At 40.9% G+C, this 71882-nt stretch overlaps 3 protein-coding genes and 1 long non-coding RNA gene across 6 annotated transcripts; 3 read left to right on the top strand and 1 right to left on the bottom strand.

Moving 5' to 3' along the window:
- Positions 1 to 35250: 35250 nt before the first annotated feature.
- Positions 35251 to 38354, bottom strand: LOC147318948 (uncharacterized). Its single transcript, XR_015131513.1, has 3 exons — positions 38235 to 38354; positions 36938 to 37825; positions 35251 to 35859 (listed from the first exon to the last, which is right to left on the bottom strand). It is a non-coding gene; the product is annotated as an uncharacterized LOC147318948 (long non-coding RNA).
- Positions 38355 to 41667: 3313 nt separating this feature from the next.
- LOC147318947 (uncharacterized) lies at positions 41668 to 44828 on the top strand. Its single transcript, XM_086311166.1, has 3 exons — positions 41668 to 41811; positions 41965 to 42023; positions 42157 to 44828. The coding sequence occupies exons 1-3, from the start codon at positions 41783 to 41785 to the stop codon at positions 42849 to 42851; spliced, it is 783 nt and encodes a 260-aa protein (XP_086167292.1). The 5' UTR covers positions 41668 to 41782; the 3' UTR covers positions 42852 to 44828.
- A 7472-nt stretch (positions 44829 to 52300) lies between these two features.
- Positions 52301 to 63507, top strand: csf3r (colony stimulating factor 3 receptor). 3 transcript variants are annotated; one of them, XM_086311148.1, is made up of 18 exons: positions 52301 to 52423; positions 54047 to 54232; positions 56784 to 56889; positions 58063 to 58137; positions 58310 to 58606; positions 58690 to 58822; positions 58989 to 59155; positions 59308 to 59468; positions 59635 to 59779; positions 60047 to 60129; positions 60254 to 60446; positions 60526 to 60714; positions 60892 to 60993; positions 61267 to 61413; positions 61496 to 61627; positions 61714 to 61810; positions 61903 to 61981; positions 62468 to 63507. In XM_086311148.1, exons 4-18 carry the CDS (start codon positions 58074 to 58076, stop codon positions 62942 to 62944), a joined length of 2466 nt encoding a protein of 821 aa, XP_086167274.1. In that variant the 5' UTR covers positions 52301 to 52423; positions 54047 to 54232; positions 56784 to 56889; positions 58063 to 58073; the 3' UTR covers positions 62945 to 63507. The 3 variants fall into 3 exon arrangements, with proteins under 3 accessions (XP_086167274.1, XP_086167273.1, XP_086167275.1); XM_086311147.1 differs by lacking the exon at positions 56784 to 56889; XM_086311149.1 differs by lacking the exons at positions 52301 to 52423; positions 54047 to 54232; positions 56784 to 56889 and adding an exon at positions 56922 to 57520.
- A 1518-nt stretch (positions 63508 to 65025) lies between these two features.
- Positions 65026 to 71308, top strand: mrps15 (mitochondrial ribosomal protein S15). Its single transcript, XM_086311165.1, has 8 exons — positions 65026 to 65292; positions 69436 to 69504; positions 69608 to 69683; positions 69797 to 69845; positions 69949 to 70033; positions 70149 to 70207; positions 70581 to 70772; positions 71022 to 71308. Exons 1-8 carry the CDS (start codon positions 65148 to 65150, stop codon positions 71127 to 71129), a joined length of 783 nt encoding a protein of 260 aa, XP_086167291.1. The 5' UTR covers positions 65026 to 65147; the 3' UTR covers positions 71130 to 71308.
- Positions 71309 to 71882: the final 574 nt, after the last annotated feature.

The following is a 71882-nucleotide window of genomic DNA, read 5'->3' as shown; positions in this document are numbered from 1 at the left end:
CTGTTGGATTTGGGATATTGCTCCAAGAGACTTTTTTGTACATCTTGATATCTTACACAAGCTTACCAAGTGTCAGACTCATAGATGAAACACAGAGCAGGGGCTGATGTTTTGAAATATTGTAGGGGGCGCTGTGGAGCCATTTCGTGCTATTCAATGAAAATGATCACATGCCAACAAAGCGTTCATCCATTTGGAGGTGTGTGCCAAATTTCAAGCCTCTATAAACTTTCCAAGCCCCTCAAAAGCCACTTCATCTTTCATGGTGAACCGCGTTACCACCAGGGTGCGCCGTTCAGTTTAAAGTCACAATTTTTGCACTGAAGCATCACGAGGGACTGATGTTGATATTCACCGCTTTTGAGGTGGCCACGATGAACCTGTGAAAATCAGTACAACAAAATTAAAGCCATGACATTTCCTGTTGCCACTAGGTGGCGCTGTCCGTATTTCCGACAATGGGCACATCAATCTGTTCAGGGCGGGTCTGACATCATGCCTGTAAAGTCTGGTACTGATCAGACTGGATTTCATTGAGTTATACTAATTTGTTTCTTCATGGCGTGACATCAAAGTTCGCCATGCTGCTGGGGTCACACCCTTTCGTGAAAAGTCACAGTTTTCACTGTAACCCAAGACCAACTCCTTAAGGCTTTCCTGGAGAAATTTGAGGCTGCAGATGTCACCCATCACAATACTGTACCCCAAAGTGTAAAACATGACATTTCCTGTTCCCACTAGGTGGCGCTGTCCCTGGTGTCAAATATGGCAGTTGAAATATGTTCAGGGGTGGAGCCTTATCATATGTGTTCACTTTGGTCAAGGTCAGAAAATGTATGACAAAATGAGAGGCAATAAGATTTTCATGGCGAGTCATCGAAATTCGCCATGGCGCCACGGCCTCATAGTATTGTGAAAACTCAAAAGCTCCGCAATTTAACATGGCACAAGGGTGTAGTTGACACTGACCAAATATGAAGGTTATGAAATCAAACCCCAAGGAGGAGTTCGCAAAATTTCGAGGCATGGAAATGGCAAAATTAGAGCCAAAATGTCACCTTCTCTTCCAAATGGCGGACTTCCTGTTGGGTTTGCGTCAATGGGCCCACAGACTTTTTTGTTCGTCTTGGCATGATACATATGTGTGCCAAATTTCATACATGTAGGTCATACTCATACCGGGGGCTCGCGTTTTTCATTTTTCTAGGTGGCGCTACTGAGCTAATTTTCCCTGGTCATGTCTGAGAACATTAAAATACGCAAATTTTCACCAGACCTGACGCGTGTGCAAAATTTCATGAGTTTTAGAGCATGTTTAGGTCCTCAAAAGGCCGATTCATTTGCCGAAATAATAATAATTAAAGCTGCAAGCAGCGTTATGAGGGCCCTCGCACCCCCGGCACGTCGAGCCACTGCCAACACCTCAAACCGGCACGTCCGATGTGATGTCACATTGATGGATTTCATGCTTTTAATCACCAGCTAACATTTCATCTTATTCAACCAGGATTATAGTCATGCCACTAGGTGGCGCTCTAACCATTATTGACAAATAGCATAACAAACATTTCCAAGCTCGAGTCTCATCACACCTGCGACCTTTGGGAGAGATTGGACATTGTGTTTTTTAGTGACAGCAGATTACTGCTTTTTGCGAGTGATTGAAACTCTACGTGCCGCCATGACCACCCCGTTTCCCTGAACGTAAAAAGCTTCGCAATTTAACATCACAAAGGTCTTTAGATTCTACACCCTGAAGAATGCTTCAATATGATGAAATCCCTTGGAGGAGTTCGTCAAAGTATGAGGCCTGAAAAGGGGGGAAAATGTCATCAAAATTACACATTAATTTTAAAATGGCTGACTTCCTGTTGGATTTGGGATATTGCTCCAAGAGACTTTTTTGTACATCTTGATATCTTACACAAGCTTACCAAGTGTCAGACTCATAGATGAAACACAGAGCAGGGGCTGATGTTTTGAAATATTGTAGGGGGCGCTGTGGAGCCATTTCGCGCTATTCAATGAAAATGATCACATGACAACAAAGCCTACATCCATTTGGAGGTGTGTGCCAAATTTCAAGCCTCTATAAACTTTCCAAGCCCCTCAAAAGCCACTTCATCTTTCATGGTGAACCGCGTTACCACCAGGGTGCGCCGTTCAGTTTAAAGTCACAATTTTTGCACTGAAGCATCACGAGGGACTGATGTTGATATTCACCGCTTTTGAGGTGGCCACGATGAACCTGTGAAAATCAGTACAACAAAATTAAAGCCATGACATTTCCTGTTGCCACTAGGTGGCGCTGTCCGTATTTCCGACAATGGGCACATCAATCTGTTCAGGGCGGGTCTGACATCATGCCTGTAAAGTCTGGTACTGATCAGACTGGATTTCATTGAGTTATACTAATTTGTTTCTTCATGGCGTGACATCAAAGTTCGCCATGCTGCTGGGGTCACACCCTTTCGTGAAAAGTCACAGTTTTCACTGTAACCCAAGACCAACTCCTTAAGGCTTTCCTGGAGAAATTTGAGGCTGCAGCTGTCACCCATCACAATACTGTACCCCAAAGTGTAAAACATGACATTTCCTGTTCCCACTAGGTGGCGCTGTACCTGGTGTCAAATATGGCAGTTGAAATATGTTCAGGGGTGGAGCCTTATCATATGTGTTCACTTTGGTCAAGGTCAGAAAATGTATGACAAAATGAGAGGCAATAAGATTTTCATGGCGAGTCATCGAAATTCGCCATGGCGCCACGGCCTCATAGTATTGTGAAAACTCAAAAGCTCCGCAATTTAACATGGCACAAGGGTGTAGTTGACACTGACCAAATATGAAGGTTATGAAATCAAACCCCAAGGAGGAGTTCGCAAAAGTTCGAGGCATGGAAATGGCAAAATTTGAGCCAAAATGTCACCTTCTCTTCCAAATGGCGGACTTCCTGTTGGATTTGCGTCAATGGGCCCACAGACTTTTTTGTTCGTCTTGGCATGATACATATGTGTGCCAAATTTCATACATGTAGCTCAAACGATGTGGTCGTAGGGCTGCATTTAACAAGGCATAGGTGGCGCTGTAGAGCCATTTCCCAGTGCTCATATGTAAAACCATTAAAATACAAAATTTTTCACCAGACCTGGCATGTGTGCAAAATTTCATGAGTTTTTGAGCATGTTTAGGCCCTCAAAAAGGCCCTTGTTTCGCCTGAATAATAATAATAATAATAATAATAATAATAATAATAATAATAATAAGAAACGGAGCAGATACAATAGGGCCTTCGCACTCTCGGTGCTCGGGCCCTAATAATAATTAAAGCTGCAAGCAGCGTTATGAGGGCCCTCGCACCCCCGGCACGTCGAGCCACTGCCAACACCTCAAACCGGCACGTCCGATGTGATGTCACATTGATGGATTTCATGCTTTTAATCACCAGCTAACATTTCATCTTATTCAACCAGGATTATAGTCATGCCACTAGGTGGCGCTCTAACCATTATTGACAAATAGCATAACAAACATTTCCAAGCTCGAGTCTCATCACACCTGCGACCTTTGGGAGAGATTGGACATTGTGTTTTTTAGTGACAGCAGATTACTGCTTTTTGCGAGTGATTGAAACTCTACGTGCCGCCATGACCACCCCGTTTCCCTGAACGGAAAAAGCTTCGCAATTTAACATCACAAAGGTCTTTAGATTCTACACACTGAAGAATGCTTCAATATGATGAAATCCCTTGGAGGAGTTCGTCAAAGTATGAGGCCTGAAAAGAGGGGAAAATGTCATCAAAATTACACATTAATTTTAAAATGGCTGACTTCCTGTTGGATTTGGGATATTGCTCCAAGAGACTTTTTTGTACATCTTGATATCTCCTATAAGCTTACCAGGTTTCAGAATCATACATAGAACACAGAGCAGGGGCTGTGGTTTTGAAATATTGTAGGGGGCGCTGTGGAGCCATTTTGCGCTATTCAAGGAAAATGGTTACATAACAACAATGCCTTCATCCATTTGGAGGTGTGTGCCAAATTTCAAGCCTCTATAAACTTTCCAAGCCCCTCAAAAGCCACTTCATCTTTCATGATGAACCGCGTTGCCACCAGGGTGCGCCGTTCAGTTTAAAGTCACAATTTTTGCACTGAAGCATCACGAGGGACTGATGGTGATATTCACCGCTTTTGAGGTGGCCACGATCAACCTGTGAAAATCAGTACAACAAAGTTAAAGCCATGACATTTCCTGTTGCCACTAGGTGGCGCTGTCCGTATTTCCGACAATGGGCACATCAATCTGTTCAGGGCGGGTCTGACATCATGCCTGTAAAGTCTGGTACTGATCAGACTGGATTTCATTGAGTTATACTAATTTGTTTCTTCATGGCGTGACATCAAAGTTCGCCATGCTGCTGGGGTCACACCCTTTTGCGAAAACTCATAGTTTTCACTGTAACCCAAGACCAACTCCTTAAGGCTTTCCTGGAGAAATTTGAGGCTGCAGATGTCACCCATCACTATACTGTACCCCAAAGTGTAAAACATGACATTTCCTGTTCCCACTAGGTGGCGCTGTCCTTGATGTCAAATATGGCAGTTGAAATATGTTCAGGGGTGGAGCCTTATCATATGTGTTCACTTTGGTCAAGGTCAGAAAATGTATGACAAAATGAGAGGCAATAAGATTTTCATGGCGAGTCATCGAAATTCGCCATGGCGCCACGGCCTCATAGTATTGTGAAAACTCAAAAGCTCCGCAATTTAACATGGCACAAGGGTGTAGTTGACACTGTCCAAATTTGAAGGTTATGAAATGAAACCCCAAGGAGGAGTTCGCAAAAGTTCGAGGCATGGAAATGGCAAAATTAGAGCCAAAATGTCACCTTCTCTTCCAAATGGCGGACTTCCTGTTGGGTTTGCGTCAATGGGCCCACTGACTTTTTTGTTCGTCTTGGCATGATACACATGTGTGCCAAATTTCATACATGTAGCTGAAACGATGTGGTCGTAGGGCTGCATTTAACAAGGCATAGGTGGCGCTGTAGAGCCATTTCCCAGTGCTCATATGTAAAACCATTAAAATACAAAATTTTTCACCAGACCTGGCATGTGTGCAAAATTTCATGAGTTTTTGAGCATGTTTAGGCCCTCAAAAAGGCCCTTGTTTTGCCTGAATAATAATAATAATAATAATTAAAGCTGCAAGCAGCGTTATGAGGGCCCTCGCACACCCGGCGTGTCGAGCCATGCCCAACACCTGAAACCAGCACGTCCGATCTGATGTCACATTGATGGAATTCATGCATTTAACCACCAGCTAACATTTCAACTCATTCATTCATGATTAGTTAGTCGTTCCACTAGGTGGCGCTCTAACCATTATGTACAAATGGCATAACAAACATTTCCGAGCTCGAGTCTCATCACGCCTGCGACCTTTGGGAGAGATTGAATATTTTGATTTTGAGTGACCGCAGATTACTGCTTTTTGGCGAGTGATTGAAACTCCACGTGCCGCCATGACCACCCCATTTCCCTGAATGTAAAAGGCTTCGCAATTTAACATCACAAAGGTCTTAAGATTCCACACACAGGAGATTGCATCAATCTGATGAAATCCCTTGGAGGAGTACGTCAAAGCACGGTGCCTGAAAAGATGGGAAAATGTTGCCAAAATTGCACATTAATTTTAAAATGGCTGACTTCCTGTTGGATTTGGGATATTGCTCCAAGAGACTTTTTTGTACATCTTGATATCTCCTATAAGCCTACCAGGTTTCAGATTCATACATAAAACACAGAGCTGGGGCTGTGGTTTTGAAATTTTGTAGGGGGCGCTGTGGAGCCATTTTGGGATATTCAATGAAAATGATCACATAACAACAAAGCCTTCGTCACATTGGAGGTGTGTGCCAAATTTCAAGCCTCTATAAACTTGCCAAGACCCTCAAAAGCCACTTCATCTTTTATCGTGAACAGCGTTGCCACCAGGGTGCGCCGTTCAGTTTAAAGTCACAATTTTTGCACTGAAGTATCACGAGGGACTGATGGTGATATTCACCGCTTTTGAGGTGGCCAAGATGAACCTGTGAAAATCAGTACAACAAAATTAAAGCCATGACATTTCCTGTTGCCACTAGGTGGCGCTGTCCGTATTTCCGACAATGGGCACATCAATCTGTTCAGGGCGGGTCTGACATCATGCCTGTAAAGTCTGGTACTGATCAGACTGGATTTCATTGAGTTATACTAATTTGTTTCTTCATGGCGTGACATCAAAGTTCGCCATGCTGCTGGGGTCACACCCTTTTGCGAAAACTCACAGTTTTCACTGTAACCCAAGACCAACTCCTTAAGGCTTTCCTGGAGAAATTTGAGGCTGCAGATGTCACCCATCACAATACTGTACCCCAAAGTGTAAAACATGACATTTCCTGTTCCCACTAGGTGGCGCTGTCCCTGGTGTCAAATATGGCAGTTGAAATATGTTCAGGGGTGGAGCCTTATCATATGTGTTCACTTTGGTCAAGGTCAGAAAATGTATGACAAAATGAGAGGCAATAAGATTTTCATGGCGAGTCATCGAAATTCGCCGTGGCGCCACGGCCTCATGGTATTGTGAAAACTCAAAAGCTCCGCAATTTAACATGGCACAAGGGTGTAGTTGGCACTGACCAAATATGAAGGTTATGAAATCAAACCCCAAGGAGGAGTTCGTTAAAGTTCGAGGCATGGAAACGGTAAAATCAGAGCCAAAATGTCACCTTCAATCCAAAATGGCGGACTTCCTGTTGGGTTTAGGACATTGCCATAATAGACTTTTTTGTTCGACTCTTAACGTTATATAGGTGTACCGACTTTCAAACATGTAGGTCATACCCATATCGGGGGCTCGCGTTTTTCATTTTTCTAGGTGGCGCTACTGAGCTAATTTTCCCTGGCCATGTCTGAGAACATTAAAATACGTAAATTTTCACCAGACCTGACGCGTGTGCAAAATTTCATGAGTTTTCGAGCATGTTTAGGCCCTCAAACGGCCAATTCATTTGCCGAAATAATAATAATAATAATAATAATAATAATAATAATAAACAGAGCAATTACAATAGGGCCTTCACACTGTCAGTGCTCGGGCCCTAATAATAATAATTAAAGCTGCAAGCAGCGTTATGAGGGCCCTCGCACCCCCAGCGCGTCGAGCCACGCCCAACACCTAAAACCAGCTCATCTGATCTGATGTCACATTGATGGAATTCATGCATTTAACCACCAGCTAACATTTCAACTCATTCATTCATGATTAGTTAGTCGTTCCACTAGGTGGCGCTCTAACCATTATGTACAAATGACATAATAAACATTTCTGAGCTCGAGTCTCATCACTCCTATGAGCTTTGGGAGAGATTGGACATTGTGTCTTTGAGTGACAGCAGATTACTGCTTTTTGGCGAGTGATTCAAACTCCACGTGCCGCCATAACCACCCCGTTTCCCTGAATGTAAAAAGCTTCGCAATTTAACATCACAAAGGTCTTTAGATTCCACACACAGGAAATCGCATCAATCTGATGAAATCCCTTGGAGGAGTTCGTCAAAGAACGGTGCCTGGAAAGAGGGGAAAATGTCACAAAAATTACACATTAATTTTAAAATGGCTGACTTCCTGTTGGATTTGGGATATTGCACCAAGAGACTTTTTTGTACATCTTGATATCTCCTATAAGCTTACCAGGTTTCAGACTCATACATAAAACACAGAGCTGGGGCTGTGGTTTTGAAATTTTGTAGGGGGCGCTGTGGAGCCATTTCGCGCTATTCAATAAAAATGATCACATGACAACAAAGCCTTCACCCATTTGGAGGGGTGTGCTAAATTTAAAGCCTCTATATACTTTCCAAGCCCCTCAAAAGCCACTTCATCTTTCATGGTGGACCGCGTTGCCACCAGGGTGCGCCGTTCAGTTTAAAGTCACAATTTTTGCACTGAAGCATCACGAGGGACTGATGTTGATATTCACCGCTTTTGAGGTGGCCACGATGAACCTGTGAAAATCAGTACAACAAAATTAAAGCCATGACATTTCCTGTTGCCACTAGGTGGCGCTGTACGTATTTCCGACAATGAGCACATCAATCTGTTCAGGGCGGGTCTGACATCATGCCTGTAAAGTCTGGTACTGAACAGACTGGATTTCATTGAGTTATACTAATTTGTTTCTTCATGGCGTGACATCAAAGTTCGCCATGCTGCTGGGGTCACACCCTTTTGCGAAAAGTCACAGTTTTCACTGTAACCCAAGACCAACTCCTTAAGGCTTTCCTGGAGAAATTTGAGGCTGCAGATGTCACCCATCACTATACTGTACCCCAAAGTGTAAAACATGACATTTCCTGTTCCCACTAGGTGGCGCTGTCCTTGATGTCAAATATGGCAGTTGAAATATGTTCAGGGGTGGAGCCTTATCATATGTGTGCTCTTTGGTCCAGATCGGAACATGTATGACAGAATGAGAGGCAATAAGATTTTCATGGCGAGTCATCGAAATTCGCCATGGCGCCACGGCCTCATAGTATTGTGAAAACTCAAAAGCTCCGCAATTTAACATGGCACAAGGGTGTAGTTGACACTGTCCAAATTTGAAGTTTATAGGACCAAATCCCAAGGAGGAGTTCGTTAAAGTACAAGGCATGGAAACGGTAAAATCAGACCCAAAATGTCACCTTCAATCCAAAATGGCGGACTTCCTGTTGGGTTTAGGACATTGCCATAATAGACTTTTTTGTTCGACTCTGAACGTTATATAGGTGTACCGACTTTCAAACGTGTAGGTCATACCCATACCGGGGGCTCGCGTTTTTAATTTTTCTAGGTGGCGCTACTGAGCTAATTTTCCCTGGCCATGTCTGGGAACATTAAAATACGTAAATTTTCACCAGACCTGACGCGTGTGCAAAATTTCATGAGTTTTCGAGCATGTTTAGGCCCTCAAACGGCCAATTCATTTGCCGGAATAATAATAATAATAATAATAATAATAATAAACAGAGCAATTACAATAGGGCCTTCGCACTATCAGTGCTCGGGCCCTAATTAAAGCTGCAAGCAGCGTTATGAGGGCCCTCGCACCCCCGGCGCGTCGAGCCACGCCCAACACCTACAACCAGCACGTCCGATCTGATGTCACATTGATGGAATTCATGCATTTAACCACCAGCTAACATTTCAACTCATTCATTCATGATTAGTTAGTCGTTCCACTAGGTGGCGCTCTAACCATTATGTACAAATGGCATAACAAACACTTCCGAGCTCGAGTCTCATCACACCTTAGACGTTTGGGAGAGATTGGACATTGTGTTTTTGAGTGACAGCAGATTACTGCTTTTTGGCGAGTGATTCAAACTCTAAGTGCCACCATAACCACCCCGTTTCACTGAACGTAAAAACCTTCGCAATTTAACATCACAAAGGTCTTTAGATTCCACACACTGGAGATTGGTTCAATATGATGAAATCCCTTGGAGGAGTTTGTCAAAGAACGGTGCCTGGAAAGAGGGGAAAATGTTGCCAAAATTACACATTAATTTTAAAATGGCTGACTTCCTGTTGGATTTGGGATATTGCACCAAGAGACTTTTTTGTACATCTTGATATCTTACACAAGCTTACCAAGTGTCAGACTCATAGATGAAACACAGAGCAGGGGCTGATGTTTTGAAATATTGTAGGGGGCGCTGTGGAGCCATTTTGCGCTATTCAAGGAAAATGGTTACATAACAACAATGCCTTCATCCATTTGGAGGTGTGTGCCAAATTTCAAGCCTCTATAAACTTTCCAAGCCCCTCAAAAGCCACTTCATCTTTCATGATGAACCGCATTGCCACCAGGGTGCGCCGTTCAGTTTAAAGTCACAATTTTTGCACTGAAGCATCACGAGGGACTGATGGTGATATTCACCGCTTTTGAGGTGGCCACGATCAACCTGTGAAAATCAGTACAACAAAGTTAAAGCCATGACATTTCCTGTTGCCACTAGGTGGCGCTGTCCGTATTTCCGACAATGGGCATATCAATCTATTCAGGGCGGGTCTGACATCATGCCTGTAAAGTCTGGTACTGATCAGACTGGATTTCATTGAGTTATACTAATTTGTTTCTTCATGGCGTGACATCAAAGTTCGCCATGCTGCTGGGGTCACACCCTTTCGTGAAAAGTCACAGTTTTCACTGTAACCCAAGACCAACTCCTTAAGGCTTTCCTGGAGAAATTTGAGGCTGCAGATGTCACCCATCACAATACTGTACCCCAAAGTGTGAAACATGACATTTCCTGTTCCCACTAGGTGGCGCTGTCCCTGGTGTCAAATATGGCAGTTGAAATATGTTCAGGGGTGGAGCCTTATCATATGTGTTCACTTTGGTCAAGGTCAGAAAATGTATGACAAAATGAGAGGCAATAAGATTTTCATGGCGAGTCATCGAAATTCGCCATGGCGCCACGGCCTCACCGTATTGTGAAAACTCAAAAGCTCCGCAATTTAACATGGCACAAGGGTGTAGTTGACACTGACCAAATATGAAGGTTATGAAATCAAACCCCAAGGAGGAGTTCGCAAAAGTTCGAGGCATGGAAATGGCAAAATTAGAGCCAAAATGTCACCTTCTCTTCCAAATGGCGGACTTCCTGTTGGGTTTGCGTCAATGGGCCCACTGACTTTTTTGTTCGTCTTGGCATGATACACATGTGTGCCAAATTTCATACATGTAGCTCAAACGATGTGGTCGTAGGGCTGCATTTAACAAGGCATAGGTGGCGCTCTAGAGCCATTTCCCAGTGCTCATATGTAAAACCATTAAAATACAAAATTTTTCACCAGACCTGGCATGTGTTCAAAATTTCATGAGTTTTTGAGCATGTTTAGGCCCTCAAAAAGGCCCTTGTTTCGCCTGAATAATAATAATAATAATAATAATAATAATTAAAGCTGCAAGCAGCGTTATGAGGGCCCTCGCACCCCCGGCGTGTCGAGCCATGCCCAACACCTGAAACCAGCACGTCCGATCTGATGTCACATTGATGGAATTCATGCATTTAACCACCAGCTAACATTTCAACTCATTCATTCATGATTAGTTAGTCGTTCCACTAGGTGGCGCTCTAACCATTATGTACAAATGGCATAACAAACACTTCCAAGCTCGAGTCTCATCACACCTGAGACGTTTGGGAGAGATTGGACATTGTGTTTTTGAGTGACAGCAGATTACTGCTTTTTGGCGAGTGATTCAAACTCTAAGTGCCACCATAACCACCCCGTTTCACTGAACGTAAAAAGCTTCGCAATTTAACATCACAAAGGTCTTTAGATTCCACACACTGGAGATTGGTTCAATATGATGAAATCCCTTGGAGGAGTTCGTCAAAGAACGGTGCCTGGAAAGAGGGGAAAATGTTGCCAAAATTACACATTAATATTAAAATGGCTGACTTCCTGTTGGATTTGGGATATTGCACCAAGAGACTTTTTTGTACATCTTGATATCTCCTATAAGCTTACCAGGTTTCAGAATCATACATAGAACACAGAGCAGGGGCTGTGGTTTTGAAATTTTGTAGGGGGCGCTGTGGAGCAATTTCTCTCTATTCAATGAAAATGATCACATGCCAACAAAGCCTTCATCCATTTGGAGGTGTGTGCCAAATTTCAAGCCTCTATAAACTTGCCAAGACCCTCAAAAGCCACTTCATCTTTCATGTTTAACAGCGTTGCCACCAGGGTGCGCCGTTCAGTTTAAAGTCACAATTTTTGCACTGAAGCATCACGAGGGACTGATGGTGATATTCACCGCTTTTGAGGTGGCCACGATGAACCTGTGAAAATCAGTACAACAAAATTAAAGCCATGACATTTCCTGTTGCCACTAGGTGGCGCTGTCCGTATTTCCGACAATGGGCACATCAATCTGTTCAGGGCGGGTCTGACATCATGCCTGTAAAGTCTGGTACTGATCAGACTGGATTTCATTGAGTTATACTAATTTGTTTCTTCATGGCGTGACATCAAAGTTCGCCATGCCGCTGGGGTCACACCCTTTTGCGAAAACTCACAGTTTTCACTGTAACCCAAGACCAACTCCTTAAGGCTTTCCTGGAGAAATTTGAGGCTGCAGATGTCACCCATCACTATACTGTACCCCAAAGTGTAAAACATGACATTTCCTGTTCCCACTAGGTGGCGCTGTCCTTGATGTCAAATATGGCAGTTGAAATATGTTCAGGGGTGGAGCCTTATCATATGTGTTCACTTTGGTCAAGGTCAGAAAATGTATGACAAAATGAGAGGCAATAAGATTTTCATGGCGAGTCATCGAAATTCGCCATGGCGCCACGGCCTCATAGTATTGTGAAAACTCAAAAGCTCCGCAATTTAACATGGCACAAGGGTGTAATTGACACTGTCCAAATTTGAAGGTTATGAAATGAAACCCCAAGGAGGAGTTCGCAAAAGTTCGAGGCATGGAAATGGCAAAATTAGAGCCAAAATGTCACCTTCTCTTCCAAATGGCGGACTTCCTGTTGGGTTTGCGTCAATGGGCCCATAGACTTTTTTGTTCGTCTTGGCATGATACACATGTGTGCCAAATTTCATACATGTAGCTCAAACGATGTGGTCGTAGGGCTGCATTTAACAAGGCATAGGTGGCGCTGTAGAGCCATTTCCCAGTGCTCATATGTAAAACCATTAAAATACAAAATTTTTCACCAGACCTGGCATGTGTGCAAAATTTCATGAGTTTTTGAGCATGTTTAGGCCCTCAAAAAGGCCCTTGTTTCGCCTGAATAATAATAATAATAATAATTAAAGCTGCAAGCAGCGTTATGAGGGCCCTCGCACCCCATCGCGTCGAGCCACGCCCAACACCTAAAACCAGCACCTCGGATCTGATGTCACATTGATGGAATTCATGCATTTAACCACCAGCTAACATTTCATCTCATTCAATCATGATTATAGTCGTCCCACTAGGTGGCGCTCTAACCATTACTGACAAATGGCATAACAAACATTTCCGAGCTCGAGTCTCATCACGCCTGCAACTTTTGGGAGACCTTTGGGAGAGTTTGGACATTTTGATTTTGAGTGACAGCAGATTACTGCTTTTTGGCGAGTGATTGAAACTCCACGTGCCGCCATGACAACCCCGTTTCCCTGAACGTAAAAAGCTTCGCAATTTAACATCACAAAGGTCTTTAGATTCCACACACTGGAGATTGGTTCAATCTGATGAAATCCCTTGGAGGAGTTCGTCAAAGAACGGTGCCTGGAAAGAGGGGAAAATGTTGCCAAAATTGCACATTCATTTTAAAATGGCTGACTTCCTGTTAGATTTGGGATATTGCTCCAAGAGACTTTTTTGTACATCTTGATATCTCCTATAAGCTTACCAGGTTTCAGACTCATACATAAAACACAGAGCTGGGGCTGTGGTTTTGAAATTTTGTAGGGGGCGCTGTGGAGCCATTTCGCGCTATTCAATGAAAATGATCACATGACAACAAAGCCTTCATCCATTTGGAGGGGTGTGCTAAATTTAAAGCCTCTATATACTTTCCAAGCCCCTCAAAAGCCACTTCATCTTTCATGGTGGACGGCGTTGCCACCAGGGTGCGCCGTTCAGTTTAAAGTCACAATTTTTGCACTGAAGCATCACGAGGGACTGATGTTGATATTCACCGCTTTTGAGGTGGCCACGATGAACCTGTGAAAATCAGTACAACAAAATTAAAGCCATGACATTTCCTGTTGCCACTAGGTGGCGCTGTACGTATTCCCGAAAATGGGCACATCAATCTGTTCAGGGTGGGTCTGACATCATGCCTGTAAAGTCTGGTACTGATCAGACTGGATTTTATTGAGTTATACTAATTTGTTTCTTCATGGCGTGACATCAAAGTTCGCCATGCCGCTGGGGTCACACCCTTTTGCGAAAAGTCACAGTTTTCACTGTACCCCAAGACCAACTCCTTAAGGCTTTCCTGGAGAAATTTGAGGCTGCAGATGTCACCCATCACAATACTGTACCCCAAAGTGTAAAACATGACATTTCCTGTTCCCACTAGGTGGCGCTGTCCCTGATGTAAAATATGGCAGTTGAAATATGTTCAGGGGTGGAGCCTTATCATATGTGTTCACTTTGGTCAAGGTCAGAAAATCTATGACAGAATGAGAGGCAATAAGATTTTCATGGCGAGTCATCGAAATTCGCCATGGCGCCACGGCCTCATAGTATTGTGAAAACTCAAAAGCTCCGCAATTTAACATGGCACAAGGGTGTAGTTGACACTGACCAAATATGAAGGTTATGAAATGAAACCCCAAGGAGGAGTTCGCCAAAGTTCGAGGCATGGAAATGGCAAAATTAGAGCCAAAATGTCACCTTCTCTTCCAAATGGCGGACTTCCTGTTGGGTTTGCGTCAATGGGCCCACAGACTTTTTTGTTCGTCTTGGCATGATACACATGTGTGCCAAATTTCATACATGTAGCTCAAACGATGTGGTCGTAGGGCTGCATTTAACAAGGCATAGGTGGCGCTGTAGAGCCATTTCCCAGTGCTCATATGTAAAACCATTAAAATACAAAATTTTTCACCAGACCTGGCATGTGTGCAAAATTTCATGAGTTTTTGAGCATGTTTAGGCCCTCAAAAAGGCCCTTGTTTCGCCTGAATAATAATAATAATAATAATAATAATAATAATAATAAGAAACGGAGCAGATACAATAGGGCCTTCGCACTCTCGGTGCTCGGGCCCTAATTAAAGCTGCAAGCAGCGTTATGAGGGCCCTCGCACCCCCGGCGCGTCGAGCCACGCCCAACACCTAAAACCAGCACGTCCGATCTGATGTCACATTGATGGAATTCATGCATTTAACCACCAGCTAACATTTCAACTCATTCATTCATGATTAGTTAGTCGTTCCACTAGGTGGCGCTCTAACCATTATGTACAAATGGCATAACAAACACTTCCAAGCTCGAGTCTCATCACACCTGAGACGTTTGGGAGAGATTGGACATTGTGTTTTTGAGTGACAGCAGATTACTGCTTTTTGGCGAGTGATTCAAACTCTAAGTGCCGCCATAACCACCCCGTTTCCCTGGACGTAAAAAGCTTCGCAATTTAACATCACAAAGGTCTTTAGATTCCACAAACTGCAGATCGGTCCAATCTGATGAAATCCCTTGGAGGAGTTCGTCAAAGTATGAGGCCTGAAAAGGGGGGAAAATGTCATCAAAATTACACATGAATTTTAAAATGGCTGACTTCCTGTTGGATTTGGGATATTGCTCCAAGAGACTTTTTTGTACATCTTGATATCTCCTATAAGCTTACCAGGTTTAAGACTCATACATAAAACACAGAGCTGGGGCTGATGTTTTGAAATTTCGTAGGGGGCGCTGTGGAGCCATTTTGCGCTATTCAATGAAAATGATCACATAACAACAAAGCCTTATGCACATTGGAGGTGTGCGCCAAATTTCAAGACTTTTTAAACTTTCCAAGCCCCTCAAAAGCCACTTCATTTTTCATGGTGAACAGCGTTGCCACCAGGGTGCGCCGTTCAGTTTAAACTCACAATTTTTGCACTAAAGCATCATGAAGGACTGATGGTGATATTCACCGCTTTTGAGGTGGCCACAATGAACCTGTGAAAATCAGTACAACAAAGTGTAAGACATGACATTTCCTGTTCCCACTAGGTGGCGCTCTTCATATTCCTGACAATGGGCACATCAATCTGTTCAGGGCGCGTCTGACATCATGCCTGTAAAGTCTGGTACTGATCAGACTGGATTTCATTGAGTTATACTAATTTGTTTCTTCATGGCGTGACATCAAAGTTCGCCATGCTGCTGGGGTCACACCCTTTCGCGAAAACTCACAGTTTTCACTGTAACCCAAGACCCACTCCTTAAGGCTTTCCTGGAGAAATTTGAGGCTGCAGATGTCACCCATCACTATACTGTACCCCAAAGTGTAAAACATGACATTTCCTGTTCCCACTAGGTGGCGCTGTCCTTGATGTCAAATATGGCAGTTGAAATATGTTCAGGGCTGGAGCCTTATCATATGTGTTCACTTTGGTCAAGGTCAGAAATTGTATGACAAAATGAGAGGCAATAAGATTTTCATGGCGAGTCATCGAAATTCGCCATGGCGCCACGGCCTCATAGTATTGTGAAAACTCAAAAGCTCCGCAATTTAACATGGCCCAGGTGTGTAGTTGACACTGACCAAATATGAAGCTTATACGACCAAATCCCAAGGAGGAGTTCGTTAAAGTTCGAGGCATGGAAATGGCAAAATTAGAGCCAAAATGTCAGCTTCACTTCCAAATGGCGGACTTCCTGTTGGGTTTGCGTCAATGGGCCCACTGACTTTTTTGTTCGTCTTGGCATGATACACATGTGTGCCAAATTTCATACATGTAGCTCAAACGATGTGGTCGTAGGGCTGCATTTAACAAGGCATAGGTGGCGCTGTAGAGCCATTTCCCAGTGCTCATATGTAAAACCATTAAAATACAAAATTTTTCACCAGACCTGGCATGTGTGCAAAATTTCATGAGTTTTTGAGCATGTTTAGGCCCTCAAAAAGGCCCTTGTTTGGGGTGAATAATAATAATAATAATAATAATAATAATAATAATAATAATAATAATAATAATAAGAAACGGAGCAGATACAATAGGGCCTTCGCACTCTCAGTGCTCGGGCCCTAATAATAATAATAAGAAACGGAGCAGATACAATAGGGCCTTCGCACTCTCGGTGCTCGGGCCCTAATAATAATAATAATAATAAGAAACGGAGCAGATACAATAGGGCCTTCGCACTCTCGGTGCTCGGGCCCTAATAATAATAATAAGAAACGGAGCAGATACAATAGGGCCTTCGCACTCTCGGTGCTCGGGCCCTAATTAAAGCTGCAAGCAGCGTTATGAGGGCCCTCGCACCCTGGCGTGTCGAGCCACGCCCAACACCTAAAACCAGCACGTCCGATGTGATGTCACATTGATGGAATTCATGCATTTAACCACCAGCTAACATTTCAACTCATTGAACCATGATTATAGTCGTCCCACTAGGTGGCGCTCTAACTATTACTGACAAATGGCATAACAAACATTTCCGAGCTCGAGTCTCATCACACCTGCGACGTTTGGGAGAGATTGGATATTGTGTTTTTGAGTGACAGCAGATTACTGCTTTTTGGCGAGTGATTGAAACTCTAAGTGCCGCCATGACCACCCCGTTTCCCTGAATGTAAAAAGCTTCGCAATTTAACATCACAAAGGTCTTTAGATTCCACAAACTTCAGATCGGTCCAATCTGATGAAATCCCTTGGAGGAGTTCGTCAAAGTATGAAGCCTGAAAAGAGGGGAAAATGTCACCAAAATTACACATTAATTTTAAAATGGCTGACTTCCTGTTGGATTTGGGATATTGCTCCAAGAGACTTTTTTGTACATCTTGATATCTCCTATAAGCTTACCAGGTTTCAGACTCATACATAAAACACAGAGCTGGGGCTGATGTTTTGAAATTTTGTAGGGGGCGCTGTGGAGCCATTTTGCGCTATTCAATGAAAATGATCACATAACAACAAAGCCTTAAACACATTGGAGGTGTGCGCCAAATTTCAAGACTTTTTAAACTTTCCAAGCCCCTCAAAAGCCACTTCATCTTTCATGGTGAACAGCGTTGCCACCAGGGTGCGCCGTTCAGTTTAAAGTCACAATTTTCGCACTGCAGCATCATGAAGGACTGATGGTGATATTCACCGCTTTTGAGTTGGCCACGATGAACCTGTGAAAATCAGTACAACAAAATTAAAGCCATGACATTTCCTGTTGCCACTAGGTGGCGCTGTCCGTATTTCCGACAATGGGCACATCAATCTGTTCAGGGCGGGTCTGACATCATGCCTGTAAAGTCTGGTACTGATCAGACTGGATTTCATTGAGTTATACTAATTTGTTTCTTCATGGCGTGACATCAAAGTTCGCCATGCTGCTGGGGTCACACCCTTTCGCGAAAAGTCACAGTTTTCACTGTAACCCAAGACCAACTCCTTAAGGCTTTCCTGGAGAAATTTGAGGCTGCAGATGTCACCCATCACTATACTGTACCCCAAAGTGTAAAACATGACATTTCCTGTTTCCACTAGGTGGCGCTGTCCTTCATGTCAAATATGGCAGTTGAAATATGTTCAGGGGTGGAGCCTTATCATATGTGTTCACTTTGGTCAAGGTCAGAAAATGTATGACAAAATGAGAGGCAATACGATTTTCATGGCGAGTCATCGAAATTCGCCATGGCGCCACGGCGTCACCGTATTGTGAAAACTCAAAAGCTCCGCAATTTAACATGGCCCAGGTGTGTAGTTGACACTGTCCAAATTTGAAGTTTATAGGACCAAATCCCAAGGAGGAGTTCGTTAAAATACAAGGCGTGGAAATGGCAAAATTAGAGCCAAAATGTCACCTTCTCTTCCAAATGGCGGACTTCCTGTTGGGTTTGCGTCAATGGGCCCAGAGACTTTTTTGTTCATCTTGGCATGATACACATGTGTGCCAAATTTCATACATGTAGCTCAAACCATGTGGTCGTAGGGCTGCATTTAACAAGGCATAGGTGGCGCTCTAGAGCCATTTCCCAGTGCTCATATGTAAAACCATTAAAATACAAAATTTTTCACCAGACCTGGCATGTGTGCAAAATTTCATGAGTTTTTGAGCATGTTTAGGCCCTCAAAAAGGCCCTTGTTTGGGGTGAATAATAATAATAATAATAATTAAAGCTGCAAGCAGCGTTATGAGGGCCCTCGCACCCCCGGCACGTCGAGCCACTGCCAACACCTCAAACCGGCACGTCCGATGTGATGTCACATTGATGGATTTCATGCTTTTAATCACCAGCTAACATTTCATCTTATTCAACCAGGATTATAGTCATGCCACTAGGTGGCGCTCTAACCATTATTGACAAATAGCATAACAAACATTTCCAAGCTCGAGTCTCATCACACCTGCGACCTTTGGGAGAGATTGGACATTGTGTTTTTTAGTGACAGCAGATTACTGCTTTTTGCGAGTGATTGAAACTCTACGTGCCGCCATGACCACCCCGTTTCCCTGAACGGAAAAAGCTTCGCAATTTAACATCACAAAGGTCTTTAGATTCTACACACTGAAGAATGCTTCAATATGATGAAATCCCTTGGAGGAGTTCGTCAAAGTATGAAGCCTGAAAAGAGGGGAAAATGTCATCAAAATTACACATTAATTTTAAAATGGCTGACTTCCTGTTGGATTTGGGATATTGCTCCAAGAGACTTTTTTGTACATCTTGATATCTTACACAAGCTTACCAAGTGTCAGACTCATAGATGAAACACAGAGCAGGGGCTGATGTTTTGAAATATTGTAGGGGGCGCTGTGGAGCCATTTTGCGCTATTCAAGGAAAATGGTTACATAACAACAATGCTTTCATCCATTTGGAGGTGTGTGCCAAATTTCAAGCCTCTATAAACTTTCCAAGCCCCTCAAAAGCCACTTCATCTTTCATGATGAACTGCGTTGCCACCAGGGTGCGCCGTTCAGTTTAAAGTCACAATTTTTGCACTGAAGCATCACGAGGGACTGATGGTGATATTCACCGCTTTTGAGGTGGCCACGATCAACCTGTGAAAATCAGTACAACAAAGTTAAAGCCATGACATTTCCTGTTGCCACTAGGTGGCGCTGTCCGTATTTCCGACAATGGGCATATCAATTTGTTCAGGGCGGGTCTGACATCATGCCTGTAAAGTCTGGTACTGATCAGACTGGATTTCATTGAGTTATACTAATTTGTTTCTTCATGGCGTGACATCAAAGTTCGCCATGCTGCTGGGGTCACACCCTTTCGTGAAAAGTCACAGTTTTCACTGTAACCCAAGACCAACTCCTTAAGGCTTTCCTGGAGAAATTTGAGGCTGCAGATGTCACCCATCACAATACTGTACCCCAAAGTGTAAAACATGACATTTCCTGTTCCCACTAGGTGGCGCTGTCCCTGGTGTCAAATATGGCAGTTGAAATATGTTCAGGGGTGGAGCCTTATCATATGTGTTCACTTTGGTCAAGGTCAGAACATGTATGACAAAATGAGAGGCAATAAGATTTTCATGGCGAGTCATCGAAATTCGCCATGGCGCCACGGCCTCACCGTATTGTGAAAACTCAAAAGCTCCGCAATTTAACATGGCACAAGGGTGTAGTTGACACTGACCAAATATGAAGGTTATGAAATCAAACCCCAAGGAGGAGTTCGCAAAAGTTCGAGGCATGGAAATGGCAAAATTAGAGCCAAAATGTCACCTTCTCTTCCAAATGGCGGACTTCCTGTTGGGTTTGCGTCAATGGGCCCACTGACTTTTTTGTTCGTCTTGGCATGATACACATGTGTGCCAAATTTCATACATGTAGCTCAAACGATGTGGTCGTAGGGCTGCATTTAACAAGGCATAGGTGGCGCTCTAGAGCCATTTCCCAGTGCTCATATGTAAAACCATTAAAATACAAAATTTTTCACCAGACCTGGCATGTGTGCAAAATTTCATGAGTTTTTGAGCATGTTTAGGCCCTCAAAAAGGCCCTTGTTTCGCCTGAATAATAATAATAATAATTAAAGCTGCAAGCAGCGTTATGAGGGCCCTCGCACCCCCGGCGCGTCGAGCCACGCCCAACACCTAAAACCAGCACGTCCGATCTGATGTCACATTGATGGAATTCATGCATTTAACCACCAGCTAACATTTCAACTCATTCATTCATGATTAGTTAGTCGTTCCACTAGGTGGGGCTCTAACCATTATGTAAAAATGGCATAACAAACATTTCCGAGCTCGAGTCTCATCACGCCTATGAGCTTTGGGAGAGATTGGACATTGTGTTTTTGAGTGACAGCAGATTACTGCTTTTTGGCGAGTGATTGAAACTCTACGTGCCGCCATGACCACCCCGTTTCCCTGAACGTAAAAAGCTTCGCAATTTAACATCACAAAGGTCTTTAGATTCCACACACTGGAGAATGGTTCAATATGATGAAATCCCTTGGAGGAGTTCGTCAAAGTATGAAGCCTGAAAAGAGGGGAAAATGTTGCCAAAATTACACATTAATTTTAAAATGGCTGACTTCCTGTTGGATTTGGGATATTGCTCCAAGAGACTTTTTTGTACATCTTGATATTTTCCATAAGCTTACCAGGTTTCAGACTCATAGATGAAACACAGAGCAGGGGCTGTTGTTTTGAAATTTTGTAGGGGGCGCTGTGGAGCAATTTCGCGCTATTCAATGAAAATGATCACATGACAACAAAGCCTTCATCCATTTGGAGGTGTGTGCCAAATTCCAAGCCTCTATAAACTTTCCAAGCCCCTCAAAAGCCACTTCATCTTTCATGGTGAACCGCGTTACCACCAGAGTGCGCCGTTCACTTTAAAGTCACAATTTTTGCACTGAAGCATCACGAGGGACTGATGTTGATATTCACCGCTTTTGAGGTGGCCACGATGAACCTGTGAAAATCAGTACAACAAAATTAAAGCCATGACATTTCCTGTTGCCACTAGGTGGCGCTGTCCGTATTTCCGACAATGGGCATATCAATCTGTTCAGGGCGGGTCTGACATCATGCCTGTAAAGTCTGGTACTGATCAGACTGGATTTCATTGAGTTATACTAATTTGTTTCTTCATGGCGTGACATCAAAGTTCGCCATGCTGCTGGGGTCACACCCTTTCGTGAAAAGTCACAGTTTTCACTGTAACCCAAGACCAACTCCTTAAGGCTTTCCTGGAGAAATTTGAGGCTGCAGATGTCACCCATCACAATACTGTACCCCAAAGTGTAAAACATGCCATTTCCTGTTCCCACTAGGTGGCGCTGTCCTTGATGTCAAATATGGCAGTTGAAATATGTTCAGGGGTGGAGCCTTATCATATGTGTGCTCTTTGGTCCAGATCGGAACATGTATGACAGAATGAGAGGCAATAAGATTTTCATGGCGAGTCATCAAAATTTGCCATGGCGCCACGGCCTCATACTATTGTGAAAACTCAAAAGCTCCGCAATTTAACATGGCACAAGGGTGTAGTTGACAATGTCCAAATTTGAAGCTTATAGGACCAAATCCCAAGGAGGAGTTCGTTAAAGTTCGAGGCATGGAAATGGCAAAATTAGAGCCAAAATGTCACCTTCTCTTCCAAATGGCGGACTTCCTGTTGGGTTTGCGTCAATGGGCCCACAGACTTTTTTGTTCGTCTTGGCATGATACACATGTGTGCCAAATTTCATACATGTAGCTCAAACGATGTGGTCGTAGGGCTGCATTTAACAAGGCATAGGTGGCGCTGTAGAGCCATTTCCCAGTGCTCATATGTAAAACCATTAAAATACAAAATTTTTCACCAAACCTGGCATGTGTGCAAAATTTCATGAGTTTTTGAGCATGTTTAGGCCCTCAAAAAGGCCCTTGTTTCGCCTGAATAATAATAATAATAATAAGAAACGGAGCAGATACAATAGGGCCTTCGCACTCTCAGTGCTCGGGCCCTAATAATAATAAGAAACGGAGCAGATACAATAGGGCCTTCGCACTGTCAGTGCTCGGGCCCTAATAATAATAATAATAATAATAATAATAATAATAATAATAAGAAACGGAGCAGATACAATAGGGCCTTCGCACTCTCGGTGCTCGGGCCCTAATAATAATAATAATAATAATTAAAGCTGCAAGCAGCGTTACGAGGGCCCTCGCACCCCCGGCGCGTCGAGCCACGCCCAACACCTAAAACCAGCACCTCCGATCTGATGTCACATTGATGGAATTCATGCATTTAACCACCAGCTAACATTTCAACTCATTCATTCATGATTAGTTAGTCGTTCCACTAGGTGGCGCTCTAACCATTATGTACAAATGGCATAACAAACACTTCCGAGCTCGAGTCTCATCACACCTGAGACGTTTGGGAGAGATTGGACATTGTGTTTTTGAGTGACAGCAGATTACTGCTTTTTGGCGAGTGATTCAAACTCTAAGTGCCACCATAACCACCCCGTTTCACTGAACGTAAAAAGCTTCGCAATTTAACATCACAAAGGTCTTTAGATTCCACACACTGGAGATTGGTTCAATATGATGAAATCCCTTGGAGGAGTTCGTCAAAGAACGGTGCCTGGAAAGAGGGGAAAATGTTGCCAAAATTACACATTAATTTTAAAATGGCTGACTTCCTGTTGGATTTGGGATATTGCACCAAGAGACTTTTTTGTACATCTTGATATCTCCTATAAGCTTACCAGGTTTCAGAATCATACATAGAACACAGAGCAGGGGCTGTGGTTTTGAAATTTTGTAGGGGGCGCTGTGGAGCAATTTCGCGCTATTCAATGAAAATGATCACATGCCAACAAAGCCTTCATCCATTTGGAGGTGTGTGCCAAATTTCAAGCCTCTATAGACTTGCCAAGACCCTCAAAAGCCACTTCATCTTTCATGTTGAACAGCGTTGCCACCAGGGTGCGCCGTTCAGTTTAAAGTCACAATTTTTGCACTGAAGCATCACGAGGGACTGATGGTGATATTCACCGCTTTTGAGGTGGCCACGATGAACCTGTGAAAATCAGTACAACAAAATTAAAGCCATGACATTTCCTGTTGCCACTAGGTGGCGCTGTCCGTATTTCCGACAATGGGCACATCAATCTGTTCAGGGCGGGTCTGACATCATGCCTGTAAAGTCTGGTACTGATCAGACTGGATTTCATTGAGTTATACTAATTTGTTTCTTCATGGCGTGACATCAAAGTTCGCCATGCTGCTGGGGTCACACCCTTTCGCGAAAAGTCACAGTTTTCACTGTAACCCAAGACCAACTCCTTAAGGCTTTCCTGGAGAAATTTGAGGCTGCAGATGTCACCCATCACTATACTGTACCCCAAAGTGTAAAACATGACATTTCCTGTTCCCACTAGGTGGCGCTGTCCTTGATGTCAAATATGGCAGTTGAAATATGTTCAGGGGTGGAGCCTTATCATATGTGTGCTCTTTGGTCCAGATCGGAACATGTATGACAGAATGAGAGGCAATAAGATTTTCATGGCGAGTCATCGAAATTCGCCATGGCGCCACGGCCTCATAGTATTGTGAAAACTCAAAAGCTCCGCAATTTAACATGGCACAAGGGTGTAGTTGACACTGTCCAAATTTGAAGTTTATAGGACCAAATCCCAAGGAGGAGTTCGTTAAAGTACAAGGCATGGAAACGGTAAAATCAGACCCAAAATGTCACCTTCAATCCAAAATGGCGGACTTCCTGTTGGGTTTAGGACATTGCCATAATAGACTTTTTTGTTCGACTCTGAACGTTATATAGGTGTACCGACTTTCAAACGTGTAGGTCATACCCATACCGGGGGCTCGCGTTTTTCAATTTTCTAGGTGGCGCTACTGAGCTAATTTTCCCTGGCCATGTCTGACAACATTAAAATACGTAAATTTTCACCAGACCTGACGCGTGTGCAAAATTTCATGAGTTTTCGAGCATGTTTAGGCCCTCAAACGGCCAATTCATTTGCCGGAATAATAATAATAATAATAATAATAATAATAATAATAATAATAATAATAATAATAAACAGAGCAATTACAATAGGGCCTTCGCACTATCAGTGCTCGGGCCCTAATTAAAGCTGCAAGCAGCGTTATGAGGGCCCTCGCACCCTGGCGTGTCGAGCCACGCCCAACACCTAAAACCAGCACGTCCAATGTGATGTCACATTGATGGAATTCATGCATTTAACCACCAGCTAACATTTCATCTCATTGAACCATGTTTATAGTCGTCCCACTAGGTGGCGCTCTAACTATTACTGACAAATGGCATAACAAACATTTCCGAGCTCGAGTCTCATCACACCTGCGACGTTTGGGAGAGATTGGATATTGTGTTTTTGAGTGACAGCAGATTACTGCTTTTTGGCGAGTGATTGAAACTCTAAGTGCCGCCATGACCACCCCGTTTCCCTGAACGTAAAAAGCTTCGCAATTTAACATCACAAAGGTCTTTAGATTCCACAAACTTCAGATCGGTCCAATCTGATGAAATCCCTTGGAGGAGTTCGTCAAAGTATGAAGCCTGAAAAGAGGGGAAAATGTCGCCAAAATTACACATGAATTTTAAAATGGCTGACTTCCTGTTGGATTTGGGATATTGCTCCAAGAGACTTTTTTGTACATCTTAATATCTTCCATGAGCTTACCAAGTTTCAGACTCATAGATAAAACACAGAGCAGGGGCTGATATTTTGAAACTTTGTAGGGGGCGCTGTGGAGCAATTTCGCGCTATTCAATGAAAATGATCACATGACAACAAAGCCTTCATCCATTTGGGGGTGTGTGCCAAATTTCAAGCCTCTATAAACTTTCCAAGCCCCTCAAAAGCCACTTCATCTTTCATGTTGAACCGCGTTGCCACCAGGGTGCGCCGTTCAGTGTAAAGTCACAATTTTTGCACTGAAGCATCACGAGGGACTGATGGTGATATTCACCGCTTTTGAGGTGGCCACGATGAACCTGTGAAAATCAGTACAACAAAATTAAAGCCATGACATTTCCTGTGGCCACTAGGTGGCGCTGTCCGTATTTCCGACAATGGGCACATCAATCTGTTCAGGGCGGGTCTGACATCATGCCTGTAAAGTCTGGTACTGATCAGACTGGATTTCATTGAGTTATACTAATTTGTTTCTTCATGGCGTGACATCAAAGTTCGCCATGCTGCTGGGGTCACACCCTTTTGCGAAAAATCACAGTTTTCACTGTAACCCAAGACCAACTCCTTAAGGCTTTCCTGGAGAAATTTGAGGCTGCAGATGTCACCCATCACTATACTGTACCCCAAAGTGTAAAACATGACATTTCCTGTTCCCACTAGGTGGCGCTGTCCTTGATGTCAAATATGGCAGTTGAAATATGTTCAGGGGTGGAGCCTTATCATATGTTTGCTCTTTGGTCCAGATCGGAACATGTATGACAGAATGAGAGGCAATAAGATTTTCATGGCGAGTCATCGAAATTCGCCATGGCGCCACGGCCTCATAGTATTGTGAAAACTCAAAAGCTCCGCAATTTAACATGGCACAAGGGTGTAGTTGACACTGTCCAAATTTGAAGTTTATAGGACCAAATCCCAAGGAGGAGTTCGTTAAAGTACAAGGCATGGAAACGGTAAAATCAGACCCAAAATGTCACCTTCAATCCAAAATGGCGGACTTCCTGTTGGGTTTAGGACATTGCCATAATAGACTTTTTTGTTCGACTCTGAGCGTTATATAGGTGTACCGACTTTCAAACATGTAGGTCATACCCATACCGGGGGCTCGCGTTTTTCATTTTTCTAGGTGGCGCTACTGAGCTAATTTTCCCTGGCCATGTCTGAGAACATTAAAATACGTAAATTTTCACCAGACCTGACGCGTGTGCAAAATTTCATGAGTTTTCGAGCATGTTTAGGCCCTCAAACGGCCAATTCATTTGCCGGAATAATAATAATAATAATTAAAGCTGCAAGCAGCGTTTTGAGGGCCCTCGCACCCCATCGCGTCGAGCTACGCCCAACACCTAAAACCAGCACCTCTGATCTGATGTCACATTGATGGAATTCATGCATTTAACCACCAGCTAACATTTCAACTCATTCATTCATGATTAGTTAGTCGTTCCACTAGGTGGCGCTCAAACCATTATGTACAAATGGCATAACAAACATTTCCGAGCTCGAGTTTCATCATGCCTGCGACCTTTGGGAGAGATTGGACATTGTTTTTTTGAGTGACAGCAGATTACTGCGTTTTGGCGAGTGATTGAGACTCCACGTGCCGCCATAACCACCCCGTTTCCCTGGACGTAAAAAGCTTCGCAATTTAACAACACAAAGGTCTTTGGATTCGACACACTGAAGAATAGTTCAATCTGATGAAATCCCTTGGAGGAGTTCGTGAAAGTATGAGGCCTGAAAAGAGGAGAAAATGTCGCCAAAATTACACATTAATTTTAAAATGACTGACTTCCTGTTGGATTTGGGATATTGCTCCAAGAGACTTTTTTGTAGATCTTGATATCTCCTATAAGCTTACCAAGTTTCAGACTCATAGATAAAACACAGAGCAGGGGCTGATATTTTGGAATTTTGTAGGGGGCGCCGTGGAGCCATTTTGCGCTATTCAAGGAAAATGGTCACATGACAACAAAGCCTTGATTCATTTGGAGGTGTGTGCTAAATTTAAAGCCTCTATAAACTTTCCAAGCCCCTCAAAAGCCACTTCATCTTTCATGGTGGACCGCGTTGCCACCAGGGTGCGCCGTTCAGTTTAAAGTCACAATTTTTGCACTGAAGCATCACGAGGGACTGATGGTGATATTCACCGCTTTTGAGGTGGCCAAGATGAACCTGTGAAAATCAGTACAACAAAATTAAAGCCATGACATTTCCTGTTGCCACTAGGTGGCGCTGTCCGTATTTCTGACAATGGGCACATCAATCTGTTCAGGGCGCGTCTGACATCATGCCTGTAAAGTCTGGTACTGATCAGACTGGATTTCATTGAGTTATACTAATTTGTTTCTTCATGGCGTGACATCAAAGTTCGCCATGCCGCTGGGGTCACACCCTTTTGCGAAAAGTCACAGTTTTCACTGTAACCCAAGACCAACTCCTTAAGGCTTTCCTGGAGAAATTTGAGGCTGCAGATGTAACCCATCACAATACTGTACCCCAAAATGTAAAACATGACATTTCCTGTTCCCACTAGGTGGCGCTGTCCCTGATGTAAAATATGGCAGTTGTAATATGTTCAGGGGTGGAGCCTTATAATATGTGTTCACTTTGGTCAAGGTCAGAAAGTCTATGACAGAATGAGAGGCAATAAGATTTTCATGGCGAGTCATCGAAATTCGCCGTGGCGCCACGGCCTCATAGTATTGTGAAAACTCAAAAGCTCCGCAATTTAACATGGCATAAGGGTGTAGTTGGCACTGACCAAATATGAAGGTTATGAAATCAAACCCCAAGGAGGAGTTCGTTAAAGTTCGAGGCATGGAAACGGTAAAATCAGACCCAAAATGTCACATTCAATCCAAAATGGCGGACTTCCTGTTGGGTTTAGGACATTGCCATAATAGACTTTTTTGTTCGACTCTGAACGTTATATAGGTGTACCGACTTTCAAACTTGTAGGCCATACCCATACCGGGGGCTCGCGTTTTTCATTTTTCTAGGTGGCGCTACTGAGCTAATTTTCCCTGGCCATGTCTGAGAACATTAAAATACGTAAATTTTCACCAGACCTGACGCGTGTGCAAAATTTCATGAGTTTTCGAGCATGTTTAGGCCCTCAAACGGCCAATTCATTTGCCGAAATAATAATAATAATAATAATAATAATAAACAGAGCAATTACAATAGGGCCTTCGCACTATCAGTGCTCGGGCCCTAATAATTAAAGCTGCAAGCAGCGTTTTGAGGGCCCTCGCACCCCATCGCGTCGAGCTACGCCCAACACCTAAAACCAGCACCTCTGATCTGATGTCACATTGATGGAATTCATGCATTTAACCACCAGCTAACATTTCAACTCATTCATTCATGATTAGTTAGTCGTTCCACTAGGTGGCGCTCAAACCATTATGTACAAATGGCATAACAAACATTTCCGAGCTCGAGTTTCATCATGCCTGCGACCTTTGGGAGAGATTGGACATTGTTTTTTTGAGTGACAGCAGATTACTGCGTTTTGGCGAGTGATTGAGACTCCACGTGCCGCCATAACCACCCCGTTTCCCTGGACGTAAAAAGCTTCGCAATTTAACAACACAAAGGTCTTTGGATTCGACACACTGAAGAATAGTTCAATCTGATGAAATCCCTTGGAGGAGTTCGTGAAAGTATGAGGCCTGAAAAGAGGAGAAAATGTCGCCAAAATTACACATTAATTTTAAAATGACTGACTTCCTGTTGGATTTGGGATATTGCTCCAAGAGACTTTTTTGTAGATCTTGATATCTCCTATAAGCTTACCAAGTTTCAGACTCATAGATAAAACACAGAGCAGGGGCTGATATTTTGGAATTTTGTAGGGGGCGCCGTGGAGCCATTTTGCGCTATTCAAGGAAAATGGTCACATGACAACAAAGCCTTGATTCATTTGGAGGTGTGTGCTAAATTTAAAGCCTCTATAAACTTTCCAAGCCCCTCAAAAGCCACTTCATCTTTCATGGTGGACCGCGTTGCCACCAGGGTGCGCCGTTCAGTTTAAAGTCACAATTTTTGCACTGAAGCATCACGAGGGACTGATGGTGATATTCACCGCTTTTGAGGTGGCCAAGATGAACCTGTGAAAATCAGTACAACAAAATTAAAGCCATGACATTTCCTGTTGCCACTAGGTGGCGCTGTCCGTATTTCTGACAATGGGCACATCAATCTGTTCAGGGCGCGTCTGACATCATGCCTGTAAAGTCTGGTACTGATCAGACTGGATTTCATTGAGTTATACTAATTTGTTTCTTCATGGCGTGACATCAAAGTTCGCCATGCCGCTGGGGTCACACCCTTTTGCGAAAAGTCACAGTTTTCACTGTAACCCAAGACCAACTCCTTAAGGCTTTCCTGGAGAAATTTGAGGCTGCAGATGTAACCCATCACAATACTGTACCCCAAAATGTAAAACATGACATTTCCTGTTCCCACTAGGTGGCGCTGTCCCTGATGTAAAATATGGCAGTTGTAATATGTTCAGGGGTGGAGCCTTATAATATGTGTTCACTTTGGTCAAGGTCAGAAAGTCTATGACAGAATGAGAGGCAATAAGATTTTCATGGCGAGTCATCGAAATTCGCCGTGGCGCCACGGCCTCATAGTATTGTGAAAACTCAAAAGCTCCGCAATTTAACATGGCATAAGGGTGTAGTTGGCACTGACCAAATATGAAGGTTATGAAATCAAACCCCAAGGAGGAGTTCGTTAAAGTTCGAGGCATGGAAACGGTAAAATCAGACCCAAAATGTCACATTCAATCCAAAATGGCGGACTTCCTGTTGGGTTTAGGACATTGCCATAATAGACTTTTTTGTTCGACTCTGAACGTTATATAGGTGTACCGACTTTCAAACTTGTAGGCCATACCCATACCGGGGGCTCGCGTTTTTCATTTTTCTAGGTGGCGCTACTGAGCTAATTTTCCCTGGCCATGTCTGAGAACATTAAAATACGTAAATTTTCACCAGACCTGACGCGTGTGCAAAATTTCATGAGTTTTCGAGCATGTTTAGGCCCTCAAACGGCCAATTCATTTGCCGAAATAATAATAATAATAATAATAATAATAAACAGAGCAATTACAATAGGGCCTTCGCACTATCAGTGCTCGGGCCCTAATAATAATAATAATAATAATAATAATAATAATAATAAACAGAGCAATTACAATAGGGCCTTCGCACTGTCAGTGCTCGGGCCCTAATAATAATAATAATAATAATAAGAAACGGAGCAGATACAATAGGGCCTTCGCACTCTCAGTGCTCGGGCCCTAATAATAATAATAATAATAATAATAATAATAAGAAACGGAGCAGATACAATAGGGCCTTCGCACTCTCGGTGCTCGGGCCCTAATAAGCATGACCAATATCAAAATGTGCATTCACTTGACCAGCCCCTCTTATTTAACTTAATATGACTGGCTGTTGTCGTTCAACATAATCCAGAACATCCAACATTTTTGATTTATAAGGCCTTTGCATCTCTATAGCATGAGGGAATTAGATATTCCTTTGTTTGGTTGACTTCAGTGGCAGACTCCATGAACAGATCATGTTACACACACATTGTGGTTGACCTTGCACGTGCTGCCATGCCTGGAGGGGAGCTCCTCATTCTTATGCCAGTAGACATTATACCAAGGTGGGGGTGAAGCTGAACTCTGCTATGCTGGAAATCAAAGGCAGCAAAAGTCAAATGTATAAGCCATTTATATATCATGACCTGGATGACTGAGAACCTACACTGACAGACTATTGATTTATAATGTCCATACAATTGCACAACATATAAGATTGTTGCAACGTCTTGGTTTACCTGTCAGTCTGAAGCAGAAAGAAAGAAACAGATGATGATTTCATCTATTTGTGTGTTAAGTTTTTAAAAACATGAGTCCATTAGAGTGTCTTTTAGTAAAGGTCTTACAGCAGCACTGACATTTCCTGACAGCAGATAAGGCATTGCCCCCATGAAGCTGTGCTTGTTCTTGGAGTCGATTTCCGCTGTATTTGCAGTACTGTCTCCCTTCACCACAAGGATGCTGGCCAATTAAAATCTCAAAATCTGTGTTATTCAGCACAACCAAATGGCTGTTGACTGCTGTGCAGGAGCCTACAGCGTGGAGGACGGAACTTCCTATGAAAAGTTTAGCGGGTTGGCTTCCAGATGGTAGACAGATCTGCTTAATGCACCATAGGGCATGGTGAGCACACTGCTGCAATAAAATTAGACTAGTCACATAGTACACTTTCTAGGCATTACAAGGAAAATGTTATTTCTATTTTATATGTTAAAAAAAATGAATGAAGATGTCTGAACTATAACTGAACTGGTAAATAATTTTAGGTGGTGTCTGGTGGTTGGGAGGGGGGTGGGGGTTGTTAAAGAAGAAGCAAGCATCAGAAAATCGATAAACATACTAGAGTAATAGACTGTATGTTAAAGATGGACACAGCTTTCAAGTCTAAAAAGTTAAACTAGTCAGTAGACGTCTATTGAAAATGTCTATCGGCTCTCTTCATCGAAGACCTCAGTAAACACTACAAATCAAAATTATATAAACAACACACAACAGTATAGCAGTCTATGTGGAGGAGCATCAGTTTGAATCTAAGAAGTGCTCCTTATAAAACTGCAGGTCTACCATGTAAGTCAGAGGTGGGCAATTCCAGGGCTCGAGGGCCGGTGTCCTGCAGGTTTTAGATCTCACCTTGGGTCAACACACCTGAATCACATGATTAGTTCTTTACCAGGCCTCTGGAGAACTTCAGGACATGTTAGGGAGGTAATTTAGCCATTTAAATCAGCTGTGTTGGTTCAAGGACACATCTAAAACCTGCAGGGACACCGGCCCTCGAGGCCTGGAGTTGCCCACCCCTGATGTAAGGGGATGGGACCTCGCTAACCAGTGGGTAACATCATGTTACCTAAGTGCATAATTAGTGTATCTAATTATTAGGGGTGCAACGATATTCGTATCGATATTGAACCGTTCGATACAGTGCTTTCGGTTCGGTACGCATATGTATCGAACAATACAACATTTGTAATTTATTTTATCAACTTTCCTTCCGACGATGCTGTCTGTGTTGAGCGCTCAGTGAATCTGCGTTCGACTACTCCGCCTAGGCTGCACTGTCGAGCGCAGATCCACTGAGCACTCAACACAGACAGCATAGTCAGAAGGAAGAGCGCAGGGCAAGCTAGCAAGACACATGGACCTCCCCCACCCTCATTCAGATCTGGCGTTTGGAATTATTTTGGTTTTCATGTGACGTATGACCCTGAAGGTAAGCGAGTCATGGACTAAAGTAAAACAGTATGTTGGATGTGCCATGCAATGCTCAATTACATGGGTGGGAACTAGTGTGTTAGCGCAGTTAGCTCGTTAACGTGTTGGCCGTCTAGCCCCACACACGGGGCGATCGGCGGTAGCTCGTTAACGGAGATTTGCCGTGTTGTGGCGTTAAGGTCATTTCAACGAGATTAACCTGAAAGCACTAGTGGGAACACAACGAATATGACTGCACATTTACGCAGACATCATCCTAGTGCAAAGACCAAACAACAAGCATGCTACTAACTTTAGCCAAGTCATTTAGACAGCTGTTAGCACATGATTCTCCTTATGCTGCTGAGAATATAGCCCAGAAGAAGCGGATAGTATAGCTTTTATTTTGGAAAGAGACATTTCTCTGTAATAAACTCTCTTTTCCAAAGATGAGTGATTCCTCAATCAGATACAGGGCTTGCAATATCGCTAGCCCGACGTCCTGGAGCTAGCGATTTTTTTCAGTCGGGCTACCAAAATCTATCTCTGCCCTGCCCGTCGGGCTATTGTAGGAAGGAAAAATATATGTCAATGCTTTTGCATTCTTTCAGAAATGTAGCTGGGTAATTATGTCATTGGCATCGGTGAGCCACTGTCAATATGTGACATATTGAAATCGCGTTTGAATTTGCGCTTGTTTTTTTGCTTTCACTTTGCAATCGCACGAACTGTGTATAGAGAGCGACAGCACTGATCTGTGAGTGATGATAATTTGTGCACCAATTCCTCTGACATCGTCTTATTAATCGTTAGCTTACTATGCAAACATGACAAGTGAAATCTCCCGCAGCTTAAACATGTGAGAGGTTGATCGCGCAGAGAATCGCTGAGCTTATGTGAGTCCGTGTGTAAAAGCATTTCAGTTCTGCTGAGCCAAATAAGACAGGTCAGGGTGAAGAAGTGACAGCCAAAGAAAAGCTTACCACAAAACGGAGAAGTTATGACAAATCAGACTATAAGGCAAAAAGAAAGTGCAGCTTTATGGTTTCATGGACAAAAGAATTTCTGTGGCTGCAATATGACGAGCTATATAACCAGGGCTGCACATAAGTGGTCCGCAGGTGCGCATTCGCTGTCAAAATAAAAAAAACACGCACAAGGGTTAGGGTTAAATTTAAAAACTGTACTTTTGAGTTAAAATATATATTTATAATTTTAATAAATGACAAATTAAAAAGGCATGAACATTTTTTTTGTGTCGAAAAAATATCGAACCGTGACACCAAAGTATCGAACCGAACCGAACCGTGAATTTTGTGTATCGTTGCACCCCTACTAATTATGGACTTACATACTTGCACTTGCTGTTTTGAATGTATATATTCAGAGTGAGTGCAGATGTTGCACTTGAAATGGTCAAAAGTTGAGTATGGAATCCTTTCATAGCATAGAGAAAATGTCTTTGTTTATATAAAACTCTTGTGGAACAAATGGTAAGCATTTCAAATGTTCTTTTTATGAATTTATACATTATAATAAATAGATTAACAAGTTTGGTTTGCTACTTAAGTTTTTTACAATTGCAATTTTTTGCAATTGTTTCGCATTTATGTTTTGTTTGTTTTTTTTATTTCGTGTCATGTTGTCTTTAAGTCATTTGTAATTTTCATTGATATGCAGTCAGTGGTTTCACAAATTGTAAATGTTTGAAAAATGCCACAGCTGGCATGACAAACACTGTAAATGCTGCAATGGTCATTCCCTGTATTTGCTAAACTTGCTGATTTGAATGTGAGACAACACAGCCCTCTAGAAATGCATGTGCAATACTAGTACACAGACACAGAGGTGTTGTAACTAAAATACTAACAAATTGAGTGTGATCCTGCTGATATGCATTGTGGATGTACTGCATTTATAATTTTGTGGGCAAGTTCAATTGAGTTTACTTTTCATTTTATGCTCATGTTGTCGAGGAGGTGAGACATTGTGCTGTGCCAGGTCCAGAGGCAGAGGGGCAGGTGGGTGATGACAGAGACGGGTGCACAGACACCATGAACAGAGAAAAGGAGCCAAGACTTGCCAAGCATACACAGACACCAGCAAGCCCCCAAATGACACAACATATGGAGTACGACTGAACAATCCCTCCACCCTTCTCCACCCGCCATCATCGCAGCGTCTTTTCCTGCCACACAGCAGCTCTGTGAAAAACAGGCACTGACACTGCGACTGGAAGTGGAGAATTTGAATATTTTGCAACAATGGCAACAGCGTTAGGCAAGTCCTCCAAAGACATGTTAAATCAGATCCTGATTCATACAGAGAAGCTCTGCTGAAAACATTTAATTTTGTATAATAAGTGAATCAGTGAAGCTTGTTATTAATAATATTTTTCCCTGCAGTTTCAGAGAAGGTGAGGTGCCATCATAAGAAGACAGAGGGTATGAATGAATAGCAGAAAGTGAGTGTTATAAGATTTATTTGTGATGTTTATGTCTTGGTGTAATCAATGCAGTCAATGTGCTGTCCTCTACAGCAGCTGCCCACCTCTCAATAATGAGGCATAGGCCAATTACTGTCCAGATGACTATCCACTCATTCATTAAAGGCGCACTCCTTGTCTGCAAGCCAAAAAGGAAACAGTACAGGGAGGGCATGACCTTGACTTATGATTACTCCACTTTTATCAAGGCAGAGCCCCCCACCCCCAAACTTTCTGGAGCCTTTCTTTGTCATAGAAACAGGTTATCTGGTTTTCAATAATTCAAACATGATCATGGCATGGAAGCAATCGTGTATATCAGCTATCACAGCCCAAGAGCTCTTTGTCTTTTTCAGTTGTCCCCCTTCCTTTCTGGGCTTATTTTTCCCTTCCCCGTCTCCTTCTCCAACCATCACAGTTCTACTTAGTGCAACTCCACTGTAAAAGCCTTTACCACCAACCGCACCAGCAGAATATCTATGACTGTAGGACACATCCAGTTGTGCAGTGTGCAGCGCTGGCGCTAACAGCAGGCTTTACACCCGCAGTCATTCAGCTGATTCACATGCTGTCACAATTATGAAGTGCTTGAAGCTGAACCAGGTCAAGTAACTTCTTTCCTGCTGGCTGCCTCTCAGGAGTTCATAGCTGCTTCTGCAGAACAAAACAACATATTCAACCCCAGATTTTCACAGAAAGTAAGTAAGTAAGTAAGTAAGTGTATATCTCTGGCACCCTCAGTTGGCTGCCGATGCATTCGGTGACAGCATTATGACCAACTCTATGTACATTTGTATGTGCTTCATCACTGGTGGGTATTTTTCAGCAAGAGAAATACTTGTCACCATCTGTCATCTCCCACAAACACATGGACAAAATGGCTTATGGTGGTTACAGCGAGAATAAGAAAACAGAACAGTTTTAATAATTTCATTATATAGACCTGGATTCCCCTACAGTTTATAGGCTGCGTTAGTTATTCAGGGCTCGAGACATGTATATTTATATGTGTAAACTAGCATACCAAGTGAGCTTAGTTAAAGGTCCAATAAATGTACTATAAACCGGGAACGCATGGTATTGCAAGACTGCATTGATCATTAAGCATTCATATATGATTTTGTGCAACAGAAGCATTAATTATTTAATGTAAAATCTCAGCAATTTCTCTGAATTAAAAGTATTTCTGCATTGCAGTCATCACGAATAATGAGTTATTAATTATGTTTGTGTCCTGTTCATGAACAGTAGAATGTTGATGTTGCATCTTGGATGTGTTTAGCTTGTTTGGAGAGTGAGAACCGTGGATCCATCCTTACTGTTTTACTCTCTTTAACCTGAAAACCAAGCGTTGGTTGGCCTGTTTAGAACCAGGAATACTGTAACTAATTATTGCCTGACACTGCGGCCATCATAGTGGGATAGTGTAACACCCGTCCCACGTTCTATTGAGAGGGGCCCTGGGTTCCTGTTACTTTCCTATTGATACTCCCTTTTTAATGCTTATGGTATTAAATATGCAATAAAACTACACTATATGGAAATAAATCACACACAAGCAGGTCAATTATAAAGTTAACTCCACTTTAGTGAATGCTGAATTAACAACACAAAGAAAATAAGTAAAATCAATAAAGTTTGTTAAACAATGGTAAGGTATCTACCTCAACAGAAACAAAATAATCAAATAATATTGTGGGCCCACACGCACTCTCACCAAACACACACACACCTCAAGTGCTACAGTCTTTCTGCTAGCAAACCCCTCGTTGCAGGCCTGAGTCGTGGCTCTGGTGCGTTGGGACCTAAAACAATATGGTCGCTTCACTTGTTGCCAAGCAGTAAAAATAAAAAGCACGTGCAAACAACAGTACTCACACCTCCAGGCAGTTCAAGGGGATAGCGGGGAAACTGGGTCACGGCTACCAGCAGGCCGCGGCAGCAGCACTCAGTCGTCGTTTCCACGTGCTCCCACGTGAACACATAACTTCAGCACACCAGCAGAAGGGACCTTTTTTTTTTTTTTTTTTTTTTTTCTCTTGGACAGGAATTATGAGTTTAATTATCATAATCAAATCGTGCATCTCTGATAAATCTCTAGAAACCCAGCTAACACCAACTGTTGGCATCTGGGCTCCAGTTAGACAAAGACATAAACTTGTTGTGTCTTCTGTTGGGTGTAAATGGTGCACCATTTATCCATGGATAAAGGTCTTCATGAATCATGTATTGCCGTTACAGAGTGTACTAGAACTTACATAGATCTTTTCTACTCCACACTCTACACTGCTTTCTTACTACAAGCCTCAACTACCGGTTCACACATTGCCTCTTTTCTGTGCCTAAGCACTTACACAAGCTAATATTCATACACAGGTGCATCGGGGGGGAGAACACAGTGTTCAATATCAGTATCAGTGTTGTAAGTTAAAGACCCTACAATAATACAGAGAAAACCTCAACAATCATATGACTCCCTGTGAGCAAGCACTTTGGCGACAGTGGGAAGGAAAAACTCCCTTTTAACAGGAAGAAGCCTCCAGAAAAACCAGGGTGAGGGAGGCAGGGACATCTACCATGACCGGCTGGGTTGACAGGAGGAAGGCAGGACAAAGACACACTGAGGAAGACAACCAGAGATTAATAATAGCAAATTATCAATAATAATACTGTAGCAAATGAGTACCTTGCCCACAGATTCTTTTTTTTTTTTTTTTTTTTTTTCCCCCATTTAGAAAAAAAAAAAAAAAAGAAGGGACCTCTCTGACACGCCAGCAAGACGTCCGTCTCCTCCTACTGAATCACACAACCCTGCTAAATGCCAGTTCACATGCTATAACATTCAATCTTAGCATTAGCTTAATAAATAAAAACAGAGCAGAACAAGAGCTTAGCGAATATGCTAGGCTACGCTAGCGGCTATGTTAGCAGTTGTGCTAGCGGCGGTGTTAGCGGCTAGTCGCGGTTAGCAGTTAGCCCGTTTTACACAATAACATTGGGTTCAAGTTTCAGACAAAATTCACATTTACCTCACAGTAGGGTACAACAGTTCTCGACTCCAGTTAACTATCCGTCAACCCGAAAATACGTCGGTCGCCCTTCTATGAACTGTGTTCACTCCACACTGTTCAGCTCTCGTCTCTCTCGCTTCCTGCAGAGTGCACACGGCTCCCCACTTACTCCCACCCCTCTACCTGAGACTATTTCAGGGTTCACTGGAGCTGTAGTACATATCAATACCATATCAAAAATAATGACATAAACCTCAAAATACAAATAAGAAGGTTGTGCATTTAACTGACACACATCACATACTTTGCAGGCATTTGTATACATTCTTGAACACATTAAACATTTGCAATTAACTATCAATATTAATGAACAAATTTAAATAATGAGCTACTTATATAGCCAGGGCTACAATAGTTTAGGACAAGACTATGCAAAGTAGAATCCACAGCAGTGAAATAAAGACTGACAGGTGACTATCCCCAATACAGACCACCATATGCATGCTGAAATCAGCCGCAAGTTTGTTTGGAAAATCACAAGCAATATTTGCTGAGTGCTCCCAATTTTGTAATTGGTGTATAATTTAAAGGCGCCATGGTAGTGGTGTCATTAGTATTTTTACTTTAGGCCTTACAGCATCTTCTCGTTGCATTTTTCTCATTTTAGAAAGCCTGAAGAGAGGCACAGATTGCATGCAACAGTCGATGTTCAGTTAGTTAAAAGATGAAAAAAAGCCAGGCCCCGAAAAAGCCAAAATTAATCAAATCGCAGGCTCAGCATGCGTGGTGAAGGCAAGTCTCTGTAATGAATGTTGTATGAACAGGAGATGGATTGGAGGGCTTGCTACTTTAGTAACGTAGAAACTAATGGCTTTTTTCCTCTTGTATACTCTGCCATTTCTGTGGTTGCCTCTCTCAGCAGTGTATATTTTGACCATTACTTTTTTGAGGAAACTGTCGGTCTCTGTGTGTGCATGCGTGTGTGTGTCCCTCCTCTTCTTTCCCTCGCTCCCTCTGCTGATTGCTATTCGTGTTTCAGAGGCAGCCTGAACCCTAGAGCTCAAAGAGTTCAGTATCGACAGTTGTCCACAGTAGTGAGAAAACGAATGAGGAGGCAGTAAGAAAAGAGTACGAGAAGGAGGAGAAGCCAGGAATTCATTAAAACAGTTACTATGTTAATAAATACCAGTTTACGTTTCTAACAAAGGCTCATGTAAATTTACATAAAGGTTGATCGAGTGCATCCATCTGGAACATGAAGTTTCTGTAACAAAAGAAGTAGCTGCCTCGATCACACTATTTTAGGCTGCAGTTCTCACCTCGAGCCTTTATGACATTCAAACTTATATAATTTCTCTCAGACAATATGTGTACATCTGTGTTTTTGCATGCCATCTTACACCCTCAAGCTTAAATAGCATGCCGCTTCTTCCTTACTCCGCTCGCTACCCACCTGCAACATACATATGTAAATGTCCATTTAAAAGGGATTTATACCTTTTTTGTTAGAAATAACAAAAAATACTTTGATATTAATGCATGTACACTGCCTTCAGCTGTTTTTATCTGCAAGAATTTTCAGTGTAACGCTAACACATTATAATGAAATGTAATTCCCGACTACCGGTTCTCATGTGGTCTCCAACTTCAGATTCGAGGTTGAATTCTTTGAGATATAAACAAACAAATACTCAAAACCATATTAAAGATTACATGGCTGCATATATCCTCACTATTTATCTCTCTCTCAACTCGTACATGCGAACATGCCAACACACACACACACACGTATACGCCTACTTACGACCACTGGAATATACACCCTGGCAAATACTGTTTGCTGATATGCGGATTGGGTTCAAGAGCGGAACAGTGAGCATTTCAATCTAAACAGTAAACACTCTTAATTGGATTGTGTGCTTATGTGCTTTGATGTGAATCCTCTAAGGACTGTATATTATTAGGCCTAATTGATTCTGATACATATTTACATGAGTTTAGAAAATTACCCCCCCCCCCCAAAATATAAATGAAAAAATAAATAAATAAAGTGAGTGGCTTCATCATGAGTCTAATTGCCACCATTTGGTTGACACTACCATTACTGACGCATTGTGTTATTGAGGTGCACTGCAGACTTCCACATTCTTACAAATTAGGCCCAATGGAGGCAATGGGAGCCGAGCAAGAGGGCTCACCATCACCCTAAGGCTGAGAGGTAGAGCACTGAACTTCTTTTGCTAGCCTTGAATACTGTCACCTGCCTGCGGAGGGTGTGAGTCAGGCAAGCCAACCTTTTTCTCTACATATAAGTATTTAAAGTCCCCAAAAATGTCAGCCAACACAATGCCAATGCAGTCACTTTGCTGATGGGTAAGACACTAACACCACAGTGTGTATGTGGTCTGTGAGCGCTACAGAAATCCAAAAGTCAGACAGCAAAGTTCAAGACCACTCTAGCCCATACTTAACACTAGACAGATGGCGTTCCAAATGCAGGAGCAGAGGATTAGGTCTGGAGGTTGATTGAAGGTTTGTGCCACTTTTTGGCACTGTTCTCCTCCGGGTGACACCGTGGTGGAGGAAATAACACGAGCTCCTTGGCCAAGCGGGCATTCACATCTTTGGTTTCACATCACCTGCAATTTGAATTCCATTACTTGCCATGCCACACTTCAAATAAAGCTCGGTCCTATTAATTACCAAAGTATGGGTTCAGGGTAAAGGTGAACGTGCAATTACAGAATTAAATCAAGGCCCTGTTTAGCTTGTCAGTCCTGACAGAAATAATTTGGGTGAATTATTAAATGCTTCCACCGCTCTCAGCTGCTTCATTGCCACCTCAGAAATATCAAGCAGCGAGAATCCACCCTCTGCTCTTTCTTCTCTAAAATAAAACTGTTAATTGTGCTTATTTTAAAGCACGATTAATAGATTAAGAACTGTTACTGTTGTATGTAAACGTCTTTGTGCCGTCGATGTTTTCTGAACCTTTTAATGAACGAGGTCAAGTTTAATGAGATCATTCTTAATCAGTGGTGGTACAGTGATCTTGCAGACATTGTATTTAATTATCATTCTTTTAGGTCCAGTGAATTAGAAGTTTTAATTAGCTACTGTTCAGATAATATTAAGTTCTGAGGTTATGCTATAATTATCATATTGGGCTTGCAAAAACAGTCAAACTTACACAACAACGAATTTTATTTCAATCCAAACTTCTTCTGCTGTGTGTGTGAATAGAATTGTACCAGCTGTGGCGTCAGTTTGACCCGCACTCCTTTTTTAAATGTGTGTTTCTCTTTCCTTAAATGTAAAAAAATCCAAATGTCTTGTTTTGTAGAGTTCTACTGCAAGCAAGCATTTTAACTAATTTTCTATAATGAAGCAATTTGCCAGTGGCTGACTAGATTCAGTGGCTGAGTTTTGGTCTCTATGACAACCAGCTGTCTGTAATTAGCAAATCAAGCCAGGGTGAGGCTTTAGGCAGTCCGAGTGGCTACAAAAGAAGTCAAGTGTTCCAGTAATTGTGCTGTCATGAAGTTTATGCTGAAATAACTGCAGGAATGAGTTTTCTTCTCGTGGGTTTTCTCAGGTATTTAAAGCTTAAGGTTTTCTGTGGTTAAAAAACAATTACAGCTTCTCAGTGCTGTGCTATTTGGCTTACTGATTTTTTTTTTTTTTGTGTGTGTGTGTGTGTGTCTGTGCGTTCTTTTTTTTTTTTTTTTTTTTTTTTTTTTTTTTCTAGCACTGTTGTGCTCCACTCTGTGTCAGCTGGTGGTGCATATTGTGCTAAAACAGCAAGAGGTATGTAGTGCACTTCAATGGATGCTGCTACTTTAAAAAATACATATAATTACCAATTAGTGGGTATATTTGACACTTCACAACAATGAACCGGCAAACAGGTTTGTTTTGTCTTTGTTTGTCTGTGCTGTAGCCCGTGCAGCTGCTTTGGGTTTGGATTATCCTGGAGTACATGGAGCGCCTGAACTCTCTGGACCAGCTTACCATGGAATCCCCCCTCACCCCTACAATCATGAATGGTTTGAGACTGTACCAAACATGGCCACCCCTCAACAAAATTGGCCAACTTTTCATAATGTGAGGCATAGACAAGCTAACCTAGGAACATCTGACAGATTTCTAATGACCCACGGCACTTACGGACCAGTTCAAAATGAATACACAACAAAGCCAGAGCACGGCTTTCCCAGAGGACAGTCGGTCAGTAACCGCGGTTCCAGTTTTAAAGGGGTCATGCGTGTTGCACTACCAACACGAGCTGATGCCCCTAGCCAGTTTGACCTTGTGAATAGGGATCCTCAAGGTCACTTGGTTGTCTATGGTGAACATGACCTTGTTGTTGATGAGTCCGTCCCAAATAGACAGGGCATTTTTCACCATGCACTCCCCCTGCCCCAAAACTGGGGTCATGGTGCTTACCAGAGAGCTCGAACTGTACATGGCCTCAGAAGAAAAGGGCCTGTCCTTGGTTCAAATCACTTTAAGAAAGTCCATGGAGCAGCAAAGACTAGTTGGGGTCCTCCTATGTTTGGTAGTTGGAGATACAGATTTCCTGGCCTCAATGCTAAACAGTTTGTTCAAGGTACCCCAACCCCCTTGGTGGTCTGAGAGACATGAAATCAGATCCCGTTAGACTTATTCAAATGAAAGGGTCTGACATTAAAGGCCCTGGCATATAGCTCTGCTGTCTTGTCAGATGGTGTTCCTTTGACTTTTTTTTCTTTTTTTTGAAGTTAACAGGGAGGCTTTTTGTGCAGGGTGGGGGTGAGAAGTGAGTCTACAATCTTAGTTTCACTGGAGACAAAGGGGAGGGATGTCCCTCCTACACTTATCTGTGTACAAGCGCCTATAGTGTGTGTGTGTGTGTGTGTGTGTGTGTGTGTGTGTGTGTGTGTGTGTGTGTGTGTGTGTGTGTGTGTGTGTTTTTTTTTTTTTTTTTTTTGTTTTGTTTTGGGTTTTTTTTGTTTGTTTCTTCACGTGTAACTCCAAAATGAGTGATATTACACACCCTCTACTGAATATAAAATTTGTAAAATGGTTATGGTTCTCTGGGGGGTTTTTTGTTGTTTTTTTTGTTCTTTTAAAACACTCTCCCACCGCATTATAAATGACTCACTGGGGCCTGGATGCTACCACAGTGCCATCTGTTGGTTCCAATGGGTAGAGAGCCTTTGGCTCACATTGTTGTACACAGGTGCTGCTTAATGGAGGGTCAGCCTTTGACAAATCCCATAATCTGTTTACAATCTGTTGTTTGCAAGTACTAGTAGAGGCTATGCTAATTTTTTTTCAAATAGCCTTGGCATTTCAGTGATGGCATGCTGCACTATTGGTCTGGAGTTTCCAATTAGATAATTCAGACCGTGCAAATTGGTATCGCTCATTTTATAAAACAAAACTTTTTTTTTTCTCACCAATGCAGAACATTGTCAGGAATTGCTGAAAGTTTGTGTGAAATGGTACACTGACCCATAAATCACTCAAGAGCCGAAGAGTGGGTTATGCGCACTAATCTTGAATGTGAAGAGGGAAACTGATGACGGAACAAAAATAAACCAATTAGCTGTTTGTGATAAGCAGGAAGGAAATCAATCACGGGAGGGTGGGGAAAAAAAGAAGGAAGGAGGGTGGAAAAAAGAATTCAGTAGCTGCAGTGAGTTTGAACCCCACCTGGCAACCTCGCATGTGTTTATGTTGGGCTAAATTCAGCGAACAAGTGAAGACCCTTTCAAAATATATTTTGCAAGACAGGGAAAGGAAGGACAAACTTTTCTTTAGTCACTGATGGCAACATTAAAAGTGCCACAATATCCTGTGATCATTTGCCTTCTTAACCTTGATCAATAGCTTAATGACCCTTTTTACCGCTTCGAGGAGGGAAAGGAGGAGGCAGGGGGATTTACTATGTTTAAGCATGTGGCGAGCAGTAAGGACCCATCACCAGGAGCTCACTGCTGCTAACAAAGAAATCTAGCTTTCCAAATCTTATGACATCAGAGCTTCTTTCATGCAACACAGTTTCACTTGACTTTTGTAATGATTAACACAAGCTCTTGTTTTAATTAAACATGCCAAATTAAGGCACTTTTAGTTGCTTTAGTTGGTGACATTCTATTACTTTTCATTCTTAAATATTCCAGTAAATCATTGTCACAATTGTCAGTTGTTGTTTTTGTTTTGTTTTTAAACTTAATTTTGCTGCTGTGTTGTGAAGAGTTGAGGCTTCAGGCAGACTTAAGTCAGCACCTCATTGATAGTCTCAAACGCAGCTAAATAGGCTCTTACTGCAGGGCCATTAAATCAAAATATATTTCACGCATTTTGTTTTGTATACACGGTGTAATTATTCGCACTATTAATTTCACACACTTGTACATTCCACTTCTTACTGACTTGACCACTATTGTGTACCAAGATTTGTCTGCGACCTAGGCTAGACCAGGCTTGCTGGGCTCTTTATCATGTCTGTTAGAGAAAGCATTTCTGCTTGCCTGAAAAATGTGTAAACACTGAGGCACTGCATTTTCCCTTAGCATCCTAAACAGTGCCTGCAAAATGGAAATAAATAACTCGAGAACTTTTCAACAGGATAACGGTATACAGTGTATGAAATCACCTGTCTGTAATTAATAGCTCGTGCATAAATTGAGGATAATACTGCAACTTTGCAACAAACCTTCACTATATAAACCAGGGGTGGGCAACTCTAAGCCCCGAGTGCCGGTGTCCTGCAGGTTTTAGATGTGTCCTTGATCCAACACAGCTTTTTCAAATGGCTAAATGGCCTTCTCAACATGTTTTGAAGTTCTCCAAAGGCTTGGTAATGAACTAATCGTTTGATTCAGGTGTGTTCAGGGTGATATCTGAGACCTGCAGGACACCAGCACTCGAGGCCTGGATTTGCCCACCCCTAATATAAACCATCCCACAGCCACCAATCCACCAAATGCAATTTTTATTTATTTTTTTAATAAACTAAATTATATCACTTTGTGGTGAAGATTGCTCATTTCAGGACCCAAGATCTGAAGTGATAGTTTAAAATATTTCGGTGGGCATTTTTGCCATGTGGGGAGGACGCACAGCAAAGGGCCCTGGGTTGGAGCAAAACCAACCTCTCTGCATTGAACCTTTGTTTTATGCTTCTATTATATCAAGCAGTGAGATAAATATATATTTGATTTTTATTTTTAAAACATTATTACTCAACATTATTATTATTATTATTATTATTATTATATATTTACTGATATTGTAACTGCTAGGTTTTAACAGTCCTTTTTTGTTTTTTTTCATAATCACCTCTTGAAGCCTCCAATTTATGCTCAGCCTGCAGTGAATATGAGCTAAATGAACAGTCTTTAGAGAAAGTTGTAAAAACCAGCTGAGCCTAGGAAATTAATCTGAGGAATCACCAGACAACTAAAATAAAGAAACCTTTGTGTTACATTCAGTGTAGGTCAGTCTTTTTGAATTTGCTGTCTTTCAATTAAAAGAGAGAATTTATTTTCTTTAGCCACTGAAAACTGTTCCACTGAAAAAGTCTATTTCATTTCAATTAATTTTTATTTATACAGCACCATTTCACAACAGTCACCTCAAGGCGCTTTATAATGTATATAGAAAATCCCAGCAATCCCCTAGGAGCAAGGACTTGTGACAGTGGAAATGGGAAAACTCCCCTTTAACAGCAAGAAGCCTTAAGTAGAGCCAGGCTCAGGGAGGGAGGGCCATATGCTGTGACCGGTTGGGGGTGAGGGAAGGAGAAGAAAGCAAAGAAAGATGGGACAAGAGGCAGAGTTTAAAAATTACTAATGATATCATGCCGTAGTGTATAGCTGATAGCTGAAGACTCTGTCTCGCATTCTGCGTTTAAAAACTCAAGGAACAAAAAGCAAGCCTGCAGTCTGAGAGCAAAGTCCTTTGTTGGGACAATATGGTGCTGTTTATGTTTTAAAAAATATGATGAGGCCTGACTTTTCAATGTGAGAAAACACATTTTAAATGCAATTCTAGATTTAACAGTGAGCCAATGAAGAAAAGTTAATGTGGGTGGTCTTTCTTTCTAGTCTGTGTCAGTACAGTCAGTATTTGCTACAGTGTTTTGGATTAACAGAAGGCTTTTTAAAGAACCTTTTAGAGCGGGCCTATAATGAATCGCAGTAGAAAATGCATGAGCTAACTTTTCAGCATTACTTGCTGACAGGATCTTTCTAATTTTAGTAATATAGCTCTGATGGGGGGAAAAAATAGAAGTAGTCCTACATATTTGTTTAATGTGTGGGTTGGAAAAATGGCTTCAAGATTCCTCACAGTGTTGCTTGAGGCTGAGATAATGCCATCCAGATTATCTAGTATCTGGTCAGACACCATTTACTAATAATTTTAGATTAGAGGAAAATAACTTTAGTTTTTGTCTACATTTAGAAATAGGAAGTCAGAGGGCATCCAGAACTTTGTGTTTAAGCTCTGCTTGTCATGTATTTGATTTGTATCAAATGGCTTCATAGATAAATAAAGCTGGGTATCTTATTATAAAAATGAAAATGTATATAGTGTAGGGAAGAAATAATGGTGGGGAAAGGTGTTGGTCCCAGCACAGAACCCTGTGGAACTCCATAAATAACTTTAGAGTGGAAAAACTCTTGGCAGCTAATATTCTCCCACACATTCTTATTTCAAAGAGCCAAAAAAGGGTGGGAGGAGCCTTAAAATCTTAAAATATTTCAAATGTATTTTTTACTGCTTTAATTTGACTTTTAAGTTCCACCGCAGGTTTATCGCAGTTTTCCAGGTTACCCAGTCCAGAGTGTGTTCCACTGCATGTTGTGACACACACCTCTTTTAAAGCAATGCTGACTGTCTTCCGTTACAAAGGCTCAGTTAATAAGAGCGTGTATGTGCTGTGTGTTTTGAAATGTGTGTATTTCCTTCTCGTGTTTCTTCCCCTCCTCTTGTTGTCCCACGCAAGGCTCTCACTGAGCTCACTATAGCCTGCCAGCACAACTGACCTGTGGTAAGGGGGAAATCAATAGTCAATTCCATTTTGCAGCCAGCGTGTGACAGGTACTAGATAGGAGTGGATTGGGTGCATGTAAGGAGCAGGAGCGAGAGTTGGAGCTTGTCTGACCCTCTCCTTTCCCTGTCTTTCTCTCCCTTTCCCTCCCTCACACACAGTGGCTCACAGGCTCACTCAACCAACCCGCAAGGTCGACACAGCAGTGTAGTGCCAGAGGCCACGCTCAATAGTGTAACACAACTCGGGGGTGTATACACACATTAAACACTGTCAATGGTGAATGTGGTTGTGATCATAAGGGAACTTGTATGACAAGCACCATGAATGTGCAGAAACATATTATGAACTTATTATGAAAATTTAGTTACTGACAGTTTTTGTTTTTAATTGTTGTTGTCGCACATTTTGTGCAAGTAAAGCCGTTTACACAAATTGCATTAAACTAAGACAGTGATCACACTATTTGTTCCCAAGCATGTTTAATCTCCAAAGTTCGTTTGGTTCATTTGACTGGTGTGGTTGCTGTGTACTATTTCTGGTCAAGGTTTAGTGTTCTGCACCCTGGTGCACTTCACACTTGTGAAGTATGTAGGAAGTCCTGCGCTTCCTCAACGATGGTGCTCTTTGTAAAAACTGCTTTATTAAGTAATTTACACATCTATAAGGCATGTGATAGAGCAGTGTGTCACTGTTTCCAAAACTGCTCCGATTATACCACAAAGTGCAAAATCAGGAACCTGATTGTCCTCCATAATCTAACGTTTCCAAAGCAAGTTAGTCTCAGGATTGTTTCCAACTACTCTCTTTTGGCTATCAATACCATCATTGTGTTTTATCTCCAAAGACCAGGGACAATGAAAGGCAACTATGCCTAGTGTGAGTATGCCTAAAGAATATCTGGGGCCAGATAGCACAATGGGAACGCAGGTTTGCCGGGAAAAGGTCGGTGGCAGTCTTGTTTAGGCATAGACCAAGGCGACTGTGCCACCCTAAGTGCACTCACAGATATAATCAAACTGACAGACTTACAGAGATTTAAATTAGGTATAGAATACATGTCCACATAAATCCTACCTGCCAAATCTGCTTTTAATTGTGTAGCAAAGCAAGCTGAACTCAAGTCATGCTAGCAAAAAATAATCGTTAAAACTGTAAATTGGACAGGGATAATGAACAATTTAGGAAGCATGTAGGATAAGGTCTTGTCAGGTCTCTCTTTGGTTTATTTAGTTCAACTTAATACATCTATTTTCTTCTACTCATTTGAAATGTAATTATTTATTAAAATATTGCAAATATGGTAAACATGCCTGCGTAATATTAGGATAGCATTGAATAGCACTGAAATATCAGGAAGCATTATCACTGTGAACATGCAAGTACACTGGCATTAGCATTTCACTTAAGTTGAGTCTCAGAGCAACAACATGGCTGTCATATTTTTTTTTTTTTTAACACAAAGATATATTTTTTTGAATGCCCATCCTTTTATTATTTGCATTAGTTTTTTCCAGTTCCATTAGTTCTTTCAGCCTCTTCTTCAAAGAATGATGTGTGTTCTGCTTTTCTGGAGGTTTATATTTTAATAATTTGAAGCTCTGGTACAATTATACAAATGGACTGGAGGTAGATCACTTTGAAATATAATTTATAATAGGCTCTTTAAATAAATAATTAAAAAGAACACATATTATGGACTTTTTATTCCCAGTGTTGTGATTCAGTTCAAAAGCATACAAAAATGTGGGACACAAAACAGGCAGGTGCAAGAGCAACCAAAATGAGCTTTAATAACAGAATCAGGTACAAAGAACACAAACACGCATCTGTCTCTTTCTAGCTATATCTCTATATATTGAGAGGAAGAGATGGAAATCACAACACAAACCAATAAGCTGGGAAATAAAAAGCTACGGGGAAAGAAACAACAGCAGGACAAGACACGGACTTAAAAGAAGTGGAAAGTAGAAGTTAAGGTTGACTAATTAAACACATGTGAAACAAAAAGGGTAGGCTGAAAATCAAAAAGAAAGAAAAATTAAAAGTAGGAAGTAAAACCAAAAGCTACCAGACAAATAAATAACATAATGAAACAATAAACAGCCCCCCACAGACTTCAAACCATCATGCAGACTTTTGCTTTAAAACCTACAAATACTAGTGGTATCATTGAAATTGAAAAAATTACAGTCAACAAAAAATATAAATAGATTTTTTTCCTATTATAGACAGATAGATAGAGATATCTTTTGCTAGTCTCTTAAACATTTTTGACCATGTCCTATGCAGTCTATAAAATAAATAAATAAATCAGTATATTGACAAATGCAAAAGTAAATGTAAAGACTGTTACCCAAATATTTCCTATTTTTACTTTTAACACATGAGGAGATGTGTCATAGTGGAGCAGCAAATGATAAAAAATGAAGAGGAACAAATCCAGTGAGTGGATGATGGCCATACATTCCTAACAACAAAAACTTGCACCCGATTCTCATCGGTGAAGAGAATCAGGTGCCAGTAGTGACCTGCCAGTTTCTTAACTAAAGGATGTTGGACCCTGTTGGTCAGACATGTAAACATAGGTGATCCAGTGGAGATAATTTTGCCACTGTATGTCCTGTGTCGCACAAAGGAGCAGATGTTGTTCCTGGAGCTGGATTGATGGCCTTTTAAAGCTCCTTTCCACTTTCCTTTTGTAACTCCATGTGTCCTAGTACCTCAAATACACACTTAAGACTGCTCTGAGCTGTGTCTGCTCAGAGACACAGCAAACGTTATTCTAATGGCTTGTATTGATGTGGCATCCTAGAGGAACTACCTGTGAAACCTAAATGGGCTGCAGGTACCAGATCATGCTACCAGTAGTGACAAGACACAACTGGTAATGGGGTGAGAGGGCTTTTTTGCGCAAGACAACAGTCCAGCCGCTGCAAGGTACAGGCATAGGCAAAGCTGTGAAAGGAAGCTACTGGATGCAGAAAAATGACATCGACTGACAGCACACCAGCGAAGGCAGCTGCAGGGGGGTGGCTGCAAGATGTCCCCAGTCTGCTACCAGACCCCCACTGGAAGATGAACTGGTTTAGTGGGCAATTATGAGCAGTGATGCCAGCTGACAACCCTGCAGTTGACCTGATCGCCGGTGGAGATGCAACAGGCTAAAAAGCCGAAGCAGGAAACACCACCTCACCTGGACAATGAACTTATTTACATAGAACATCTGCAAAACTACACAAGCACACTTGTATGTTGAAGCTACAGAAGATGAAAAAAAAATCTAATTATTATTTAATCTAATCATCTAATTATTCTAGAATTCCAACTCCAAGAATGACTGGTTTTTTTTAAGTTTGTTGTTTCAATGTACAGTAAAAAAAATTCAATATTTGATTTTACTTTTATTTTTGTTTTCTTGCATGTACTTCTCATTTGAAATCCCCTTGCAACACTTTCTGGGGTTCCAGACCTGTGCTTAGACCAAGCCTTTTCAAAACCCTCAGTTTCTTCTTTCAGAGGTTCACTTCCCATTCAACTTTAATGTTGGCCATATTGCCTCACTTTATTGTAAGTCCGTTATTGATCAAATGCAGAATTCATTATTGAGTGCGTGAGCTTCCAAGTCGGCAAAGCAGTCCATCATGATGTTGTATGTCCACTGGCAAATGGTAGTTTTGGTTTGCCATCAGTAAATAGGTTAAGTTTAATGAAACAAAACTAATAATTTTGCCAACGAAAATCAAATCAGTGCAATCAGTATTTTACATAACTGGTAGTAAAGAATGCTGAATTCGACTTATCAGGCTGAGTGCAGCAGTGGAATATCACTCTTGTAACAGAGGGCAATATTCAGCATTTCAGTATACACGCTTAGCACAATTACAGCAGTTGTGACTGCAGTTCACTATAGTATTTCACTGTATAGAAGCAGACAGATATGAGATGACGTTTACAGCAGTGTCTAATTTGGGTTAGTCGAATTTTTAATGCGAATGAGAATCTAAGGAGGAGACGGCATTCTGTTAAGCATAGGACAAAAACCATAATCAAACCTAGCAAAGCTTCATCAGTTCAACTTGGCTTCGGGGCCCTCGGCTAATTTTACCGCTCACTGAAACATAGCGTGTAATACCCAGTGGATGGCAAACGCTTCGTTCATTATTGCTGATTAGGGGAAAAAAAGATCAAGCAAAATATGTCAACTCATGATAACCAGTTAATGTGTTTTTAATTAATGCTTGCTTTTCTTTTCTCCAGGTTGATTCCTACCCTAAAACCTACCAGTGCGTGTATTTAATTCCTCCTCCAGCAGCTTCTTGATTAACAGTTAGCTTCCATTATGCTTTTGAGGGCACGAGAGTGACCGTGCAGGGATGCGGCTGTTAGATTAAAAGTGGAGTGGGTGAGCTTGCTGGGTCTCCTTGCATGCAGTGAAATGAGACCTAAGCCACAGATTCATTTTAGAATTTAATAAGCTAATAATCGTGATATGGCAACTAGTTTCAAGTGTCCTTGAGGGGGGGTTCAAGGCACAGTTTACAATCCCATTTAAGAGCTTGTTCTATTACCATGCTGACAAAGTCTTAGACAGGCTCAGAGAGGGAGATGAGTGCATTTTGAAGCTACTTCAAAGGTCACACAAAACACAGAGGGGTCAGCCTGAGCCAGAATGATCACATTCTTCTTGCGAGAAGACTCCCTGGAGTCCGACTGAAGGACAGTTGACAGCTGCTGTATTAGCATCTTCTGGGAAAGTACTGAAAATTCAATTCAGCTGACATTTAACAGCTATAAGTTGAGCTATAATGATTTTTCTAATTACTCCATTAAGAAAAACTGCATATTATTGTGACAAATTAAACAGCCAAAGCCACCTGTAAAAACTTTTTGCTGAGCTTTTAAAAATGTGAATTTGAGCAATGTGAACTCCCCATTCTTCCTTCCCATAACTGGGCCCCATCAGTCACATGTTTCTTCTTGGAAAATAGCAGTTTCACAAATGCAAAACAAGGATGTTGCTGCCTGTGCTGCTTCTTGGCACACACACACACACACACACGTCCTCAAATCCGAGCTACTTTTGAGCCACGCTGTTTCATCTGGTGCTATCAGGGCTGATAAGAGCCTCTTGTCTTTCTGGGTCTGCTGCAGCTGCTGTGTGGTGAGTGGCAAGCCTCTCTGATGGCTCTCCTTTATCTTCACATCAAGCAATTTGCTGCTTCTTTCATTTTGATACTTGTGCCAGATTGAAAAGGAAAACTTTGCTAAACTTGTTTCTGAATGAGGTTAAAGCTAGGTAGTTGCATCCTCATCTACATGTAAGTTATGGACCACTCAACTTATTTAAAAAAATCATCTTTAATCCATGTTTAATCTGATTTTCTGGTCCCTCTGTATTGTAGATGTGACATTTATCATCCTTTGTAGTTTAATACCTAATACACACACACTACACACTCTTAATACATTTAGGATTAAATAAGCAATACTAAGATAAGATGGTGCTTTATAGTACTTGAAGCGTATCGTTTGAAACATTTAAAATAAGTTGTTAGATCGTCGCACAAAGGTGTTTTTACCTAAACCTTTGTTAAATTTAGTACAATACCGCAATGTCGCCCAAGTCATCATTGTCTTAAGAGCTTGAAAAAGGCGACTGGACTTCTTTATGTTTTTTTGAAGTTGTTTCACCTCTCACAACTGAAGAAATGTCTTTGATTAAAGGTGAAATGTCTTTAAAAACCTTAAAGAAATCCAGCCGCCTTCTTTTTCAAGCTCTAAAGACTACAGTATGGCAATGTTTTTAACATGTTTTATGACTGCAGTTTTCTTCTAATCACGGGGGCAACAGTATTTTAGTGTATGGAAAACATCTTCTGACAGTTTAAAAATCGGAAGTTAAAAAGATTGATTCAATCGGTCTGGGATTTTAGATACTGCCCATATAAAAGGTCAGAATGTCTTAACAGCCATGATAAGAAAAAACAAATCATTCTTTAACTCCTTTTAAATCTCTTTTCAAAACACACTGTATAGTGTGAGAAATAAAACCAAAAAGGGGAAATAGCGGTGAGTCTGTCATTACACTTTGCAATGTGTGAGGGATATTGCCAAATCCTTTAAGTGGGCGTTCTGTAACCCTCAACAGCAACAGGAAAGGAAATCTACTGAAGTTGTAGAAAAATATTTCTTTTAACATGGAGACATGACTCACCGAGACACAAAAATAAATTCTACATAATGTATTCTCATCTATATGTTCTGAACATAATTGGCTGAAACGCAAAGAATAGCCAGACTTCATTTATTCTGCCTTTATTTTAAGTATGTCATATTGTGTTGTTGACAAAATACACTCCGAGTCTAATACCCTTTTCTGCTCTCCACCTCGTCTCTCTCGCTCACTCTCTCTGTCTTTCCTTCAATTGCCTTTTGTCAGAGCCACAGGCAATTACCTATTAGTAGTAAGCAGAAATTCTAAAAAGGAAAGCGGAGCGAAATGGGGGCCTTTTTGCACAGTGCTGATAAGAAACGGAGAGAAAATTCCATTTCTCTCTCATTGCAAAACGCAGTCTTCACCAAATAGTTATTTTGGACTGAGGGCAGCGATCTAACAGTTTGAGTGATAGTTACAAATTATACAAATTTTAGGTTATATTTCCTCATCTTATGGAGGTGTTACAATGACACTATGAACATAACATTTCTGCTCAACGGTTGAATGTTATTCTACACCAGAAATGCTTTGGATAGTCAAAATCTAATATGTCATTTGTGTCTTTAGCCTACAGAACAAATTGAACTGGACTCTGAGCAGTCGCCTGGTGTTGTGCGCATGCTACATGTTAAGCTGAGGAACAGTGAGTTTCTCAGCTTATTCTCAGAAACAGGCAGGTTGAGTGTTACAAGACCACAGGAAGTTTCTCAATGCTGTACCACTTACTGGTTCTGGGTAGATGTCTGTATGTTGGTGAGTCATGCACGCACACACATTCAGTACTGTGCAAATGTCTTATTTCTTTCCCCATCGCATATTTCTTTTATATTTTTCTAGGAAAATGGCTGCAGTGATTTATCGAAACATGCATGTATAAATTGAAAAACAGTATACGGGGCAAAACCAGATCTGACAAGTGCAGTCAAAGAGTGCAACTCCCATGAAGGTCAAAGGCTATATGAAAACTTTTTATTAGATGCTAACGGCACCCTGTTTTCATATCAACACTGATGTTTGACTTTTGACCTTTGACCTTTTAGCATTACATACTAAAATGGTGTATTTTATTATCTTTATCTGTATGCTCGGAGTAGATCTGGCTGAAATCTTTTACTACTATAAACTGTAAAAACTTTAGATTTTAAGAGATATTCATCCATGTGTGATTTTTGCGAAACTACATGGCATCATCGTGATGCCGTAGGGTGTTGGATTAAAAAAATAAATAAGTAAAAAGACTATTGTGCAGCTCTCTCCGTGCTATGATGTGTTATACTCAATACGGTGTCTTGACATTTGTTTTCAAGGTCAGCTTTGACCTCAGGGGCTAACAGTAGAGGTCAAGGTCAAATGCTTAGCCAATCTAGTTACTCATGTCCCCCAAGGCCTAGTTTATTGTTGAAGTTTAAAGACAACCTGTAAAATATTGTGGGTAATTTAAAGTTTTTTTCTGATTTTCATATTTGTTGTGACCTTGACCTTAACCTAACCTTAACCCAATTTTCACCCAAATTAAAGCTGGAACAGCTCGTGGTGTTATTGATCTCTACCATCACACAAAAAATGGAATATGAGAGCTTTCTGTTGTTAATTCAGTTTAGTTTGACTTAGTTATTTATTAGTTTCATTGTTAGTTTCTTTTTAGTTGTTATTGTATGGAGGGGTGTTACAATAAAAGCTGTGTACACAGTTTCAGTAAACACACCAATGAAAGCCTCAACAGGCAAGTTGTAATAAATTTTTTACCAAAATAATGAATATTGCATGAATTATTTCCTCTGTATTTTTTGTTTTTTAGTCTTTAGTCATTTGAGTTATTTTCCTTTTTTTAAAGTCTACTTTTCATTTTTATTTCAGTTAACAAAAATAGGCTTGATGACCATTTTTCTTTTTAAAACAGCCTGAACTCATGTAGGCATGCTTTCTTGTAATTTAAGTAGTCTTCAGGAATGGGTCTCCAGGCATTTTGAGGGAAATTCAAAACTCTTCTTCAAACCTTGTCTGCCTGTTGTTTCATCCTCTGCAAGGATGATCCAACACTGCTTCAGGAATATTGAGGTTCTGGTTCTGGGGAGGTCAGTCCATGACTGATAGTATTCCACTGTGTCTTTTTTCTATACAGGCGTGCTTTTACTGCATTGGCAGTGTGTCTGTCATCACTGTCAAGCTAAAAAATGAAAACACTGCCACTCAGATGTTTTCCAGATGGTATTACATGGTGGAACAAACTTTGACAGTACTATTCTGTGTTCATAGTTCCATCCGTTTTGACAAGATTCACAACCTCTCTGGTGGAAAACAGCCCCAAACTGTGACAGAACCTCCAGTGTGTTTTACAGATGACTGTAGATGACTGATGTACCTCTCTCCTGAACACCTCTGTACATACTGACAACAATTTGAACCAAAAATTTCACGTTTGAATGCCACACTATTTTCAGTCATTTTCAGTTTGTGTCAGCTTTTTCTACCCATCCCTTTCTTAAGAGTGGCTGTCAAGAAGCCATTCTTTGCTTTGAGATCAATTCTGATGTGGCTTAAACAACAAGAGATGAATCCACAGAACTAAAAATTGATTAAAAAGCAGCCAATGTCCAGAGAATAAACCGGAAAACTGCTGTTCTAGACCACTTTAAAAAATTATAAGAAAGTATGGCTTCAGTGAAGCAAAACCAAAAGAAATGAGAGGTGATTCAAGGTTTTTGCACAGTACTTCACATCAGTGTGAAATGTAGTTCTGATGAAGACATTAATAAGGGAATCAACAATAAATAATCTGGCATAATTTTAGATAATTCCCAAGAGGTTTCCTTACTATTGAGTTGCTTGCAGTGTTTAATGAATTTAAAACTCTACTCTCACATTTTTATGATTCTGCTCCCTCGTAATGCTGTTTATCAGTTGCAAACTTTCATTGCCACCTGGTATTTTATTATATAATATAAAGTGACACCTGTCCAAAATTGAAATGTCCAGAAATATATGTTTAAATTTTAGCAAACATTTTTAACAATGCACTGAACACAATTCTAGTAACAAAATCCCTATTCTCACGTGAAATATTATTTTGAATGTTTTTATTGTACATACACTGGTTTTAATGCATTAAAATATGCAAAACACATGATTGTGTGAATAATTTGCACAAAGTTTAAAACTACATGTCTATATGTTGGTGTTCATTATACAATTAAATGTTCTTTTAATACCACTAAAAAACTCGATTCCATTGTTTTCTGTTACTTTAGTAATCAGTTAGTATTTGCTTTAGTACTCTAAACTATTTGTCTTTTCTTCCACACAGTACCTTACAGTTGCAGAGATACTGATATAGGCTGTGATGGCATGTCTGGGTGGTGCTTTGTAAACCAGAACAAAGATTTCTGTGAATTTTAAACTTCTGTGTAATGGTGAGTTCCCTAACTGATTCTCGAACTAAAGAGCAAGGTTGACTTTATATAAAAAGTGCAGTATGTTTGAGAAATGCTGCCAGAACTTTACCAACTAGTTCTCATTTTGCTATAGTCACACTACGGACCGTGACATAGGAAAATTATTTGTCTCCACAACTGCTTGCCATCAATCTCAGACAGAAAAAAAAGAATCATTGTAATGGCTGGATAACAACTGATTTTTTTGTTTTCTTGGTCATAGGAGTGTTGCTGTCATACTTTGACTCTAGCCATTTTGTTTACGTCAGACCAGTCAGCAACCACCTAGCAAACACAAGTCGTGTGAGAAAAATATGACTGGTTTTGACTGGTGGTTGGAAGATGCTGCCAGTTCTTGTGAAACTGATTGCTAAAACCTTACGAACGCAGGTCTAGCGATTGGTCAATGACTCCTCGGTAACCACTGGCCACTAAAAAACAAAGTGTCTTTGAGCTGCTGGAGTTTGTTGGGGGTTGCACCTGGTGACAGCCAGCAACTATTCACCAACTTGCTGGGGAATGCGTATTTTTCCCTGGTGACCAGAGGTTGCCAGCAGGTTATCAACAGTCTCTAGGCCTATGTGAAAAAAGTCCAGTTACACTGTAACAGGTGATACATTTTAATATATTTTTTATTTTTTATTAAATATTTCTCTCAAAATTTAGAAAGAGTTTCATCCGTTTTATTTAACAGTGTAACAATGGAAACTTGATAGCACCTGTGGATGTCTCTATCTGTTTTGTTTTTCAGCCAGCAGAGCTTTAAATGTCACTTCCCCGGTGAACCCAAGATGCCACGAGTGTTGGCTTTTATTTATGTGCTTAGATTTTTATTTAATTTTTATTTATTTATTTGAGTTTGTCAAGTGTCAGTGCTCAGTTTTTTTCTGTGCTCCACAAACGCAGACAGCACAGCAAATCTTTTTTTTTTTTTTTTTTTGCTAGAGATCAGGGAGGCAGGAGATGCACAGTGTGTATACTGAAATATTATGCGTTATGGAGATCACTTCCAGACCCTTGAAACACCATTGTCACCACCACCACTGTCAATTCCTCCCTCCCACAATGCACCTTGTCACTCAAATATTGTTTTGACAGAGCATGAAAGTTGGTAATTTACCAATAATGCATTTCATTTTGGCTGCCTAACAGGTTTTATCATCATGATATCCAAATGGATGTCAGTGATTGTCATGCTGGTGACATTTGTGAACGGAGCAAGAAATGGTGAGTGTAGGTGTCGGAGGAAGATGGAAATACCAATTACAATGACAATTCTTACTATCATTTTGTGTCCTTTGCCTTGGAGATTTTACCAAGTAAAAGACTAAACATTTAGAAAAAACATCTGAACAATCTTCACATTACATCTTTGTTTTTGTTTTTTTGTAATTTTTAGAGGATGGCATACAGCCCTGTGCAAAGGTCCACACATCCAGCTCAGTGGTACCTTTGGGATCCCCTGTGACAGCCACATGTGTCATCAGAGAGGACTGCCCTTTGGTCACTGGACAAGCTGTTCATATAGAGTGGCGCCTTGATGATAGGCTTATTCCCAGCAGTCCAGAAGCCAGTGAGAGCAGCAGGGTTTCCAGAGCTGTTATATTAAGCTTCAATCACACCCGAGCAATCCTCACCTGCTGTATCCAAGCCTCTCCTCCTCAAGTAGTCGCAGGCGTGGAGATCCGAGCTGGATGTGAGAAGCATTTGCGATTCTTTTGTACATGGATCAAATTAAATTCCATTTAAAAATGACTTTGTTTTTCTTTTTACCTTTAGATCCACCAGAAGCACCGCAAAACCTCACCTGTCAGACAAACCTCACCAACCCCATCACAATCACCTGTAGCTGGGACCCTGGGCAGAGGGAAACCCACCTGCCCACACAGTATTCCCTCCATACTGAAATGTGGTAAAAATATGTAACAAATGGAATACAAATGCAAATATACAAAATATAGATTACAGTGAAAGACTGGTCAAGCAGTAAATATCATACTGGTATCAGACGTGTTATCTAGGCTTTGTCTTCAAGGCTGAACGACTATATTTCTTAAAATGTAATTTCATCATTTCAGGGCTGAAAATGAAAACTATTCTTATAAACTGCCACAAGGAGTCCATCACTATACCATCCCTCGTTTTGAATTTGTGCTGTTTTATGACATGAAGATATATGTGAAAGCTGTGAATGAACTTGGAGAGACAACCTCAGCACCACTTGTTTTAGAACCTGTTAGTTCGGGTAAGGAAAATATTTTGGGGTTTTCTTTTTTTTTAGCATTCTTCAAGCTCTGTTTGTATTATAAGTACTATATTTCATAGACAATACTAAATTGTACTTAAAATCGGTGGGGAAAAAAATTATGCATGCTTTTGTTTTTGTCACTATTTCAGCTAAGTTTGACCCACCCAGTATTCAAGTGATTTCTAAAAGGTATGGCTGCCTGAGGCTGAACTGGAATTTGTCCCCAGACCAGGCCTGGCTCCAGTCTTGCGGGTTATTAAACCTGGAATACCGATTTAAGTCTGTTGACAGCACACAGTGGAATGACCCAGTGAGTGCAAATCAACCCTTTGTTGATATCAACTGAAAATGTATCTTCCCAAACATTTGATCCAGTGGCTATAGACATCCAAATGCTGATATTCCTTCCCTGAAGTTCACATTGGATATGCAAGAACTTATGTTTGTACATTCTGTGTCCCTGAAAAATATGCCAGGTCTTGGTTCAAAATGCTAAAACTCCTGTGGACATGTGTCACCTGTTGCATTGGACTCGGTATTTTGCACAGATCAGAGTCAGATACCAGCAGAGCCCCTGGAGTGAATGGAGCAGCAGCCAGTCTGGTGTCACCTTGGAGAGTGGTAAGATCAATTCAGACTGACACCATCAGTCAGTCAACCATTTCCCAATCTATTGCCTTTTCTTCCATTTCCTGGTCTTTTCAATATATGCTAATGTCATCTTCTGCATCTGCCATTACTTTTTTCTATAGCGCAGGTTGTATTGAGCTTTGTTGCATTGAATCCATAAACCTGTCTTGGATGAAAAAGTTTTTATTTTCAAAGAGTAAAAGGAGATGTGCAGGCTTTTGACATGCAACATGCTGACAGGTGACTCTTTCTTTTTAGCTCCCACTGGACGCCTAGATTCGTGGATGGAGATATCTGAGGATCCCCTGCTAAAACAACTCAACATAAGCTTGTTTTGGAAGGTACACACATCACACACGTTGCTTGACACCTGTCACAAATTGATGCATTTTGTCTTCTAGCTCTGGTGGAGCATGAGAGGTCGTCTTTTAAAATATCTCCTCACATTTTTTCCTTCTGCTTCAGCCATCAAAAAGATTTCGTGCCAATGGCCAAAATGTGTCATATATCGTCTTGGTGCAAAAGAGAGTGGTGTGCTCTACAAGGGAGAACTACTGTACTTTCAGTCTTTCTAGGAGCGTTAAGAAAGTGTATGTAAAGGCTGTAAATGCAGCAGGGAAATCTTCTCCCACTGTAGTACAGATTTACAAACATAAAGGTAACTCACTCACAAAACAAATGAATGCATCATATCATGTGACATGTAGAATATGATATGCATCTTTTTCTGTCTGTAGCTCATCCTGTAGTATTAGATGCCACAGCAGTCCCATATGGAAACAATTCATTTCTTGTTCAGTGGAGAAGCATGGATTCCTCAGGACTCAGCGATTATGTGGTGAAATGGAGACCTTTGTTAAAATCAGGCCTCTCCCACATCCAGTTTGACATTGCTGGCCAAAACCAGTCCAGCATTGTTATAACAGGTATGTTTTATAATATTTGTCTTCCGCTTTCCTAATCGGATGATTATCCTCTACAACAAGAATTCGAACAATCACTCTTGTGTAAGATCTTCCTTTTCCTGTGCTTAACCTGCCTCTACACACTGTTAGACTCCTGTGGGCAATGATCCACCCTAACCTCTTCTCACTCATCAACAGGCAGCTTTGAGCCCTACAAGCCTTATGGGATCTCTGTATATCCAAGGTTTACGGATGGGATAGGCCCTCCTAAGACATTTAATGCCTACTTGAGAGAGAAGGGTAAGTCACCCAAGACACAAAGAGTCTCACACAAGCCAGCAGAGGTGTGAGCCAGACTCCCTCAACTTTGAAGTAGTCAGAAGAGCGTTGACTTACAGAATATATATTTTGTAATCTTTCACAGAACAGCTGATACATGATGAAATAATGCCCTCTTGTGGAAAGAAATGAATAACCTATTGGAGTAAAGACCTGGGCTGTCTAATATAATGTCTAATGGTTAAAAACTCTTTCTAGTTCTACTAATCACTTGTGATGTTGTTCTTTTTAAAGCCCCATCCATGGTTCCAAAATTACATATTCAAAAGACCTGGAATTCAGATATTAAGATTACCTGGGATGAAATACCATTAGACCAACGAAATGGAAAGATCCAAGACTACACAGTCTTCTACTGGAATCAGAAGGGACCCGTTAACGGTAGGTTAAATACCTTATCTCTGCTATGTTGTATAGGGTATTTTAAGTACTTGATCCCCTCTAATGTTTAACTGTTCTTCAGTTGTGAACGTAGATACAGAAAAAAGAAGTGTGATCCTTAAAGACCCCAGTGTGCATGGAGCTGTCTTGATGGTTAGCACATTTGGTGGGAGCTTGAATGGGTCAGCAGTTCATTTTGAATTTCAGCCCTTTGGTTAGTACGATCATTTTTTCTTTGGAGAAAGTCAACACAAACAGAATATGATCAGACGTGACATTACGTGTCTTTTCTTTTCTCAGATGAGGTCGCTAGTGCGATGATTGTAATCGGATCAGTTTTTGGACTTTCATTGCTGATTATTTTCATAGTCCTGACTTGTTTCTCCAAACATGAAAGGTAAGCTCATGCTCATACTGTTTAAGCTGGGAAGCTGTAATGCTGTTTATTCTTAACACACTACCCTAATTCTTTTTTTCTTTAACTTCAAGGTTTAAGGGGATTTTTTGGCCAGTTGTTCCAGACCCAGCTAACAGCTTTGTCCTAAGACTGACATCAGAATCAACACAGGTGTGAAAGCGGACATCCGTTAGAGGACAACAGAAATGTTTTTATACATTTATACGTTCCTTATTACTAATGTTTTTGACTAAAGCTGCAAAAATCTGCAATATGTAGAATGAAGAGATTGAACCCTACAGGGAATGACTGTGAAATTCTGCAGGAACAGTTTAGCTTCTTCCTTCTCATTATTTGGTTTAATGCCCTGTTAATTTGTTGTTTTAGCTTACAATGCTTTTCAATGGAATTAAGACAAATTTAACAAATACCCGCTAAACACAGAGGTTCATTTAACAGAGAAAGAGGCTGTTTAAGGTCTCCATCAGGATCTGGTGAAAACTAACAGGAGACTTAATTTAAAGCATTCCAACTGATATTAATTTCTAATGTTAGATATTTAAAGCTTGTTTTGCTGCATGAGTGAAAAAAAGACATGACATGATGTAAAGCCAAGAAATTGATACTATTGTTGTCTCACTTATTTTTCACTTGCAGTATACCCATCCTTCATGTGACAGCGAGGATCCGATATATTTGTCCCACCTCAGCTTTCCGGACATCCCCATGAAACTAAGCAAAGAGGAGGATGATCTTTGGATAAACAGTTCAGAAGAGACCAGTGACCTTGGAGAGTCTATTTGTGGTTCGCCCTTCATCACCGAATACTCTGGCTCAAACAGTGACTCTGTTCCTTATGCTACTGTGGTGTTCTCTGGTTTTTGTAACAGCCCACCACCCAAAGAGCCTCATGTCTACCTGCGTTCTGAATCTACACAGCCCCTCTTAGAGGCAGAGGAACCTTTCACGCCGAAGTGTTACCAGAATCTAGCACTAGGTGGAATGACAGAGGAACAGCATTTTTTTGGGCCAAGCCATGATTGTGTACCTGAAGAAGTGGCAGACCCAGAGAGTCTTTGGGATGACTTTCCTTTTCTACGAGCATTAGCCATGAATGATACTGAAAATGACTAAAGCACCATTGGCAATTACAAGTAGAACTGCTTTGTTGGAGGCTTACATAGATCTAAGTATGTGCAATGAATTTAATGTGATAACGTACACAGCTGTAAATAACATGGCTACTAGCTAGAATTTTTTTAAGCTGATAGAAATCATGTTGATATTTACTGATTATCATTGCAAAGTTTTTGTATACTTTGTAAAACTTCTGCAGCAAATGAAGTTTCTTCTTGTTTTTTGTTTTTTACTTTAACCTCCTAGGACCTGATATCCACTTATGATGACATTATACTGCTACTGTTCTATCAAAATTTTAAACGAATATCCTCATGTGGCTCTTATTTTTCTTAAAAACAAAAATAAGGGGGAAAAAATTCTTTGTTTTTACATTCATCGGGCCCCAATATGCCCAAATATCAAAGACAAACTAAAAATGCATGCCGTGGAAGAGTTTGGGTCTTAGGAGGTTAAACTATATTGTTGAGATTATATTTTTGTGGATTACATGTGAATTCTCTGATTGAATGTTTTACACCTTAAAAGTGTTTTCAATAAAATTATAAGTACTTTTTTAATATTTTAATGCTAAATATAGATATTATTTAAAATAGCACACTAATCTGAGATTAGCAGGACAAATTTGCTGGAAAACTCAGAAATGTCACATAAACTGATTTATAGATCCATTTATAAAAGCTGTATAAAGGATAATTAGTAACAGTAATCATCTGTAACAGACAACTTAACAGAGAACCAATTTTAAACCAGTACGTTCTTTCTAGCAGTAATTTGTTGCAAAACATATAATTTGTTTGACTTTAGTTTTGTTTAGTTAAATATATGAAAATTGTCAAAGAGAACAGTTTGGCAGGCATAAAATAATATTTTTGCACCAACATGATGATTCTCAAAGAATTACTGGATGAAAACTTGGCATATCAGTGTCAGCTTTAAAAGAAATCAGAAGACACTTGACTAGTGGAGGACAAAAAGAAGAAGGGTCAGGCCTAAAAATTATCTACAGCAGACAACCAGCATCTGAAAGTCATGTTCTTAAGAAATAGGGGAAGGGGGGACTCACAAAGACTGGACATATTTCTCGAGTCTCTCTGGGATATAGGGAGAAAAGGGGAGAAAAGTTATATTACAAAAGTAATGTTAAGTTGAATTATACAAGAACTGGACTGAAAAATCAGTGGAAATTGATCTTGTAAAGCGGTGAATCCAAATGTAAAAATTTCAGGTTCAAAGAATCTTTAATAGGAGGTCAGAATAGAGAAAATGGAAGCTGTGTCCAGGTTCAGAGCTGCATTTCTTGTACGAATTAGTGGCAGAAATGTACCATCAGATTTTGATCCACCACACGACTCTGGAAAGTGTCTAATTAGCAAAGCTTCATTTTTCAGTATGACAGTGATCCCAAACACACTGGAAAATGCAATAAAAAGCATACCTGCATAGAAATTAAACACAAAATGGATCATCATGCGTCCTGGATTGATCTCTCCAGAGTCCACATCTCAACATTATTGAATCAGTGTGGGATCATCTTGACAGAGAATGAAAGAAAAGGCAGTCAACATCCAGAGAACATTTGAATATCCTTCTGGAAGCCAGGAAAGTTATTCCTGAAGAATACTTCAAACTACAAGAAAGTTTGCCCAAGAGAGTCCTGGTTATGTTGAAGAATGTGGTCATACCAAATAATTTAGCATTGTACAAACTCTGTTTTTGTCTTATATATTGTATTTCCCCATTTCAATACACCAATTTCCCCTTTTCCCAGCAAAGAAACGGGTAGTATTTTAGGAGGTTTGCACAGCATTGTATGTCAGCAGTTATAAATTGACAGTTTATTACCATCAGTGCTCTTTTTACTGCTTTTTATTTAAAAGTAACAGTAATAATTTTGGGAGGGGGCACTTCTCATTAACTGTGACTGCTTCAATTATTAAACCAAACAATTGTCACTGAAAATAATAATAATAATGAAATGTAACGATGAAAGATTCCAAAAGTCGTTTTACGCTCGTTTTTATCGACGTGCTCTGGGATTGTTATTTTAGCCTAGTACAGCATCTCGCAATCGCTACTCAGCTAGTTTAGTCTAACCAAAATGGCGATCCTCATGTAGGGGTCGAGTGTGATTATTGGACGAATTTTTCAGCAGTTTTAGACAGTTTATTCTCCGTCCTTGTTATCTATACTGTGAGCCATGTTCACAAACATAGGCCTGAGGGCAGTTCTCAAGGTCCAAGCTAGTGTTTTGCGGGAAAGCTCGGCAGCTCTCTGTTGTGCTGCATCAGTCAAACCGTGGACGAACAGGTCGAGTTTACTGTCAGGACCAAACGTGAGAAGTGGTAAGTGTGAGGAAGACAAAACTTTCTTGTGGGTAAATATCAGTCAAAACATGTGTTTCTGTGAGCAGTTCGTAATTTCGCTAGGTCTTCTTGGGAAGTAACTAACACGAACGGCAGGCGGCACTGTTGGCGGAGCTACATGTTACCCTGATAAGCGGAAAGACCGCATACTTGACGTCTGAAACGATTTTCATCATAACGTACTCCAAAGTGTAGTAATCGGCTTTGCACAGCCTCCCTACGCAATTCATTTTTCTATCACACAGTTCTCTCCACACCACCAAGACAGTGTGAAGTTACTGGCAGGTGTTTCGTCAGCTGCTCAGCTACTTGTCATTGAAAACAGTCTTTCACAAAAACCCATATGTTCATATTTCTTTTGTTGAGTCTATGAAAAATGCCAAGTGTGGGATTTCTCATAGATTCTTACAGATTTGTAGAGTTTCAAATGTGTACAACTATGTGTGGCTGATATATTTTTTTTCAGGTAGGAGATGATGCCACACGCAAAACCAAGCAGTGTAAACGCAGGGCAGTTTCACAGTCTGAATTGGCTGTTGTTTTAAGTCCTGCTTCCTTTGTTGCAGATTTGCTCATTTTCCCTTCCAAAAACTTTCTGTGCATACGACAGTCTAAAAATATTAAAGTGCGCAAGGATCTCCTGGTGTGCACAAACCGGGTTACATCTTCATGTGGAGTCTTGATTCTCTTTTCATACTTTTCACACAGTCTCAGCTCCCACACAGATCAATAAATACATGCTGTGTGGAAAACTGGGACATCTGAGTTTTGCTTTTTGGGGGGGTTGATTTGTGTGTAATTTCTAAGTAGACAGGATAGCTTGTCAACTCTCAGATAGAGGGACTTTGAAGAGCCTCTCACAGCTCTTTTCACACACCTCCGTGTGCAAAACTGATGCCTGCTAATCAGAGGGTTGTTGCACACACAGGGTGTGAAACAAACAAAAAGAATATCAGAAATATTTTTGACACGAAGCCTCTAAAAGAGGACTAGGTAACAGTGTAGTGCTTTAGCTACTTGAAACTTTTCTCCCCTAAATGTTTTTGTGGTTATCTCCCCTTCTGCACTTCTTTGCTGCTTAATCTGATGCAATATCTTGCTTTCTTATCATAATATCTGGAGCATCTACAGAAGCTTTTCTTTCATTTTCCCCCTCAAGTCTACTAGAATATGACAGCTTTTTTTTCTTTCTTTTTTTTTCTCACTGTTGCAGCCTATGCACTGACAGTCACAGGTTTGCCAGCCCTTCAGTGACAGGCATGAATAAGAGCTGTTTGGCTTGCAGGCCGCTTCTCTCTACAGTGCTATGACTAATACAGCAAATAAATACTTTTTAACCCAAGGTTTGTACGCTGTACACTGCAGTCTATCAGAATTGAAATCACCAGCAGTGTCTCAAGAAAAATGTATGCTACCTTGAAATTTTTTACTTTGGTTTCTGCTGTTGATAACTTTAAAATAAGGTACAGAGAATTTCTATTAAACTATTCTCAACAGCAAAGATTACTGCCAGGTGAAAACTCGGTGAAAAGCTCTTTCCTGATGAGTTTCCTTCAGTGGATTGCAATATTAGTTGCACACGTTGGTGGATTTTTGAAGGAGGGCTGAACTGTCGCATAACATTAGAGAGGAAGTGACATCATTTGCTGTTTTGATATTGAAAACCACTGCTCTTATCGCCATCTGATATGTACATAGTTGCGTTTTAGGGTGAGTGTTTGACAACCGTTTTAGAAAGATTATCTTAGTTTTACTCTACAAGTTTCTCCATCAGTCACGCAAATTAAGCTTCATGAGTCGTTTCATCATCCTGTAGATTTCATTTACGTATTTTTTTTGTTTTGTTACAATAAATCAATGATTTTCTGACAACTCAGCTTGCAGCAGAAATGTTTTTATTATGTATTATCCCAGAGAGGTGTTTCTCTACAAATAGTCAAGTTATCCCAGAACTTAGGGGTCTGCTTATGCTACCCTATTACCTGGTGTGTTTTTGAATCATTTCCATTCATGCTTATAGGAAGGAAGATCTTAGAGTATTTCGGGATAATATTTAGAGGGACAATACTCCTCATAATTTAAAATAGCTTATTCACAAATAAATGTTAGAGATTATAAGTAACTTTCAGGCTTTGTTGTTTTTCATACAGCTCTCTTACGCTCTTGCTGTGTCTTTGGGCTTATTTGTCACACTCATATTTCAGATCATCAAACAAACTTCAATAGAAGATGAGAACCCAAGTAAATAGAAAAGGCTTTTTTTTTTTTTTTTTTTTTTTAGTGATTTCATTTATTAAGAGAAAAAAAGTTACCCAAACCTACCTCAACCTATGTGGAAAATTAATTCATCTAAATCTAAGAACACTGTGTTACCTTTGGCAGTCATTCATTTGTAATAAGTGGCAATGAGTCCTTCACATCATTGTGGAGGAATTTTTGGCTCACTCTTTGTGGAATTCTTTTAGTCACAATGACATGAAAGGTCATGTCAAAGCATTTCTATCAGATTTAAGTCTGGACTTTGAATAAACCACTCCAAAACTGTCATTGTATTTTTAATTTTCTGTTGTTTGCTTTGTTTTGGGGTTTTTTTTTGTTTTGTTTTTTGTTTTTTGTCTTTTCTGTTGTTGTTTTAAAGCCATTCAGAGGACCTGCTGGCTTGTTTTTGATCATTGTCCTGTTGCATAAGCCAAGTGCGCTTGAGCTTCAGGGTACAAAATGATTGCTGGACATTCTCTTACGGGATTTTCTGGTAGAGCGCAGAATTCATAGTTCCGTCGATTACAGTAAATCATTCACCTCGAGAAGGAGCAACAGGAATCAAACTTGACTATTTTTATTATGTGCTTATGATGCTGACCCCAAAGGTTTTTGAGCGATCAGCAAGATTAGCAGCAGTGGTTTCTGCCCCGGAACTTCCCCATAGATGCGAGTGTTTTGAGTGTCTTCCAAAGACCAAGGAACTGATCGTGGACTTCAGGAAGACCAGGAAACACTTGACCCCTGTTTCAATTCAGGGGGTCAGTGTTGACATTGTGGAGGACTATAAATACCTTGGAGTACACATTGACAATAAACTGGACTGGGCTAAAAACACCACAGCACTTTACAGGAAGGGCCAGAGTCGTCTCTATTTTTTGAGGCGACTGAGGTCCTTCAACATCTGCCAGAAAATGCTGAGGATTTTCTATGAGTCTGTTGTGGCCAGTGCGATCCTCTATGCTGTTGCATGCTGGGGGAGCAGGCTGAGGGTCGCAGATGCCAACAGACTTAATAAACTAATCCGTAAGGCCAGCAATGTTGTGGGGATGGAGCTGGACTCCCTCAAGGTGGTGTCGGAGAGGCGGATGCTGTCCAAGATAAAGACAATGTTGGATAACACCTCCCACCCACTCCATGACATGCTGGTCAGTCACAGGAGCTCGTTCAGTGAGAGACTGAGATTACCGAAAAGCACCACTGAACGACACAGGAAATCATTCCTGCCTGTGGCCATCTCCCTGTACAACGCATCCACTTAACACACTGTTTGCTGCTACAACTACACATGTTTCTTTTCCAACTATTTATTTATGAGTGACTTATGTATGTATGTATGTATATATATATATATATATGTATATATTGTACTATTCTTAGTTAGTGTATTGTCTGTCTTGTCTTAATGTTGGTTTAAAATGGAGCACTGTAACAAAAAATAATTTCCCCCAGGGATCAATAAAGTATTCTGATTCTGATTCTGATTCTGATTTTGGAATCATGAATACTGACCTCAGCTGAGGAAAGTGAGGCCTTTTTTAATAAAATAAATCATTAGCAAAGCAACGATTCCCTTGTTCCCTTCTACTTTCAAAATGAGTTTAATCTCCTAAGCAGTGGCTCTGTAGTGTAGTGTTTTACACATTTGCCAGACAAGTGAACAATCCCCAATTCGATCCCTTGAGGGAGAATTAGATCCCTGGAGGGAGGCACAAATCCTTTCGGGGTTACATCATGAGAGAATCCGGCCAAACCAAACACGTGGAGCTACCTGCTGTGGTGATCTCTTGTGAATAACAACTGAAAGTAACATTTCGAATCTACTAAACGTGAATGTTTGCAGTGATGCATCTGATTTCTCAGTTGCAGGAAGCTTTGCTGTTCCACAGCCAGTGAGACACTATGCCCGGGCTGCAAAGAAGAAGAAGACAGGTATTTAAGAGGAACTCTCATCACCATAGTGTGCGCATGTGAGCATTTATAAATGTGTACATAAGTTAAAGAAAGAAAAATCCAAAAAGTATTTTTCCTCCAGGACCTGAGAGCCAACTCAACGATCTTCCTCCAACAATGCTGAAGATGGATTATGCAGCTGTTCCCCTTGCTCAAACGTAAACATATACAAAATGATTAAAATTCAGACTTTCTATTAATTATTTTATAAAAGTGGACGCACATAGTGATTGGTCTACTCTTCTAACACTATTGTATTTTCTGCTAACAGAACTGATGATCTTGTCAAAAGGCTTCTTTCACTGGAGTTGGCTAGTCATGTAAGTTTGTCTTTTTTATGTACATTGTTTGGCCCTCTTGTGGGAAAGCAGAGGCATAAACAAGTAGTTCAGCGTTAATAACTAATAATAATCTCATCTTCAGAAAGAAAAGCTACAGCTAAAACAAGAACAGCTAATTGCAAAGGTCCAGAGAGATGAGAGTGACCGAAGCTCAGAGGAAGTACAAGGTGAGGTGCTATATTTTTCATTATGTTGCACATAGTTTCTTCACTGAAAAAAACACGGGATACAACTTTTATTTATTATGCGATGTTGAAATTCTCCTGTTCTTTCTCTCCTCAGTGGCTATATTGACTGCTAGAATCCGAAACTACCAGGAACATTTGCAAAAACATCATAAGGTGAGAATAAAATGCATTTAAATTAATCAGCAGGTTGACAGATTAAAATGACGTAACACATGTAGAGCACTTGACTCTCACCACTGTAAGTTTCATGTATGAATACGTCTCTCCACATTTCCTCTCTGCTTTTGTGAGGCCTGCATGTGCTACAGGATATCCTGTGTACTCCCCCACATTAAATAAAAAGATGCGTAGCATGGCCAAGGTCGGAAGTTTCCGTGTTACATCATAGCCTAAACAATTTTATTAAAATTAACAACTGTTTTTATGTGGCATGACGAAGCAGCTGTTCCTCAGTAGGTGTCCTGATTTCTAGCGCATGTTGCTCTGTTTGTATTTACTTTCGATATTCTGTGTTGTTTGATGCTAGGATAAAGCAAACAAGAGGCGAATGCTTATGGCCATTGACCGAAGGAAAAAGATTTTGAAACACCTTCGGTTGATTCGCTACGATGCCTTTGAGAAAGTGTGTGAGCAGCTGGGCATCACATACACCTTCCCCCCAGAGTACTACAGACGGGCCACCCGTCGCTGGATGGCCAAGAAAGAATTCTGCATTAAGGTAGCAAATAAATGAAGCTGTTATTTATTAAGTCTACATCATCTCTGCACATTAATGTATACTCATATCTGTTGGGAAAAACTTAAAACTTTCCATTACACACAAGTGTAATGGAAGTGTAGCATATAGAGCATCTAGGGCATTACTCAAGCCTTCTGGAAACTCTTCTCTATACATTAAAGGTGTTATTTTATGCCCCCCACTAACACTTGGTCATATGTGTTTGTGTGTCTGTGTGTGTCATCTCAGGTCTTCAAAGCAGTGCAAAAGCAAAAAGCAGAGCAGAGGCTGAAGATAAAGCAGAGTTCAGGCTCCACAGACACGGAGTCAGCAAAGACAAATGCAGCTGAGATCTAATGAGACAAAAGCCACAATCTGTACACCTTCAGATGTAGTGATGTATCATGTAGATAAATAAATGGTTTTCCCATGCTGCCGTCACACGATTTTACTTTCTATTGTTGTCATTCTGATACCAGAACTGTCTGGAGATGTCAAAGATTAATAAGAATAAAATATCTGAGAAAGCTGGGTTGGAATAATCCTCCAAATTGTAATTGAACTAAAGCATGACTTCTAGATGTATTAATTTAAGATCTCATTTTAGAAAACCAGGAAGCCAGAAACTCAAGTATAGTATTAATATGCTAATTAGAAATAAACCTACACTGCAAATTCTCCATTTTATCTGAGAGGATACTCTGTGTTAAACCACCATGGCAAAAAACTAGCGCTAAAATATTATCACTAGATCGACTCTGTGCGTTATTATGGCTTCATATCAGCACCGGTGTGTGTTTTGTTTTTGTTTTTATGTTTTGTTAATCAGCTGTCAGTGGCAGTTCACCTCATTTGTACCAAGTTGAGGCATATCAGATAAGGACTTCTTCCTGGAAGAGTACTGTTGAAGCAGTATTCAGGCTTTGTGGAAACATGAGATTGACTTAATCCAACTATGTTTAGGGTCATAAAATGCTTGTTGGTAGAATGCAGTATCATTTATCTTTTTGAGTGTTGTTTAAATGTACAGTAAGTTAATTCAAGTTAGAGAGAAATTGTTAAAAAAATCGAATTAAGAATTCCTGACATTCCTGGCATAGTGTTATATTG

The sequence above is a fragment of the Aulonocara sp. 'chitande type north' Nkhata Bay genome, linkage group LG11 (assembly GCF_057382095.1).
Source record: "Aulonocara sp. 'chitande type north' Nkhata Bay isolate Kocher_YH1m ecotype deep benthic linkage group LG11, A_spYH_male_GT1.1, whole genome shotgun sequence".
NCBI lineage: Eukaryota > Metazoa > Chordata > Actinopteri > Cichliformes > Cichlidae > Aulonocara > Aulonocara sp. 'chitande type north' Nkhata Bay.
This window is presented reverse-complemented; position numbering and strand designations above follow the sequence as displayed.

Excerpts from the sequence above, each read along its gene's own strand:
- LOC147318947 (XM_086311166.1), top strand. The coding sequence starts at position 41,783 with ATGAGTTTTCTTCTCGTGGGTTTTCTCAG. Across the intron at positions 41,812-41,964 it reads CTTCTCGTGGGTTTTCTCAG|CACTGTTGTGCTCCACTCTG; the intron begins GTATTTAAAGCT and ends TTTTTTTTCTAG. Across the intron at positions 42,024-42,156 it reads TTGTGCTAAAACAGCAAGAG|CCCGTGCAGCTGCTTTGGGT; the intron begins GTATGTAGTGCA and ends TCTGTGCTGTAG.
- mrps15 (XM_086311165.1), top strand. The coding sequence starts at position 65,148 with ATGTTCACAAACATAGGCCTGAGGGCAGTTCTCAAGGTCCAAGCTAGT. Across the intron at positions 70,034-70,148 it reads AAGCTCAGAGGAAGTACAAG|TGGCTATATTGACTGCTAGA; the intron begins GTGAGGTGCTAT and ends TTCTCTCCTCAG. Across the intron at positions 70,773-71,021 it reads AGAAAGAATTCTGCATTAAG|GTCTTCAAAGCAGTGCAAAA; the intron begins GTAGCAAATAAA and ends GTGTCATCTCAG.
- csf3r (XM_086311147.1), top strand. The coding sequence starts at position 54,190 with ATGCTGTACCACTTACTGGTTCTGGGTAGATGTCTGTATGTTG. Across the intron at positions 58,823-58,988 it reads TCCCTCCATACTGAAATGTG|GGCTGAAAATGAAAACTATT; the intron begins GTAAAAATATGT and ends TCATCATTTCAG. Across the intron at positions 60,447-60,525 it reads ACAGATTTACAAACATAAAG|CTCATCCTGTAGTATTAGAT; the intron begins GTAACTCACTCA and ends TTCTGTCTGTAG.